Source organism: Mobula hypostoma, chromosome 6, assembly GCF_963921235.1.
Source record: "Mobula hypostoma chromosome 6, sMobHyp1.1, whole genome shotgun sequence".
NCBI classification, from domain to species: Eukaryota; Metazoa; Chordata; class Chondrichthyes; order Myliobatiformes; family Myliobatidae; genus Mobula; species Mobula hypostoma.
The window spans coordinates 54301848-54373936 of NC_086102.1; the positions used below are offsets into that span (position 1 = coordinate 54301848).

At 40.6% G+C, this 72089-nt stretch overlaps 1 protein-coding gene and 1 long non-coding RNA gene across 3 annotated transcripts; one reads left to right on the forward strand and one right to left on the reverse strand.

The window, feature by feature from the left end:
- Positions 1-431: 431 nt before the first annotated feature.
- LOC134347542 (OX-2 membrane glycoprotein-like) lies at positions 432-47229 on the reverse strand. 2 transcript variants are annotated; one of them, XM_063049897.1, is made up of 5 exons: positions 46905-47229; positions 31051-31386; positions 28536-28655; positions 17398-17518; positions 432-1320 (listed from the first exon to the last, which is right to left on the reverse strand). In XM_063049897.1, the coding sequence occupies exons 1-4, from the start codon at positions 46945-46947 to the stop codon at positions 17442-17444; spliced, it is 576 nt and encodes a 191-aa protein (XP_062905967.1). In that variant the 5' UTR covers positions 46948-47229; the 3' UTR covers positions 432-1320; positions 17398-17441. The 2 variants fall into 2 exon arrangements, with proteins under 2 accessions (XP_062905967.1, XP_062905965.1); XM_063049895.1 differs by having other exon boundaries at positions 28326-28655.
- LOC134347543 (uncharacterized) lies at positions 45988-48153 on the forward strand. The gene is made up of 3 exons (XR_010018182.1): positions 45988-46127; positions 46822-46997; positions 47791-48153. It is a non-coding gene; the product is annotated as an uncharacterized LOC134347543 (long non-coding RNA).
- Positions 48154-72089: the final 23936 nt, after the last annotated feature.

The following is a 72089-nucleotide window of genomic DNA, read 5'->3' on the forward strand; positions in this document are numbered from 1 at the left end:
TGTTAATCCATTCAGTCTCTGCCCAGATGTCATATTAGCACTGACATAAAAATTGAATTCAAGATGCCTGCCTGATACAAGCATCTCCCTGTCTGTTTAAACTAGATTCACAGGCTTAAGTGATCAAATGAATCACTAAGATGGAAATTCACAATTGATCACTGTATCAATGCAGTGAGAGACAATATCTATCCAAAAGGTTAGTGGTTTATTTGCTAGGCAGATATTTAGATTAAGACACTAATTGGGCAGAAGGTGACAATGTTGTTACTGCAAAACAGACACACAGCATGACTCAACTGTCCATTCAGCACCATATTATAATCACACAAGCAGGTAGGGAACAATTAGTATGTTCTTCTCCAAAACAATAACAGTGCCATCAAATTATGTTTAAAAACATGTTTATTAATGCATTTGAATGGAGGACTCCTAATGCTTCTACATATTCTGGTTTACATGTAACTTTAGTCACAACAATTATGTGGTTAAACTTAATCGCCTTATTAAGTATGCTCAAACATTGGTCTATCGAGCACACAGTTGTATGATGTTACCTTTTGGTTATAACGTTCCTCATGGGAAGTTTTGATGAAGTTAGTTACATCAATTTTCCAACGTACAGAATTGAACAGTCAGCTGGGAATAAAACGATGTGCTTTATGTTAAATGTTCAAAGCTAAGTAATAATTTTTTTCTTTTCTTCATATTATACCTACTAACAGTAAAACATACACAGAAAAAAACTGAATGTTACATGCAGATGACTGACAACTCAAAAAGACAATTACAACTTCCTAAATAAAACTGATAAGAAAGTTACTTACAGAATGCAACATTTGATATTTTAGTAATAAGATATAGTTACTAGAAATTAAACCAGCAAGATATTTGTGAAAATAAACAAATATAGCTTCTGAATAAAGAAATGATCTTGACAATATATTAATACATCAAATTTACATTTCAGATGTAAACAAATAAAAAATCTTTTTTCCCAAGTCTTGTTAAGACAGATTTTAGCTATTTAAAAACAATTGGTCACAATATTGAGATTATTTTAAAAGGAATTACATTTGAATGATATACAGTAAATGTTTAATTGCAATTACCCACTGTGCAATATTTTATTCAAATTCTCTGGCAATCTTATAAGGGAATAACAAATACATAGAGAAGCAGCATATTTTAATATTTATCTTTGTGTAAATTTTGTTTTGGTGTCAAAGTGCTTGTAATCAGATGACTGATTTTTCCTGCTCTGTCATTTGAGCTGCCATTGTTGAACAAGATTTCTTAATCTTCAAATAAGATGCAACTCTAAAAAAAAATCCATATTTGAAATGAATAAAATTAAGACACTAAAATGCAATAAAATGATACTATAATTTTACTAAGTACCATAGCATTTGGAAGGGCATGTCTATGTTTGTGTGAGAATTAGCCATCACTTATGACATGCAAGGTATTGAAAACATTGTTTATTGATTTCACTAGCTCTTTTAGGAGTGGGCCTTTGAGACCACAAGAACAGCAATGGAAGTGCACTTTTTGATCTACTGAGCCTGCTCTGCCCTTTAGTACAATCATGGCTGATTTGACATTCTACAAGTCCATTTTCCCACACTATACCCAGATTCCTTGATTCATTTACTGAGCTAACTCAGCTTTGAATACATTCCAGGATTCAACCACCACTGTTTTCTGGAGTACCAATTTCAAAGGCTCACAACACTTTGAGGGCAGAAGTTCTTCCTCTTCTTGGTCTTAAATGAGACTACATTCTCTTTCCTAGATTCTCTTACAAAGGAAAACCATTTTATAACTTTTTATCCTGTTCAGCCCTCTAAGGACCTGAGGTGATTCAGTTAGATCATCCATCATTATTTTAAATTCCATTGAGTATAGTCCCAGCCTTTTCAACCTTTCCTCAAAGGATCATTACCCCCATACACATAGGATCATCCCAGTCACTGTTCCCTCTAAGCTGCAGGGGTGCAGGGCCACGCAGCAACTGAAATGCTCCCGCACACATAGTTCTTGTTGCTGTACAGCTATAATTTTCTTAACATTTAACAATTTAAAGTGCCGTGCAGCTTTCAGTCCATGTAAAAATTTCCTGCTCAGAGCAATGGTTGGCCCACACAGAAGTTAAAAAAAATTTAGAGGGAATCTCAGCGAACCTTTTCTAAACTGCCTCCAGTTATAATATATCTTGTCATGAATAAGGGAAGCAAAACACTCAATAATATAACTAGTTCTTCATTAAAATTATATAACACTTCATTTCTGTTATACTCCAATCATCCTAAAATAGTAGTCAGCATCATTAACTATCTTGTGCACCTGGATATACTAGCCTTTTGTGTTTCTTTAATGAGAATCCCTCAGTATTGCAACTTTCTGCAGTCTTTCTCTATTTAAATAAAAATCAATTTTATCACTCTTCCTTCAAAAGTGAACAAGTTATCTTCCCTCATATATTTTATCTGCTATATTTTGTATTCTCTACCTATCAATATTTCCATGCAAATTGTTTACATCTAGAAAGTAAAGGCACCTACATTAGACTATTGCTTATTAACTACAGCTCCACCTTTAATACTATAATTGCAAACAAACCTGTCACCAAACTCTAAGACCTAGGTGTCAATATCTCCCCTTGCCACTAGATGCTCAATTTCCTGACCAGCAGAGCACAATCGGTAGGATAGTCAATAACACCCTTACCACAATTATTGTCAGCGCTGATGTTGTACAAGGTTGCGTCCTCAGCACTCTATTCTACTGCCTGTTCTCTCATGACTGTGTGGCCCGATTCTGCCCCAACTCCACCTACAAGCTTGCACTGTAGTGGTTGTTACTCAAATAATGGTGAGTTTGAGAACAGGAAGGAGATAGCTCAGTAACATGGCGTCATGACAATAACATTTTCCTCAGAGTCAGCAAAACAAATGAGCTCTCATTGACATCAGGTGGGGTTGGGGTAGTTACACATGCTTTTGAAACAACAGATATAGGCTTTTATTGTTCAAAATAGTTTATTTCCATGACCAGTCTTAACATGCTTAATGTGAGATAAAAGTCAGATGTGTTTTATAGATGACATGGGAGGAACAAATTATTTTTCTTAGAATTAGAGCAACACAGTCCCTTGGAAGTGTGTGTCACAACATTAATGCAAAAAGAAAAATGAGAAGTCTTTGATGTCTTCCATAGTTTATGATCAGTCATGATCAGTTTATGTGAGAATTGTTTTGCTGACTTAACATGCCCAGAATACCTTGGTGCCTGTAGCTGAGCACAATATTTTGTGGCTAATAATTTGCTATCAGCCGCAAGTCAATGCTATTTCCTCCTACCTGCTAAAAAGCTCAACCTCACTGATCTACGATTTCTGTGCAAAAACTTCCCTTTTCTCTGCACCTGCTGCTGTGAAAATGTCTGTTCATTTGTTTCTCTGGTACCCAGTAGTTGGGGCATCATCAAGCTGGCTGACATATTAAAAATTCTTTCATGCATCAAACCAAAGTAAAAATGTTTCATATATATGCACAAAATGCCCAATATAGATACAAACATATGTAAATGATTAAAGTGGAAGCTGAAGTATCATTAAAAAATAACTTTTTAGCGTATGTGCTAGCAATACCTGCATGCCAGTAATACTTTGTAATAAAGGTGTTTGAGGCTCCCCCACCAATTTTGTGTGAGGCCCTTCTATAGAGAAATACACAAACCCAAAAGCAAAGGAAGGCCTTTTCAACAATGAACGTATCATTCCAAATCTAAGGCAGTGAGCTGGAACACAGTGTGTCCAGGTGCTGGATGGAGTTGCTAATGGGGATGAGTCAAAAAGAATGGAAACAGGCCCTTCAGACCAACTGGTCCATATCAGCCCAGATGCTCATCCAAGTTCGTCGCATATGCCTGCAGTTGGCCCATATACTTCAAAACTCTTCCTATCAATGTACCTCTCCAAATGTCTTTTTGAAATTGTATTGTATATGCCTCAACCACTTCCTCTGGCAGCTAATTCCATACACTGTACATACCCATTTGGCTATAAAAATGTTGCCTGGCAAGTTCCTATTAAATCCTTTCCTTCTGACCTTTGACTCTATCATTTATCTATGCCCCTCATGACTTTACACACTGTTTTGTCTGTGCAGCTACATATCAAATAATTGAAAGCATGCACACGGAATGGCTTTAACTGCAGTATTCACATGGGGGGGGGGAGAGAGAGAGAGAGAGAATGAATGTGGATAGGTAAGTTATCAGTTCAGATGCAGTTATGAGGGGAGCCATTGCTCTAAAAGAAATAGATCCATTAGAGAGAGAGAAGAGGAGAGAAGGGCGGGGGGAGAGGGGTAGGAGGATGGGGGATGAGGAGTGGGAGGAGGAGAGGGTTGATGGTTGAAATCGGACCGTAATGAAAATCCATAAGCGATCTGTCTATTTTGGAGTTCAATGTAAAGGATAAAATAAAGTTAGTCCCTTCTGACCAACACCGAAGGAGGCCTTAATTTTCCAATGAAAATGTTTTAGTGGGAGTGATCCACACTGATTATAGGCCTCACTTGTAAAAACTAATTTTGCAGTAAAAAACACAAGGTGTGTTGTATGCAATCTGCTATCTGCTTATTCATGTGTTTTAGAAGGTATTTTCCTGTGTAAGGAACAAAAACGTTGCTCCATGTAAGTGAATTTCTGATCTCCATTGCTTGATTTAAAATCCCTTAAATTTTTAATATTCAGAAAGGAAATTACACTACACAAACATAAAATTAATGTTTTATTGCCTTAGAGGTTGCTAAAAAGACATTACAGCTTAGTTCACTATTAAAAACTCACCTAGACCTTGTTTAACCAAGTATAAGTTATTCAGTGTATGTTACAGTGAGATTTGTTTGCTAAAAGCTTACGTTTGCATTTGTTCGATTAATTTCATCCTTACTGCATACAGCACAATGTGCAAAGGCAAAGCAAATCTCCAATAGAAATTTTTCAATTCAACATTATCATGTATGCATGAAAACCACAGTTGGTTTAAATTCATAGAGCAGTAGCAATGAACGTCAATGATATTGCTAACATTTCTGTCCCAAATCAAGGCCATTCTTAAACTTGATATCTTCCTTCCAAATACTTAAACCATTAAGAGATAGTGATGGAAAATTAATGCAGGTTCTTTCTTCAATGTGCTTTAGATTCTTTAAGTTGTTCAGTTGTTCTAGACATTACTAGCAGACCAAGATTTATTTTCAAAGATGATTAAAATTATCTCTCCAAGCTAAATGGCTTGCTATTTCTAATGGCTTTAAAACTCAACCACTTTGGTCAGTCTATGGTCACCTGCATATCATACTGGATAATAATCTCAGGTATTCTTCTTGATGGCATTATTTAGCTTACATGCCCTCCATTATGGATATTATCATTTGAATACAAGCTTCTTTAATTTCTTTTATTATATTCCACATGTGAACTGAACTGAGGACAAAGGAAGAACATAGGTGCATCTGCCTAAGCATTTTTATATAACAATCCAGACACTCCATTTTAAAATTACAATTATCTTTCTTTTTCACTGGAATTTAAGTTTCCCATCTCTTTGGATCAATAGTCTTGTCCTCTGAATACTTATCCAATGAACATTCACTAGAATCAGGCCAGGGTCTTTTGCACCAACAAAGGAATGGAAGGCCAAAGATGATCAATGAAAACTCTTACGGCTTTCATTGGAGAAAGGAGTCTTCTGTGGGACTCATTCCCTATTACTAGTAATGGTGAGGGGTTTTTTTGTATGGAATGTAGTGGTTAGCTTCCTAACTTCTGAGACATAGTCACTGATAACAGGGGAATAATGATGGATGATCCATCCATGACCCTTTCAGTTATAAATTGATTTGGTAGAAGAAACAAGACCATAGAATACAACTCCAAAATCCAGCCTTCAATCAGCTTCAGAGATTAGGAAACCAAGAGCTTATCTTTAGCATGCAAGTCTTTGATAACCAAAACCACATCTGATGTAAGAATAGTTTTTTTTTCATCGGCAACCATATTTTCAAAAAGGAAATAGATTTTGTACCACCTTAACACCTCTTTGCCAGAATTTAGGCTCACCCCAACATTTTAGTACAATACATGTTTAGAATATATAAATAACAGGAAACTAAGCAACTTCCTCATTGAATATAGTGAAAGTCAGTGGGAATTCCAAAGAAATTTTTAAAATATCTAACTAAATTGCATCAATAAAAAAGTTAAGTGTTTTGAGAAGTTAAACCAGGCCAAGACATAAAACAGAGAAACACAGGGCCCTGGCAAGCACTATTAAATAGCAAGACCTTGTTGTACTCATATATAATGCCATGAAATCACAAAGCAAGTAGAGAGAGGGCTGAAGAAGCCACATGGTAAGCTTACTTTCATCAGCTGAGGCACTAAGTTTAGCATTTATGGTGTCATGTTACAGTGGTACAAGTCTTTCGTTTCACTACACTTGGAATATTGTCTGCTGTTCTGGTAGTGATGCTATCAGAAGGAGGCTGCAAGAAAATGATTCACAGGAATGTTGGTGGAACTATAGGGCTTGAGTAATCAGTAAATATTGGATAGGTTGGGGTGTTTTCCCTGGAGTGTAGGAAGCTGAGGAGTGACCTTAAAGAGGTCTATAAAATTATGAAGGGCATAATAAAGTGGAATGTCAGTCATTTTCCCCTTGTAGGAGAGGGAAAACTAGAAGGCATAGGTTTCAGATGAGAGGGGTTGGATGCAAAGGTGATCCCAGATGGTGGTGGATAGGAAATGAGCTGCCAGAGGATTTGGTAGAAACAGTTGCAATGACAACATCTGAAAGACAGGTACATGGATAGAAAAAGTCTAGAGGGATACAGGCCCAATGCAGACAATTAGGATTAACCTACATTGGCATCTTGGTCAGTATGAGTCAGTTGAGCCAAATAGTCTTTATTCCACACCGTTTAACTCTACATAAAGATACTAACACAAATCACACATAAAATTATGGAATAGGTACCGGCAGAAAGCCAAACCATAACTCAAAACATTACATTATGCATGACATTATTATTTGCCTACTTATCTTTGAGAAATTACTGAGGCAAAAGTGCTGATGGTGTTAGTGGGGTGTGGGGGCAGCATGGAAGCGATAGGTAAATGGCCAGACATGGGAATCCTGTACTGTGACATTCTCTTTCTTTGGATTAGTTGTGATCTGTGACTTGGCCTATGTGATAAAAGAGAAGTAATAACTACATTAGTTTTTTTTTGGGGGGGTGGGTCTAAGGTCCAAAGCACCTTTCTAAGGAGAACATCCAGCACTCTTTTCTTCACTGTTCAGTGTGCCTTTAGCTTCACGCTATTGCACTGAAACATGGATATCAGAAAAAAATTGGGGGTTAGATAGCCAATTTCTACCATAATGACATGTGACAACATACTTCAATAGTATGCCTGTCATGTGAGTTGTGAACTGCAAGAGTTAAAAAGAAATAAGTTTTTAAAGAGACATGGCTGTACGACTGAGACAGTTCTGAGTGTGTAGTCTGGTTGTGTGTGCAGTGTGTAGAAGTAATTAAGATATTCTATGAGTTCTACATGTGCAATTGCTGTTTCTGATGGAAGGCTACAGTTGTTACATATAATTAAAAGAATGAGTGAGATGGTGGAATTTATTTTTCACTGTTGCCAAGTCTGGGATGTACACTTACGGGTGTGATTTCATTCATTTCCTGTTACTTGATTTCAGCTCTGGGGACCATCTTGCCACCCATTGCGGAGCATATGTCTTTTCCTCAACACCTCACCTGCAAGCATACAAGGGTCTCCACCTACAAAGAGTGGGTCACATTCTCTGTTTTGCACAACTTCCTTTCCAGCTATCAGAAATCAACAAGCAAATAAGACTTCCTACAGGTGTCTTTCGATCTGACATCAAATAATGAAGAAATGAGAGCTGAAGTGTAGTATAGCATGAAAATAACTGTGCAGCCTATTGCATGGCAACAAGCTAAGTGTTGTGTGCATGTGCTTTAGAACTAAGATCACAGTTAAACACTGTGTCCAGCTGCAGCAGCATGAATTCTAGACCACTGCATATAATATAGAACAAGCCGTACAATCACTGAGATTTTTATCTGAGTCTGTTTTTTTTGTTTGTTTGTTCACAGCATCTGGGCATTGCTAGTAAGGCTAGCATGTATTATCCATCACAAATGCACTCTAATACAAATAGTTTTCGAGGCCATTTCAGTGGGCAACTGAGTATCAACCACATTGGAGGGTCTAAAATCTAAAGTAGAATGGGTGAGGGCAATGTATTTCTTTTCCTGAAATGTATCAGTGAACGGTGACTTTTATTACATGCTATTCATTACTATCATCATTACTGATAGTACCTTACGATACCAGATTTATTCTAAGTACTTTTAAAGAAACATTGAAACAATATAATCATATAGTACTAATTCATCACCTGTACCAGTGTTTCTTCCCCATGTGAAACATTTTCTTACTTTAACCCTTCCTCCCCACCCACTGTGTGTAACATTCATGTATTGCCAAATTCATTCTTCAATTGATGTGGACCCTGCTGGTATAGGACCAATAGACAGCCAATTAGCCAATGGAGCCTGGAATCATCAAGCAGAAGAAAACCAATGCCATACTAATAAACTGTGATTAAAAGTAAGTGCTGTACCTAAATTACTGCACACACAGCTCACTTTATGACACAGCCCAAAATAATTGTTTTTCACTTTTACTGTATTTTCACACTGAAATAAGTGCTTTTGCCTTCCAAAAATACCATTGAATTTACATTCAGTTATTTTCAGTGTTTAGACCTTCTGCAAATATTAAAATATACTTCTCTGAAGCCTCAGAGGTTGCAGTGAGACTGCAGGTGGTGACAGTGCAGCTGTTCAGTTACTGGACCTGTCATTCATTGGGCCTGTACTAATACTTGAGATGCTGCAGTTCAAATCCCACACTGGCAAAAGTGAAACTTAAAACTCAGTTAATATCCTGGACTTTTTAAACAAGTTAATTATTAGAAAGGAGGGTCACAATATGGCCAGAATAGAATGAAGCTCCATTTGTTTGACTCATGCCTTTTACTGTAGGAAACCTAAGATACAATATATGACTCCAAACCCAATGCAGAAGTAGCCAAGCAAGGCACTGATGGCCACTATGCCAAAAAGACAAGAACAAAAGCAGACCCAGACATCAAACTTGGACAAGACAAAGATTCTCCCAATACAGACAGACTTGTAAACTGCTCCTCATAAACATCTGGGGTTCTTTTGTCTAAGTTGATAAAGCCGTCACACAGACTAGCTTTTCAAAATTTCAACTGAAGTTAGTAAACAATACTTTACTGCTGCGGTAGATTTATGTTCTTCTTGTCCTCATCGTAAATTTTTATTTCAATTTCTCATTGTTACTCTCTCATTATAATGCTTTTAAGATTTGAGAGGAGTTTAAACACAATGTAAGGGGCAATTTTTTAAAATGCAGAGAGTGGTATATACCTGAAATGGCTTACCAGAGTAGTGGAAGCAGGCAGTTTGGTAAAGTTTAAGAGGCTTTTAGATAAACATATGGCCATGATGATAAACAGGAGGAGGAGAATATTGAGTATAGATTGCCATCAAGATCAGCACAAAGTTCTGGAGCAAATGGCCTGTCCCATACTATACTGCTCTGTGTTCTGTTATCTAACTCTTCTGCTCCCTTGATAGATCCCTCTGTTCCCATCTCATGGGATAAGTTAACTATAAACAATTACAAACCTACAGGCTTCCACGGCTACCTTCCCTAAACTTCCTCCTACCTTGTTCGAACAAGGACTACATTCAACTCCCTCAGTTCCTCTGCCCCTGATATTCATATAACAAAGCCGTATTCCCCACATTAACATAACAAAGACACCATTTTAATTAGCCTCCGCAGTAACATAAAAGTCGAAACCCCCTTACTCTAAGATAAGACTTTCCATAGAGGCCCCCTGCTGTTTGTGTCAGTTTGTTCTGCACTAACTAGCTGATACATATTTTACATTAGAGCAATGGCTACACTCCTAAAGTACATTGCAATCTGAACTCAAGAGTTATGCTATAGGAATGCAAAACTTTATTATCTGTTGTTTCCTTGGTGGAAAAGGCAGAGAAAGTCTGAGGAGCAGAGTTGATGCAAAGAACAGAAACACTTTGGTGGAGTGGAAGGGAGGGACCAGCAACTGGTAGTTGAGCAGTGACTGGAGAGGCTGCAAGATAAATGAGGAGGAGGGAAATGATTTATTTATTCTGCATGCTTCAGGTCTCTGTACTTCACCACGAGACCAAAATTATTCACTGCATTATCATTATGGCTTCATTTAGTGCATGAAAACCCTGAGCAAACTTTCATGGTTCAGCAGCCTTAACCATTTACTCTATGCAAAGCCATTTTATTTTTGTTGTCTTCCAGCTACCGAAAAAGGAATCAGAGTATTTCATAAAGCCTTTAAAAGTCATCTTCAGAATAGTACTTCTATTATCTGAGCAGACATATCAGTTACCTATTTTGCAGGTTACTTTTCAACAGCTTCTGTAAATAAATGTCCAGTAGTCTCCCTTGGACTCTTTCTTCCCTCACCTCCAATGGGCTAAGGAGTGTTTCTGGTGCCAAACTTCAGTCTGTTTGCAGATTTTACTGAGTGCGTGGCTTTGGTAGCAGGCTGCTGTTTATGTACTGAGTGTTTCTGCCAGCTTCCTGTTGTTGCATGTTGCGCCTGGATAAGTTCAGTTGCATTTTTGCTAGCTGCTTGGACACTGAATGGTACACCAACTGCAGGATGGTTGGTTGGTTACTCTTCCTGATCTACATTAGCTCGGCTATTCTCTAGGTGAAATTAATGAACCATCATGGGAGCCAGCTGTTGCATGTTTCAATTGTACACAATGTTTTGAACATATTATGACAAGTTTAATTAGATCTATTTAAAAATATATCTACAACAAACACTGCAAGAAATACCCACCAAAATATTTAGGTATATTTACTTTTCCAAAGAGCCAAACACTTCCCCAGAAAAAAAATATTGTTAAAAGTTACAGATATATCACAGTAATTTGAGGAAATGCCCAATTTCTGGGAACTGCACATTGCATGTGGTTAGTATTAATAACCATCATTCAAAATAAAAGCAGAAAACATTGGAAATACTGAGCAGGTCCGATCAAGTGAAAGAGAAACAGAGTTAACATTTCTGGTCGATGACCCTACATCAGAATTGGGAAGGAAAACAAAAGGAGCTGGTACAGTTGTAGGGAGTGTGGGGGAGTGGGATACCTAAAATAGGGGAAAACTGGGTTGACCATAGGGATAAGCTGCAAAAGGAGAATAAGTGGTTGATGAGGGAATAGGTGCAATTAGAGAGTGACAGCATAGATCAAAGAATGCAGGAGTTGTAAAATGAAGAGAACAAAGACATTCTAATACATTGAGAATGAATTTGAGGTCCTCTGTTGGTTCGGGTCAACCATGGATGTTGCACCCCAGCTGTCTGCATGATACGCAAGCCAGGGCAGTACAATATGGAGAGCAAGCTGTTGCTCCTGTAGCAAGCTCCCCCGCCTCCCCACACCCCCCGCCATGCAGCTGATGCATCCAAAGGGACAGCAGAGACCAATATAGTCCAGAGTCGCAGGAGTTAACACTTAACAGTCAGTGTTGAACTCAACGTAGGGCTGCCTCAGGGATTCCAGCTCCGGATTTTTCTACAGGGTTTACTTCCAAAGCCTTCTCCATCAGTAGGTATATCTGCAAGGCAATGGAAGTAGAGAACTGATACAGTCAGAGAAACCTACTGTTGCAATGAAGCCCAACACCAAGCTTGAGAGATATCTTCTCATCTTCCACCTAGATATACTGCAGCCTTCTGGACTCAATATTAATTCTACAGCTTCAGGTAACTTGATATTTATATCCATGTCACTCATCCATCTGTGATAGTGGCTCAATCTGGTTATTTTTTTAATCTTTTATTTATTTTTTATCTTCTATTTGTGGAGGACATGCCCAGCCTGATCTGCTCTGCATTTTGAAACTTTCACAATCATTCATCTCTGTTCTCACTTTCAACTGCTTATATTTACTCATTTTCTAGATCACCTAACTTTATAGTTTATCGCCATGGACACTATGGTTTTATTCCTTATCAACTCTTTCCCTCTTTCTCCCTGCTGCTTAATAAGTTTATTTTAACTTTTCCTCAGCTCTGATGAAGGTTCCTAACCTGAAACTCTTACATCAGGCGTGACCTGTTCTCCTGAGTACTTCCAGCATTTGCTGTTTTATTTTATATTTCCAAAATTTACAGTTTTTCAAATTTTCATCCAAATCTCATTACAGTCTGATAACAGCAGATGCAATTCAGAAGAGAATGTGGCTCCAGAAACAAACAAAAAAAAAAAATCTGGTGCTGAAAAATACTTAAAACTATCTCCATAGAATCAATAGGACCACAACATATGTAGTCTCTCTCTGGGTTAGATAATAATCTGCTTTTCGATTCTTCCTACTGAAGTGCATGATCTCATGTTAAACTCCAAATAACTTTAACAATCAAAATAGGCTCCAGCCCCTAGATATTCCCCTTTCAGAGTTTCTCGAGTAATTTTACAGAATTCCCATCAATATATCTATCAACCCAAACTAGCTTCAGACAGGCAGGCAATTGTGCATTCAATTTGTTGGGACATCTGTTCTGGGGCTTTCTAAAGAGGTGTGCACCCACTTTTCTCAAACTGTATACCAGTTAGATTTTCTCTCTAGATGTTCCCTTCTGTTGTTTGTGTGAGTTTTAGACCAGTTAACAAAAAAAAATCGGTATCTGCTGAATAGAGTATTCATTTCCAACTATCCATATATATGACTTGACTTGGTCCATCTAAGCAGAGTTCACTGCCAAGAAGGCCCACCAGCGCCTTTACTTCCTGAGAAAACTAAAGAAATTTGGCCTGTTCCCTAAAACCCCTCACTAATTTTTATAGATGCACCGTAGAATGCATTCTTCTAGGGTGCATCACAACCTGGGATGGAAGTTGTCCTGCCCAAGACCAAAAGAAGCTACAGAAGATCGTGAACACAGCGCAGCACATCACACAAACCAACCTTCTGTCCGTGGACTCAATTTACACCGCACGCTGTTGGAGCAGTGCTGCCAGGATAATCAAGGACACCACCCACCCAGCCAACACACTTTTTGTCCCTGTTCCCTCCGGGATAAGGCTCAGGAGCTTGAAGACTCGTATGGCCAGATTTGGGAACAGCTTCTTTCCAACTGTGATATTCTGCCGAACGGATCCTGACCCGAATCTGGGCCATACCCTCCAAATATCTGGACCTGCCTCTCGTTTTTTTTTTTTGCACTACCTTACTTCTAATTTTTCTATTTTCTATTTATGATATATAATTTAAATTTTTAATATTTACTAATTTTAACTATTTTTAATATTCTTAATATTTAATATTTGTAATCAAGGGAGTGGGAAGCGCAGAATCAAATATCGCTGTGATGATTGTACATTCTAGTACCAATTGTTTGGCAACAATAAAAGTATGAAGTATTTCCTTTTTCATTTCATGGCTCTAATATAATAGAGGTATCATGCTTGGCCACCAGGATTGTCCTTTTAAGTTAGGATAACTAATAGAAGTTAAACAGAATTCTACAAGAAATGCAATTGCAGTTAATTTGTTAGATCCAAATTTGTTTCTACTCCTTCTGCAATTTTTCACAGCACCAAAAAAAGCTGCTTTTTCAATGACTTCCAAGCGTGTTTATTCACAAGTCTGTTGGTTTTGCATGTTAGGTTATCATTATTAATTCCTTTGGAATATGCAAATTAATTCAAAGTAATTTAATTTTCACTTATACTCACTTCCCCTAATCCAAGTTGTTAAAGCATCAAGAAAACCACCCAGAAGAATGTATTGGTTAAAAATTATGAAAACTTTGGGTGACTTCTGAAACATTTTCCCCAATCAATCATGGCAGTCTCTACGAGACGGAAAAGTGACAGAAAAAGACCATAACAATAGACAAAGTTGGAAGAGTCAGATTTCCATGTGAAGACTGATGATATGTTTTATCTTATATCAGATCTCAGTGAAAGTACACATTATTTCAGGGTAATGGCATTACTAGTGCCAGTCCCTCGTGTCTGATCTGCAGCCAGATATTAGCCACCATGCAATAAAACTCCAATAATTAACTCTCTGACTGGTCAGAAATCCAGATGGTTCAGCATCTAGCTCACAGGGTAATGCATATCACACAAAAGAGATGTTTGTGGATTTTCGGAAGGTGCAGGCTGACCACTTCTCTGTGGAGAGAGTTAAGAGCATCAAGTTTCTTGGAGTGCACATAACTGATGATCTTACCTGGTGCCTCAACCACCTCTTCAGAAAAGAAAGCACAGTAGTACCTTCACTTCCTGAGGAGACTGAGGTGAGCGAGACCACCCCCCCTAATCAATTTTTACAGTAGCACCATTGAGAGTGGGCTGACCAGCTGCATCATCATCTGTTATGGTAACTGCAAGGCATCTCACTGCAAGAATCTACAAGGGATTACAAGGACTGTTGAGAGGATCATTGGGATCTCTTTTCCACCCATCCGAGATATTTACCAGGAGTGCTGTGTACACTCCTTCTTACTGATCCCTCCCATCCATCTAACAATCTCTTTGACCCCCTACCATCAGGCGGGAGGTATCATAGCATTAGGACAAGCATTGTTAGGATGAGAAACAACAATTTCCCCCAAGGCGTGGGGCTACTAAACTCCCTGCCACCACCCAGGTCTCAGCGCGTACTGTATGAAGCACCACTAGTGTTATACTGTTTATCTTTTAACTTGTGTTGTAAATGCACCTTATGATTTGTTAATTTATTTGTGGTAATACTACTTTATGTGTTGTGTGTGAGTTATATGTATTGTGTTGTGCACCTTGATCTAGAGGAACATTGTCTTGTTTGGCGGTATACATGTATATAGTTGATATGACAACTTGAACGGTAACCTGAACTTTCAACACACTACAGTCCCAGTTTCCACCTTCATTTAACACTTACAACTAGTCAGTCTACATTTCAACTGAAACACTGTGTCAGACAGTGATACAAGATTTGACCTAAAATGTCAACAATAGCATTCAAAGAAGCAGTACACATCAACATTTGTTGGTTAAAAAAAAATCAAATCATTAGAAAGAAGTGGCATAAGACCAGAGGATGTAGAATCCTTGTGGGAAGAGTTGCGAAACTGCAAGGGTAAAATTACCCTGACTGGAGTTATATACAGGCTTCCGAACAGCAGCCATGATGTACAAATTACAATGGGAGATAGAAATGTGACGTAAAAGCACAATGTTACAATGCTGCTGAACAAGTTAAGAACCCATGGTATTACAGGAAAGACACTAGCATGGATAGAATATTGGCTACCTTGCAGAAGGCAAAGAGTGAGAATTAAGGGAGGGCATTTTCTGGTTGGCTGCCAGTTACTAGTGGTGTCCTGTAGGGTTCAGTGTTTGGTTTGCTACTCCTCACATTATATGTTAATGATCTAGATGATGGAATTGTTGGTTTTGTGGCCAAGTTTGCAGATGATACAGAGATAGGGGTGTAGGCTGTGTTTTGGATGCAGGAGTATGCAATAGGTTTTGAACAGATTAGGAGATTGGGCAAAGAAGTGCCTGATAGAATATATTGTTGGAATATGTATGTCATGTGCTTTGGTAGAAGTAGTAAAGGCAGAGACTATTTTGAACTGAGGAGTGAAATCAGAAATCAGAGGTGTGAAGGGTCTTGCGAGTCCTCATGCAAGATTACCTAAATTTTATCTTGCAGATTTAATTGGTAGTAAGAAAGGCAAATGCAATACAATTTTGAGAGGACTGGTATATAAAATCAAGGATATAATGCTGAGACTCTATAAGGCGTTGGCCAGACCACATCTGAAGTATTGTGAGCAGCTTTGGGCCCCCTATCTAAGAAAGTATGTGCTGGTACTGGAGAGAGTCCAGAGAAAGTTCAGAAGAATGATCTCTGGTGTGAAAAGGGTTAACATAGAAGAAACATTTGAAGCCCTGTACTCAAAATAACTCAAAAGAACTGAGAAAAATGAAAGGGATCTCATTGAAACCCAAATATTGAAAGAAGTACTTAGAGTGGATGTCGAGATGATGTTCCAGTAGTGGGAGACCTTAGATTCAGAGGACACGGCCTTAGAATAGAAAGTTGTCCATTTGTATAGAGATAAGAAGGAATTCCTTTAGCCAAAGGGTTCTGAATCTGTGGTACTTATTGCCACAGATGGCTGTGGAAGCAAAGTCATTGGGTATATTTAAAACAGAGGTTGATAGGTTCTTGATTAGTAAAGGAAGAAGACAGGAGAATGGAATTGAGAGTGAAAATAAATCAGTCATGATGGAGTGGCAAAGCAGACTCTCTTTGAGCCTGTCTTATTTTGCCTCACCTAATTCGACTTGAGGTTCCTTACGTTTGCTACAGCCAGGGAAAGATGTAGTGGCGATGAGCTCCCACTAACTATTAAAATAACCCAATGGTATGCTTCTCAAATAGCCTCTGACAACCAAATCTATCTCCTGGCCTTCACATGTGGTTTAGCTTCAAAGGCCAGCAGAACTATTTCTACTGACAGGAGAAGAGGCAAAGGTGCCTTAAAACCAGTTACTCCGGGCAGATGGCTCTCATCAGCTAGGATTGGCAGCTTATCTAGTAGAAGGAAAACTCTGATCTCAAACCTCCACTGTCTTGTGCCTATAACCACTCATGAGGAAAGCGTCAGGAATAAACCCTGAGGAAAAATTCACAGCTGGAATCCCCAAGACAGCCCTACGTTGAGTTCAATGTTGACTGGCAACTCCTGTCAACACCACTGGAGCCAAACTGTATTGATCTCTGCTGTTCCTTTGGATTCATGGGCAACAGTTTACTCTCCATATCGTACTGCCCGGGCTTGTGTATTCAGCTAGGACACAACATCCATGGTTGACCCCAACCAACAGAAGACTTGAGTTTGACTTGATTTCACTCTTCTTCACTTCCTTGTATTGTTTCACTATCTGAATTTTCACTAGCTAAGAATATCACTGTTGGTCCAAATGTACCCCAAGGTCTCTCTTGGACCTTGCCACATCAATAATTTGACTTCCAATGAGTTGTTACACAAGCACTTTTCAACTGAAATATGATGGGAAAAGAACCTGTCAAAAACGTGCTAAAAATGTCTCCCTTTAGCAGTCGGCATCAAATTTGTGATTCTGTGAAAACAAAAAGGAATTTCCTTACCTTTTATTAGCTTCTTGTGTTCTTATTCCAGTGGAAACACAACATTAAAAAACTATAGAAATTGCCAGTGGTCCTAAAATAATCCAAAAATAACGTTCTGTTCTAAATTGTGATGCATGTGCTGAAAAGCAAAAAAAGAAGTATTAAATAATTGAAAATAGCAGATTAACCTTTTCATTTTCAATTGCAGAACAAATTTAAGTCTGGAAGATTGTGAAATGTCATTCTTTTTCTGAAACATACAGAGCATATTTGTTTCCTCTGACTTATTTTCCTGGCATTTTGAAACGTCTCAAAGGAATTTCAAAGGAATTGCAGCCAGTTTTATGTTGAAATTTGCAGCTCTCTGTTGAAATTGGAATGAATTAGTCTAATGGAGGGAAGGATGTTTAACTAGCACCATTAGGGAAAAAAGAGGACAAGTTCAGAAGGGATAATGTGAACAGCACAGAATAGAACTGGCAGGAGATATGGAATCAGAGGTAAGTGAAGAGGGGAGAAAGATGTAGAGGGATTTGGAAATTCAAGAGTTGAGTTTCAAAACTAGAGGCAGTTGAAATTAATGGGTCAGGTCATCTATCCATCTGTGATATTGAATCAGTTTTTCTCTCTCAGTACAATCTGATCTGTTGAGTATATTCTGCAGCCCTTCAGTTTTTGACATTTACATTCCGTTGTCTGTGATTCGCTCTCTTTACTGCCGTCATTTCATGATTTTTATGAGAAAAGGACCATGTTATTTCTCTCCCTAAAGTTTCCATTAACTCATCAACTTGATTATGTTGTTTCCAGTTGATCAATAGGGCAACTTTGGCATCATCCTTTCAGAGATATAATCTTTGTCAGAATCAGAATCAGATTTATTGTCAGTGACACAAGTTGTAAAATTAGTTGTCCTATCCAATAAGCCCTCCCCTACCCCATCCCATAATTTAATATATATATTTTCTCTCCCTTGCAGTTCTGACTTTAAGGTCTGTGACCTGAAACACTAAATATGTTTCTTTTTCTCCCCCTCAAATACTGTGTGGCCTTCTGATTCCAATGGCTGCTTGGCCATCGAATAAGCTACCTCCTGCTCCAACTGTCAGAGTTGCTGGTTCCCACACTGGCCTCATTTGTCACCCTGGAATCCATAAAGGTGAAGCAGAAGCCAGTTGTCCTTGATTCTGAGGTGTGACCAAAGAAGAACATGAATATTGGAAAAAAAAGAGGGAAAACATGAACCTGCAGACAACTTAGCCTAACATTAGTCATGAAGAAAATGATAGATACTATTAAAAAGAAATGGATATCATTATACTTCGAAAATATCAATGGGATTACACACAGTCAACACAGATTTTTGGAAGGGAAGTTATGTTTGACAAACCCGCTGGAGGTTTTGAGGATGTAGCTGTTAAGATTGATAAGGGGAAAATCAGTGGGTGTGATTCACCTGGTCCTTAGAAAGCCTTTAATAAGTACTGGGAACAATGTATTGGCACAAATTAGTAAACAGAAAATAGAACAGGAATAAATAGATGGACAGCAAATAAAATGGTGAATGCTGTAATCTGAAACAAAAATAGAAATGCTGGAAGTACGCAGCCAGTCAAACAAAATCTGTAGAAAGAAACGCCAGTTAACGTTTCAAATCAAGGACCCTTCCTCATAATAAGTGGGACTTCTGAGTGCCAGGTGCCATGTATATTCACATATTGGGTGAGGAACCAAACATAATATTTCAACGTATGCTGGTGACACTGAACCACATTGATGGGAGGATGCAAAGAGGCTTCAAGGCAGCTGAAGTTGATGGAGTGAGTGGACAGTATCTTACTAGGTGTGGTATAATATGGATAAATGTTTTCCATTCAGCAAGAAAACAGAAAGACATGTTAAATGGTTTTAGATTGGGAAGTGTCGAGGTAGAAAGAAACTTGGGTATCCATGTACACCAATTACAGAAGGTATCAGCTAAATGCAGCAAGTATTTAAGAATGCAAAGTATTTTAGCCTTGAAAGCAAGAGGATAGAGTACAGGAACAAGGATGCCCTGATACAATTCTACAAGACCTTGGTGAAACTGCATTTAGGACCTTGTCTACAGTTTTGGGTCTCCTTAACTAAGAAACAATACACTTGCCATAGAGGGAGTGCAGTGAAGGTTAACGTAGGGACTGCTGTAATGAAGAGATATTAGGTTAACTATGTTTGTATCCATGGTAGTACAGAAGAATAAGAAGAAACCTAATTGAAATGCTGACAAGGCAAGATAGATGGCAAGCAAGAATGTGTTCCTTGGATGTGGGCTGTAAGGAGTTCCAGTCTCAGGATAAGGGCTGAGGCACTTGAAACTGAGATGAGGAAAAATTTCTTCACTCAGAAGATGATGAACCTGTGGAATTCACCAGCATGAAGGGCTATACAGGAAAGGTCATAAATATATTTTAGAAGTAGTGAAAGAAAATTCTTAATGCTAAAGGCATTAAAGGTATTGGGAGAGAGCAGGAATCTGATATTAAGATAATGATTAGCTGTGTTTGTATGGAATGGTGGAGAAGGCACAGAAAGGCTGAATGATCTACTACTCTTAATTTACTGGACCCTGTGCATTTGTCATAATTGAGATGCCTGAAATATAACTTTTCTGCAAGATCTTTCAAAGATTATAGAGGCTGATGCCTAAAGTTTGCAAATGCCCAGGGCAGCTGGGTTATTCTTCAAGATGAATTTCGATTTCCTTTACTGATGTGAGGGCCTCCGCTGGTTGGAAATGACTATGGATGTTGCATCCTAGCTATCAACATAGTTGATATGCAAGCCAGGATAGCACGATATGGAGAACAAGCTGTTGTTCATGCTGCAGGCCCCCTCTCTCCATGCAGCTGATGAACTTACAGGAATGGCAGAGACTAATACGGCTTGATAACAGGAACAGCATTGCAGGAGTTGCCAGTCGACATTGAACACAGCACAGGGTTGCATTAGAGATTCCAGCTCCAGAATTTTTCTTGGAGCTTATTCCCGAAGGCTTCCCCAATAGTGGTTATAGCTGGAAGGCAGCAGAGGTTTGAGATCAGAGTTTCCCTTCTCCCAGATAAGCTGTCATGCACAGCTGAAAAGTCCCATCGGCCCTGGTACTGATGAAAGTGATACAAAGTGTTGCCTTTATTGGATACAGCTTCCAAAGCCTCAGGCAGCAACAGTGACATTTTGATAGTCAAGGAAGCTTCTTGGAGACAAAACATAATAACGACCATGTAGTTAGTTGAGATTAATTTTTGTGTCTACTGTTAAATAACAAAATGACACTTCCACCTACAACCTCTAAGAAAATTGCTGCTTGACACATCTGCTCTTCATGGAATACTTTTAAAACCAATAATTCAGTCGAAGAACATGTTACACTTTTCAGATTGCTCAGGGAAACAAGCTCTATGATTCCCATATGATTTTGGGGTTCCAAGCAGCAGAAACAAGATACTGCAGATGCTCTGAATCTAAAATGAGGTTAAATGTTGATGCAGATCCTCAGCAGGTCAGGTAGCAAAGACAAAATCAGAGTTTCAGTTTTAGTCTAAGGAGCTTACACTAGAATAAGACAAAAAATGACTTTTCCATTTCTTCAGTTGATTCTGTCTTTCATCCCTTCTTCAGATCTTCAGCTTCTCCTTTGAGACCTTGAATAGTCCATCCTCAACAAAGGTCTCAGCTTCAACCACACATTTCTATATTGCAATCATTTCAAGCTCAAAATGATACCAAGAACTTCTTCCACTGCCTACACTTCCAGGTGAAGGTCCCTTTATTCAGGAGACTTCAACCAGAGCATGGAACTATGGGAACATGGGAAGATCAGTAGCCTCCCAAGCTTTTCTGGCAATTAAAGGGATAGCCATGCTTATCCATTGACCGATAACTTCAGATAAACTTGGTTACCAAAAATCTACCAAACTCAGGTTTAAAAATAACAAAATACCAAAGAACACGCGATTTTTATAAAATGATATCGCAAGCTTCTTCAACTCTGCCTATGTACGCATTTCCTAACTTCACTTCTGACAGGACCCCTAATTGTTTAGACCATGCCACATGTCCAAGACTTCCCATTTAGTCAAAAAGCTGCACTCCATTTTCCCCATTATTAACTTGGATTGATCAAATCATAGCTTAACTTTCTAAGTTTCACAAACGATAGATACAACATAATTGTGTAATTTCTGGTGAATTTCTTGTTCATGTATGATTTTGGTAAAGTTATAGTGCATTCTACCAAAGGTCAATACCTTTCAATATTTTCAAGGTGTGGCACCCAGAATTGCTCACACTACCTCTGTACTAATCCAATTAGGGATTTCCATAGCTTAGTCATAGAGTCACAGAGCACTAAAGCACAGAAACAGACCATTTGGCCCATCAACCCTGTGCCAAACTGTCATTCTGCCTAGTTCCAATGACCTGCACCTGAACCATAGACCTCCATACCCCTCCCATTCATATGCTTATCCAAACTACTTTTAAATGTTGAAATCCACTACTTCAGCTGGAAATTTCACACACACACACTCTCTCTCTACACCCTCTGAGTGAAGAATTTTTCCCTCATGGCTCCTTAAATATTTCACCTTTCACCCTTAACATATAACCTACTTCCAGGCTTGCTTATCTTCAGTGGAAAAAAAGCCTGCTTGCAGTTACCATATCTATAAATCTCATAATTTTGTATATTCTTTCAAATCTTCCTTCATTGTCCTACAGTCCCGGGAATAAAGTACAGTACCAAACTATTCAACCTCTACAGGTAACTCAAATCAGTAAGTCGCAGTAGCATCCTCGTAATATGTTTTTTCGTACTCTTTCAATCTTATTGATATCTTTCCTGTAGGTAGGTGACCTAAACTTCACACAGTACTCCAAATTTGGCCTCACCAACATCTCATGCAACTTCAACATAACATACCAACTCCTGTATTCAGTACTTTCATTTATTAAAGCCAACATGCCAGAAGCTCTCTTTACGACCCTATTTACATGTGACACTACTTAATGCATTAATTTCATCTGCCATTTTTAGCCCATTTTTTTCCAGCTTTTATACATCCCACTGCAGGCTTTGATAACCTTCTTTGCTGTCTGCTATGCTCACATTCTTAATGTTATCCACAAATTTGCTGATCCAGTTTGCCACTTTATCATCCAGATCACTTAGTTGACAAAGAACAATGGACCCAGCATTAATCTCTGGCACACGACCAGTAACAGAAAGGCTACCATCTACCCTGGCGTCTTCTGCAAAGTCAATCTTGAATCCAATTTACTACTTCATCCTGAAAGGAGGGATTTTTTCAGCCAGAGTGGTGAGTCTGTAGGTTGAGGTCAACTCATGGGTATATTTAAAGCAGAAGTTAATAGATTCCTGACTGGTCAGGGCATCAAGGGATATGGTGAGAGGGCAGGTTTATGGGGTTGAATGGGATCTGGGATCAGCCATGCTGAAATGCCGGAGTAGACTCGATGGGCTGAATGGCATAATTCTACTCTCATGTCTAATGGTCTTATGGTCTAATGCCAAGCAACTGATACTTCTGGACCAGCCTTCTGTGCCAGACTTTGTCAAAGGCCCTGGCTATCCAAATACTTACACATATATCCATTCCCTTACAATACCTTCCTATAATTCACCCACTATTCAGGTCAGGCTCATTAGCCTATAATTTCCAGGCTTATTCCAAGAGCCTTTCTTGAACAATGAAACAACATTAGCTATCCTCCAGCCCTCCAGCCCCTCACCTGTGGCTAAGGATGCTTTAACTATCTCTGGCTGGGCCTCTGCAATTTCTGCACTGGCCTCCCATATAGACCAAGAGGACACCTTATCAGGCCCTGGGAATTACCTACCATAATTTTCCCTCAAGACAGCAAGTACGTCCTTCTCTGTAATTCAGATACAGTCTATGAATTCAGTAATGTTTTGCCTCAGTTCTATAGTCTCTGCATCCATCTCCCAAGAAAATAAATAATCAAAAACTCTATTTAAAATCTAACACACCCACCATCTCTTTTGTATAAATTACCACACTGATTTCATGTGGACTAATTTGGTCCATTGCTATCCTTTTGATCTTAATATAATCTGTAGAAGCCCTTGGGATTCTCCTTCACATTGTTTGCCAGAGCAAGCTAATGCCTTCTTTTAGCCCTCCTGATTTTCCTTTTAAGTGTTCTCTTGCATTCATTATACTCTTCAAGCATCTCATTTGTTCCTTGCTGCCTATACTTGCTGTGCAAAAACTCTTCTTCTTCTTAACCAGGGCCTCAATATTCTTTGAAACCAAGGTTCCCTAAACCCGTTAGACTTGCCTTTCATTCTTACAAGGAACATACAAACTCTGCGCTCTCAGTATTTCACTTTTGAAGGTCCCCCATTTACCAAAGATCCCTTTGCCAGAAAACAACCTAACCCAATCCACACTTGCCAGGTCCTTTCTGATGGCATCAAAATTGGCTTTTCTCCATTTAAAATCTCAAACCAAGGGCTAGTCCTATCCTTCTATGTGATTATCTTCAAACTAATGTAATTATGATCACCAGATCCAAAGTGTTTGCCGATACATATTTCAGTCACCTGCCCTGACTCATTCTCTAATAAGAGATCCAGTACCACACTCTCTCCAATTGGAATCTCTATAGATTGATTAAGACCATAAAGCCATGAAAGATAGGAACAGAATTAGGCTATTCGGTCCATTGGGTCTGCTCCACCATTCCATCATTGCTGATTTATTATCCTTCCCAATCTTGTCCTCCTGCCTTCTACCTGTAAACTTTGACGACCTTACTACTCAAGAACCTATCAATCTCCACTTTAAATATATCAAACGACTTGGCCTCCACAGCCGTCTGTAGCAATGAATTCCACAGATTCACCACCTTCTGGCAAAAGCATTTCCTCCTCATAGTTGTTGTAAAGGGACATCCCTCTATTTTGAGGCTGTGCCCTCTGGGCCTAGACTCCCGCACAACGGAACATCCACTCGTTCAAAGACTTAAAATATTCAATAGGTTTCAATGAGGAAGCCCCTCATTCTTCTGAACTCCAGTGAATACTGGCCTAGAGTCATCAAACTCTGCTCATATATTAATTCTTTCATTCCTGGGATCATTTTTGTGAATATTTTCTGGACCCTCTCCAATGCCAGCACATCTTTTCTTAGATAAGGGGCCCAAAACTGCACACAATGCTCCAAGTGCAGTCTGACCAATGCCTTATAAAGCCTTAGCATTACATCCTTGCGTTTATATTGCAGTCCTCCGGAAATGAATACTGACAATGCATTTGCCTTCCTTACCACCGACTCAACTTGCAAGTTAATCTTTAGGGAACACTGCATGAGTTCTCCCAAGTCCCTTTGAACCTCTGAATTCTGAATTTGCTCCCCATTTGGAAAATAGTCCACACTTCTATTCCTTCTACCAAAGTGCACGACTATATTCTTTCCTACACTGTATCAATCCTCCACTTCCTTGCCAATTCTCCTAATCCATCCAAGTCCTTCTGCTGACTCACTGCTTCCTCAGCAGTACCTATCCCTCCACCTATTTTTGTATCGTCTGCAAACTTAGCCAGCAAAACATCAATTTCAATCTCCAAATCATTGACATATCAAGTGAAAAGCTATCCCAACACAGACCCCTGTGGAACACTGCTAGTCCCAGGCAGTCAGCACATATAGGCACCCTTTATTCTGACTCTGCCTTCAATCAGTCTTCTACCTTTCCTACAATGCCATGGGCTCCTATCTTGTTTAGCAGCCTTGTCAAAGGCCTCCTGAAAATCCAAGTAAACAACATCCACTGACTCTCCTTCGCCTATCCTGGCTGTTATTTCCTCAAAGAATCCCAGCAGGTTTGTCAGGGAAGATTTTCCCTTAAGGAAACCATGCTGACATTCACTTATTTTACCATATTCCTCCAAGTACTCCAGGTAACTCCTTAATAATGGATTCCAACATATTTACAACCACTAATGTGGTGTTAACTGGTCTATAATTTCCTTTTTTATGCCCTCCTCCCTTCTTAAAGAGTAGAGAGACACTTGTGATTTTCTAGTCCTCTGGAAACATTCTAGAATCTAACCATTCTTGAAAGGTCATTAAAAATGCCACCACAATCTCTTCAGGTACCATTTTCAGAACCCTGGGGTGTAGTCTGTCTGGTCAGGCTGTCTTACCTAATTTCAAACGTTTCAGCTTCTCCTCAGTAAGAGCAACCATACTGACATCTGCCCTCTGATGCTCTCAAATTGTTGGCGTACTGCTGGTGTTTTCCACAGTGAACAAAATACTTTTTAAGTTCATCTGCAATTTTTTCTCCCCCATGACTACATCTCAGGAATCTTTTTCCAGCAGTCTGATATTCATTCTTGCCTCTCTTTTACTCTTTACATATGTGAAAAAAATCTTTTGGTATCCTTTTTTATATTTTTTGGGCAGCTTACCTTAATATATTAACTTTTCTCTCCTTATAGTTGCCTTCAGTTGGTGTTTAAAACCTTCCCAATTCTCTAACTTCCCACTAAGCTTTGCTGTATTATACACCCTCTCTTTTGCTCTTATACTGTCATCCACTTCCCTTGACAGCCACAGTTGCCTCATCCTCCCTTTAGAATACTTCTTCTTCTTTGAGATGTATTGATTCTGTGACTTCTGAATTGCTTCCAGAAACTCCACCCATTGCTGTTCTGCTGTCATCTCTGCTAGTGGCACTTTCCAATCTGCTTTGGCAAGCTCCTCTCTCATGCCTCTGTAATCCTCTTTACTCCACTGTAATACTGATACATCTGATTTTAACTTCTCACTCTCAAACTGGTAGTACAGGATTTTTATCTGAGATATGGAGGATTCAAATGTGAGATGTATTTGCTGCAGTTTTGGTAAATTTTCAAATTGTAAATACCATTTTTGTAATTTTATGGTTCCATATACACATATCTGCATTTTTAAATTGTATATGTGGCATTTTAATCCCATAATCTTCATTATTAATAAACCACAGTGAATACTTTGTGGGTCATTATTAACCATCATCTGCCTTTAGACAACCTGTCTACCAGAGTCATTGTCAGAGTTGTACAGAATAGAAACAGGCCCTTCAGTCTACCACATGTATTCTCACCATCATGTCTATTTATAGTCATTCCATTTGCCTGCATGAATTCCATATCTCTCTCTCCCTGGCTCATTTAAGTACCTGTCAAGATGCCTCATATATATATATTTCATCACCTCCTCTGACAGCTTATTCCATTTACCAACTATTCTGGGTGTGAAAAATGTGCTCCTCAGATCCCTTTTAAACCTTCTCTTGGTCACCTTAAATCTACGCTTCTGATTTTAGTCATTTCCACCACAGGAAACAGACATTGCTATCTATGCTATTTATGCCTCTCATAATTCTACATACCTCTAATCATGTCTCCTCCCAGCTTGCTACAGTCTAGGGGAAACAGACCCAGTGTATCCAATTCCTTCTGCTAACTCAAGTTCTCCACTCCAGGCAACATAATTGTGAATCTTTTCTGCAGCCTCTGTTTTAATCGTATCTTTCCTGTAGCACGCTGACCAGAACCGCACATAATATTCCAAGTGCAGACTAAGCAAACTTTTGTACAACTGACACCTGAAGTGCCAACATCCCTACTCAGTGCCTCAGCCAATGAATCTAAGCATGCCATATGCCTTCTTCACTACCCTGTCTACTTGTATTCTCATCTTCAGGGAACTATTTCCACCATCTGCACAATCTCTGTGTCCAAGTTAAATTCCATCTGCCATTCCCTTTCTCAGTTGATCTCTATCCTGTTGTCGTTTCACCTTCTTCAGTATCAATGACTCCACCATTTTTTTACGCCATCTACAAACTTACTCAATCACGCTACCTACATTCGCATCCAAATCATTATGTTACAAACAACAGAGGATCCAGCAATGATCCCTGCAGCACACTACAGATCACAGGCCTCCCATCTGGAAAAGCAACCCTACACTATCACTCTCTGCTTCCTCATCTATTGAACCTTCTCACTCTGAATCCATGTGTTCTAACCTTCTGTCACAGTCTACCATGTGGAAGACTTTACTATAATGTCCATGCAGAAAACATCTACTGCTGTGCTCACGTGTCTCTTGGTTACATCTTCAATAAAAAACTATTTAATTTGTGAGATGTGATTCTGCTAATCAGTCATCATCTTTCCAAATGCTAATAAACTCTTCCTCTGAAAATCCCTTCCAATAACTTTCCCACCACTTATGCAAGACTCACTTGCCTGCAGTTTTCTGAAGTAACCCTGCTGCTCTTCTTAAATAAAGGCACAATATTAACTATCCTCCCGTGCCACACCTATGGCTGACAAAGATACCAAGATCAGGGTCCTGGTGAGTGGGAAGGAAGCGGGAAACTCAAAGTCTTTGCAGGTGGGGTTGGAAGATGGAATTGTAGGGAGCTTGGCAAGTATTAACTGATGAGCTAGAGACTAAACCTGTGTGATTTCAGAATTGTCAAATTGTTGACTTTTGGAGCACTTCTCTAGGCACGTAATTCTCCCTTGGGTAAATTTCCTTCCATTAACTTCAGTGAAATGAATTTTAGAAACTTTAAAGTATTTTAGAAGTTTTAAAGTATAACTCCAATAATCCTCAGTTTTGTTTGTTTAAATGATACAGACTGGGATGAATTACTACCTCTGACCTTTTTGCAAATTTACTACAGGTAATTAATTTGCCCAGGCCTTTGACTGAAATGAAAACTCATTTTCTCCCTCCATATTTATTACCCCATCTGCTAAGTGTTTTCAGTATTGTTCAAAAATCTAATAATTCATTGATAGAAATGTTGTCCATGTCTTTGTTTCATTTTTCTGCTCATTAATGTATTATACTTACCAGTTACAGTGAGGCAGGTCTTGCCAGAGCTTGAATCAATATCAGATGTATTAAAGAGACATTGATAACATCCTTCATCTTCAAGCTTTATTCCAGATAGTTCTATTGTGTACACTGACTCATTTGTTGATATAAAAGAAACTCTTTTATCACGTTTCTCAAATGTATTGAGTTTTACATTAAATTTGATGATATTTTCCTCAGATTCACCTCTTAGCTTTTTCCAGATAACCTGTTGAATATTTTCTAATTGTGTTGTACAGCTGAAGTTAACGTTTGCACTTATTACTGCTGTCTTATTCTCTTGAGTCTCTTCATGTGGACTTTTTGCTGTGAAATGGAAACAGAATATAGTTAAAATTTCCCGTCAAGACCTTGAAGTTTTCAAATTGGTATGAATGATTTTACCACAGTTTGGTAAAATGATTCTCATCAGCTTTGTTCCACTCCAAAGCCCAAAGCACAAACCCTGGACTTGTACTTCCGTGCTGATTTGAAGGAGCAGCACTGTATTGGAAGTGTACTTTTCAACTGAATGGGTAAATTGAGACCCTGACTGCTCCTCTGATACAAAGCTCTTTACAATGGACAGGGCAAGTTTTCTCCTGACCCTGGCCAATAGTGATTGCAAATCATTTATTATTAATAACATTATTAAACATCAATCCTTAAATAGTTGACACCTCAATCTGTAATAAGTTTTCATAGGCAACAACACTTGAACTGGAAAACTAGAAGAATCTGTTGCAGGACAGCAGCAAAAATACTTTTTTATTTACCTGAATATCATGTCAGAAGATGCAAGACAGCTGATCTTTATCTCAGTTATCATATTGGTTTCTATAGCACTGCAAATACCACACCCATTATTTCCTGATTACATGCAAGGGTCAAATATGTACAGTAAAGTCCTTTTGGTACTGCACTTTACTTTTCCTGCAGGGCTCACACCTGACATTTCTTCTGGATGAAAAAGCACATAACTATGTATTTGGTTCCCAGTCACTGCCCCATTATCTATCTCTGGTGCTTTTAATAGCAATGCCTTATTTCTGGAGCATCATGAATACAACCTTTTCATGTTTCATAACAAAAGTGCCAGAAATTACTCATCTGAACTCTTGAACTCCCATTGTTACTCATTATTTTAAGTCTAAAAGGTAAAGAGCAAAATCTGTGATATTCTTTGTGGGGATAAAACAGCTACAGTTTGGGAAGACATTGTTAGTGAGCTACCAGGAAACTACATGCATAAAAGTTTATCCCCAGTTGCTACAGGTCATTCATGTTTTTACAGATGTCCGTAAGTTGATTTTGTCCATGATGGAAAATGAACAACAAAATAAAACTCACTTGGTATCATAACCAATGGTAACCATACCTCCACAGTACTACAAGGAGTGGCATCAAAAGCACACATGACTGATAAAGAAAGAACAATTTTAAAAAGTGGAGTGAGAAGAAACTAATTCTGCTGTTTGTAAGTATGTATATTGAATTTTTGAATTTGAATTTTGTGAGCATGCCTGTATGTAGGGGTGTTCATAAGTTGAAAGTTCTTAACCCAGGAATATCCTACACTACTAAATACATTATTACATTAACTATGTGATAGTCTGCCTTGAAATCCATTCCAATGATATCAATGGATTACAGCACAGAAACAAGCTTTCCACCCCACCAAGTTTCACTAAGCAGCAAGCATCCATTCACAGTAGTCCCATTTTGTTCTCCCCTCAACATTCCTGTCATTCATGCAATTTACTGCGGCCAATCTATCAACCTGCACATCTTTGATGTGTGAGTGGAAACCACTGCAGCCAAAGGAAATCCGTGTGGTCATGGAGAGAATGTCCAAATAACTGAGGTCAGGATTGAAGCCGGGCACTGGAGCTCTGGGGCAACAGCTTTATTAGCGCATATTGTGGACAGCACTATTCTGAATCTAGATTATTTAACCCACTGTTTACCTCAGGTCCTCAAATGAAATTTGAATTAACTTCTATTTCATCTTACTAATCCTGCAATTTAACAACTGACCACATGATTTCCTTAGCAATACACAAAGTACTCTCATAACTACTGATCCAGGCAGAATACCTGTCAGTGCAACAAGGAAAATAAAATGGTTTAAGAACATACGATGCTAAGCACATAACTGAGCAACATCCCATTCATGATCCAGTTAAACCCGTGGACTGTAGACTGCTAAATTGCCTGATTGCTTCTCAGCTGCAAGGTCAGCCTCATGGGAAATAAAACATCTTAATTAATCAACACACCATGAGATATGTGTTTCAAAATGATCCAAATTGAATTTTCAGTAGTAATAGACAATACCTATTATCGATTAGACATAACTTATTGCTTATTCTTACTAATTAACATCAACTTCAGGTAAGTAAATATCAGTTGTATTTTTAAGTAAAAAGTAAATATTTTAGTCACTTTTACATGAGATAATGAAATTACAGAACAGACTATCATAGATGATTTTAATTCAATCAATTCTATTTCAAGATAACAATTAACAAAAAAAGATTGAGAGTTTTGTTTGAATAGGTTAGTTTGAATGATGCAAGAATTTAAAAAATTCTGGAATCTTGCACGAGTTTGCATTCATGATTAAATAGTCACATAGGGAATGTGGAAGGAGATAATTTAATGAGCGAAGTGGACTTCGGTGGTTGAAGACATACTTTATTTTTATTTGTACAAGTCTTACCAAGTACATTCAGGCAGGTCTTCCCAATATTTGATCCAGCTGGGAATGTCGTGAAGAGACACTGATAACATCCTTTATCTTCATATCTCACTCCAGAAAGTACAAGGGTGGATTCTTGCAGCTTTGATGTCAAAATAGACACCCTATCCATAAATGGTCCAAATACTTTGGGTCCAATTTTTTCATTGTAGATGGCGATGTTTTCCTCTGTTTGACCATTTAACTTTTGCCAGGTCACCTGTAGAATATCATTTAAATTTGTTGTACAAGTGAAGGAAAGTCTTTCTCCGAAAACTGCTGTTATTTTTTCCTTTGTCTTCACAATCGGACTTTGAGCTGTGAAACAGAAATAAAATAGAATATTGTAAAGAAAACTAATCAACCATTTCACAAATATTTATTCCCAAAACACTCAAAGGTATGCTAATTATACTGGATATACATATGTCTTGGATGAGAATGCATGTGTCTGATAGCATATTTACAGAAGAGGTAAAAATTTGTGCCTGCTGAAGGGTCTCGGCCCGAAATGTAAACTGCACTTTTTTCCATTGATGCTGCCTGACCTGTTGAGCTCCTCCAGCATTTTGTGTGTGTTGCAAAAAATTGTGGAGGTTGTAGATAGCAAAAAAGGTAGCCTATGTGTACAGCGGGACACAGATCAGTCAGAAAGTTAAGCAGAGAAATGGTAAATGGAATGAGCTAATGCACCTTGGAAAGCAAATCCTTGCAGGATATGTACAGTAAATGGTAAGAACTTTAGGAGTATTGATGCATAGAGGGACCTTTGGGTGCAAGTCTATAGCTCACTGAAAATGGTAATCTAGCTGCATAGGAAAACAAGGAAGACATTTTGTCTGCTTGGTTTCATAGGCAGAGATATTGAGTATAAGAGTTATGGTGTCATGTTATAGCTGTATGAAACATTGGTTAGACCACACTGGAGTGTTGGGTACAGCTCCATTTGCCACACTGGAGGGAGGGTGCTGTAACAATAGAAAGAGTGCAGAAGAGATTCACCAGATAGTTGCCTGGAATGGTGGGCTACACAGAAATTGAATAGCTGGGTTTATTCTTACTGGAACATACAGTGTGCTAGAAAGTTTGTGAACCCTGTAGAATTTTCTGTATTTTGGCATAAATATGACCTAAAATGTGATCAGATCTTCACATTAAGTCCTAAAATGAGATAAAGAGAACCCAATTAAATAAATGACACAAAATATTATACTTGTTCATTTACTTATTGAGAAAAATGATCTCTACAATTCTTCTTCTAAGGTCCTCTGAAAGTTGTTTTGATCACGGCATGGTGCACACAAACAGATCTTTCTTGAGAAGAGCAGACTCTGTCAGTAACCTGACTTGGTGAGCCTTTTTTATAAGGCAGGGCACGTCCACAACCCACACCTCCAATCTCACCACATTGATTGGAACACCTGACTCCAAATAGCTTTTGTAGAAGGCATTACCCAAGAGGTTCACATACTTTCACCAACAGATATATGTAATACTGTAATTTTGTAATAATGTAATATATGCAAATTTGCCTCCAACTTCCACCCTGCTCTCAAATTTACCCGGTTCATTTCTGACACCTCCCTCCCCCTCCTCAATCTCTCTGTCTCTATCTCTGGAGACAGCTTATCTACCGATGTCCACTATAAACCCATGGACTCTCACAGCTACCTGGACAATACCTCTTCCCACTATGGTACGTATAAAAACGCAATCCCCTTCTCATAATGCCTCTTCCCCTCTCTTTTACCTTGCCCCTGTACGTTTCGAAACATTTAAACCTTGGAACAGCCAACAGCCATTCTGTTAGCCAAGTCTCTATAATATCACAACATCGTAGTTCCATGTGCTGATCTATATTATAAGTGCATCACCCATGTTTCTGATACTCTTTGCATTAAAATAGACTCACTTCAACACATCCTACTGACTGCAATTATACCCCATCCAGTACCTATTCTTCCTCACAGTCTGTCCGCATACTGAATCTACCATTACACCTGCTGCCTATTTTCTGACCTTCCCACCCCCTGCCAAACTAGTTGAAATCCTTCCCAATAGCTCAAGCAAATCTGCCCACAAGGATATTGGTCTCCCTTGAATTAAGGTATAACCTGTCCCTTTTGTACAGGATATACCTTCTCTGGAAGAGTTTTCAATGATTCACAAATCTGAAACCAGCTCTTCAGCCACACGTACACTTGCTAAATTATCCTATTATTATCCATACCAGTGCATGGCACAGGCTGCAATCCAGAGATTATTGCCCATGAGGTGCTGCTTTAGGATTCCTACCTAACTCCTTCTATTTGCTCTTCAGGACTTCACGTCCCTTTTCCTACCTATGTCAATTGTATCAATATATACGACTTGCGGTTGTCCACCCTCTCCCTTAAGAATGCTATGGACGCGATCTGAGATGTCTTTGATCCTGGAACCTTGGAGGTAACAAAACATCTGGGAGTCTCTTTCATATCCAGGAAATCTCCTCTCTGTTGCCTTAAGTACCGAATCCTCTATCATCACCCCTCTTTCCTTCTTCCTCTTCCCTTCTGATCCACGGTGACTGTGATCCTCAGTGACTCGTAAGGGTACAAAGATTATGGGATGAAGGCAGGTGAATGGGGCTGAGGGGGAATAATAAATCAGCCATGACCGAATGGCAGAGCAGACTCAAAAGGCGTAATGGCCTAATTTTGCTCCTATATCTTATGGTCTTCCATGCAGAGGGTGGTCGTTACCTGGAGGAGGTAGTGTGGCAGATACAATTACAACATTTTAAAGGCTAAATGACAGATAATTAGATCAGAAAGGCATAGGAGGATATGGGCCAAATGCAAACAAATGGGATTAGTGTAATTAGACATCATGGGCCAAAAAGGACCTGTTTCTATGCTGACAATTCAATGATTGTATGAGATGGGAAATAAACTTCATTATTTCATCCAACAAAATAGTAAATAGCTGTTTTTTAATATAGCTAATCCAATTGTGTTTGGAATGCTGTTTATTATTAATAAAGAACTTACTCATTCTTGTAATAAACTTTGCACAGAGTTTTGCCAATAATATTTTTTTCCTACTGTGAGAACAGGAGCATAAATGTCAACCGAACAGCTACACTTCATTAGGAGTTTGAAGGGATTTGGCACGTCACTGAATACACTCAGAAACTTCTATAGTTGTACTGTGGAGAGCATTCTGACAGGCTGCATCACTGTCTGGTATGGAGGGGCTACTGCACAGGACCGAAAGAAGCTGCAGAATCTAGTCAGCTCCACCTTGGGTACTAGCCTACAAAGTACCCAGGACATCTTCAGGGAGCCGTGTCTCAGAAAGGTCCATTACTAAGGTCCTCCAGCACCCAGGACATGCCCTTTTCTCACTGTTACCATCAGGTAGGAGATACAAAAGCCTGAAGGCACACACTCAGCGATTCAGGAACAGCTTCTTCTCCTTTGCCATCCGATTCCTAAATGAACATTGAATCTTTGGACACTATCTCACCTTTTTTAATATACAGTATTTATGTTTTTGTATGTTTTTAAAAATCTATTCAATGTACACAATTGATTCACTGGTATAGTTATTATTAGTTTTTTCTCTCTGCTACATTATGTATTGCATTGAACTGCTGCTGCTAAGTTAACAAATTTCATGTCACATGCTGGTGATAATAAACCTGATTCTGATTCTGAAGTAGCTTCCACAGGCCTAGACAGTGACTCAAGACCACAAGTTTGAGCTCCAACACAGCAGCTGGGAAGTTAAATGTAATTTAATAAATCTATAATTACTAATGGTTAGCATGAAGTTACTAATGTACTTAAGGGAAAGAACCCTTGCCTACTTATTACTGATCAGCACGTGTGATTTCAGTCTGACTAACTTTCTCCTATGTTGACATCAATAGGGATGGAGACTGAATGCTAGCTTTACAAGTTTCTTTACATCTCATGAACAAATAAGTAGAACAAAAGACCTGTTCCTGCAGTAGAGGCACCAGGTCATGAGGTCAGTCAGTATAGCAAGCAACTTCTTTTCTGTATGGGATTCCACACAATTTTGATGATCACTTCGAAGAGCATGGGGATATTACGAATATCTCTGCTGGGACATAAGATGGAGATCTATAGAACTGGCAGCTGACCCAAATTTATCCCTTACCCATTCAGTTAATGGTGCTTTGGTATTTTGAATTTTGTGGGAAATTTTGAATTTGTATTTAGATTCTTACAATAAGATCCATTTACATGGACCATAATATACTCCACTTCCACCAAAATAGAGTAGATTTAGATGAAGCATCCGAAGAAAGACTGCTTTTCACACAAATATTTAGAAAATGGAAGCTTTATGGATATTTCAATGTAATTCTAAACTAGGAAGTTGGAGCACATACAAAATTGCTGAAGGAACCACGGTGCCACGGTGGCGTAGCAGTTAGTGTGATGCTATTACAGCTCTGGGGATCGGAATTAGAGTTCAATCCTGGCATCCTCTGTAAGGAGTCTGTACGTCTTCCCTATGGAATGCATGGGTTTTCTCCGGTGCTCCCATTTCCTCCCACAGTCCAAACATGCACTGGTTAGTTGGTTAAGTGGTCATTGTAAATTGTCCCGTGATTAGGTTAGGATTAATTCTGGTTGTCAGGGGTTGCTAGGCAGCGCAGCTAGAAACATAGAAACATAGAAAATAGGTGCAGGAGTAGATCATTCGGGGGCCAGAAAGGCCTATTTCACTCTGTATCTGTAAATAAATAAATAAACAAATGAATTCCGCAGGTCAGGCAGCATCTATGGAGGGCAGTAACAATCAACATTTTGGGCTGATAACCTTCTTCATGATTGGAAAGGAAGGGGTCAGAAGCCAGAATAAGAAAGTGGAGGTGCGGTGGTGGGGGGGGGGGGGTAGGAGAATACAAGCTGGCAGGTGGTAGGTAAGACCAGGTGAGGGGGAAGGTGGATGAAGTAAGAAGCAGGGAGGGGATAGGTGGAACGGGCAAAGGGCTGAAGAAGAAGGAATGTGATAGGAGAGAACAGCAGATAATGGAGGAAAAGAAAGGAGGAGGGGAACTAGAGGGAGGTGATGGGCAGGTGAGAGGGTAGCCAAAGTGGGGAATAGAGAAAGAGAGGAGGGAGGGGGGAGAGATTACCAGAAATTGAAGAAATCAATGTTTATGCCATCAAGTTGGAGGTTACTTGCTCCTCCAATCTGAGTGCGGCCCTTTTGTGGCAGCAGAGGAGGCCATGAACAGAGAAGTCCGAATGGGAATGGAAGTTGAATTGAAATGGATGGCCACCTGGAAATCCTGCCTTTTGTGGCTAACAGAGTAAAGATGCTTGACAAAGCAGTCCCCAAATCTGTGTCAGGTCAGGTCCCACTGATGTAAAGGAGGCCACGCTGGGAGCAATGGATACAATAGATGACCCCGACAGACTTGCAGATGATGTATTGCCACACCTGGACGGACCATTTGGATCCTGAATGGTGGTGAGGGAGGAGGTGTAGGAGCAGGTGTAGCCCTGAGTGATGAGGCCAAACTCAGTTTTTAGTAATCTCTGCCCCATCCAACCTTCTATTCCCCACTCTGGCTACACTCTCACCCCTTCCCTTCTTCTCAGTTGCCCATCACCTCCCTTTGGTTCCCTTCCTCCTTCCCTTTCTTCCATGATCTACTGTCCTTTCATATCAGATTCCTTCTATCGCCTTTTACCTCTTCCACCTATCCTCTCCCAGCTTCTTACATCATCCCCCTCTCCCACCAATCTACTTTCCCTCTCCCTCCTATCACCTGTTAGCTTGCACTCCTACCTCCCCCCCACCATCTTCTTATTCTGGCTTCTGACCCCCTCCCTTTCCAATTATGCTGAAGGGTTTCAGACAAAAACCATCAACAGTTTACTCCCCTTTATAGATGCTGCCTGTCTTGCTGAGTTCATCCAGCATTTTGTGTGTGTTGCTTACTATTATTAACATCTGCAGAAACTTGCGTTCAGGAAACTAGAAATTGTTTTGTTTCTGTAAACCTGAAAAGGTCATAAGTAAATACAATAATAGGTTTCTGATTTATTGGAAGTCTTGATTGTACAACCAATGCACATAAATAACATGACAAGAGGCTCACTGTGCTATCGGCTCCTAGCATACCCCCATCATCATTCTTGAATATAGAACATTAGCTACCATTCTCAACTTTTCATTCTCTCCTCCATGCTTAACACTAGTACAAAGTATCCATTCAGGACACCACACATATCCGCTGGCCCTTCACAAGGACTTCCCTTTAGTTCCCAAGGTAACTTCCTCTTTTCCTAGCTATCCCCTTGCTTCTAAAATACTATGGAAGTTTATGGAACTCTCTTTGATTCTGTTTATCTCAGAAGTGAATTCACTGGCTTCCCATCCGAGAGGCAGGAATTATCCCCCCCAAAAGCGGCTTTCTACTTTTCTAATTTAGATTGTTGTTCTGTTCTCAATCCTTTCTGTCTGAAAGTACCACAATTTCTTGGTACTTTCAAATCTTCTCATTTAGAGAATACTGGAGGATAGCCAGCAGTTTAAACTAACAAACACTTGTATTTTATTTATAGAAAGAAAATGACAATGTTTCTTGACATAAACACTCAGTCTTTCTGGCAGCTTCCTGAATGAAACATGCAGCATTCAGTTAGTCACACTTAAATTCCTTAACGTCTCATAATATTCCACATGTTACACCCCTGCTTGAGAGTGAAAAACAAAAAGTAAAGAGCCAAGTCTAAAACATTTGTCTACCTCAGGCTTTATCATAGCACAAGGTCCTCTAGATAAATTGGGTTGTTGGCTCCATACTTGTTCCACTGATAAAGGAATACCATCTTCATTGCGAATTAGTTTGATGCGTGATGAGGTGTGTGGAATCACTGCTGATCTCTGCCATATCCAGCATCATTCTGATGGTTGGCCTCACCTCATTGGGTCTCCACATTTAGTGGCATCATATTTGTTGCAACTCTGTGCCTGTCCTGCCCCCCAGTTGCCTATTTACACTTCCTTGGGGTTCTGACTTTACTGCTCTAATCACCCGTTAATTGCATCAACACTATCTTCCCACTTTTGGCTTGCTATATCTTGGTCAGTCACATCTCTGTATTGTAAAACTTTCAAATAAGCTTTCTGATATGCCGCAATAAAATTCACAGCAATGCTCAGCAACACAAGACATTCTTGCAGATGCTGGAAATCTTGAGAAACACGCACAAAATGCTGGAGGAACTCAGCAAGTTAGGCAGCATCTGTGGAGGAGAGTAAACAGTCAATGTTTCAGGCCACTGTGCCTTGGTTTCACCTTCTCCTAACCAGCTTTCACATAGCTTTGATGTACATTGAAGTCATAGTGGTACAGCACGCAAACGGAACCCTCAGCCTAAATGGTCATGCTAACCCCAGCGTCCTCCTGTCTAGTCCCATTACCTGCATTTGGTAAGAATCAATGACAAAGGTTGGTTTCAACTGCATTGTCTCAAGGTTGATAGCTTGCTTCAGGGCAACATTAACTGAGCAGAATTTTCAAGTTGATGTATCACTGGGTTGCCCTTGGACCAATATTTTGACGCGGTATATCTAATGTGTGTTCATTCAGCATATACACTAATTTTCTTCAGTGAGCAACTGCTGCCCTACCCATCCTATTTTCTTATGGTCTTTCCTAGGATGGCTCAATTGTGAATCTAATCTTGTGCTGAACTGGGAGCCTGAATGTGACCTACAGCAAACTATAGTGTTTATTGTTCATTTAATTCATTGCAGCTGCTTTATATTTTACTACACTGTAAGTTTTAAAACTGATTTCAAATGGATTGACCCTATTGCCGTTGCTGTAATTTTTGATGAACTTTGTATAACATCAGAGTATTACAACAGAGTAAGTTTCAACAATCCATTGCTTGCCATATGTACTGGTTTAAACTAATATGGCAGGGGGATGTGAATCAGGAGTATAGAGCTGACGAGGAGCCTGCAGGTTTACAAGTAGATGACGGATGTAACATGAATGTAAGGAAGGACAAGCCAATGAATGGGGTAAATGCAGACAGAGCAGAGAGTTAAATTGGACCACAGAGGCAAAATTCAAAAGGCCAAAGAATGCAGGACTGAAGGTGCTATATTTAAATGCGCTTAGCATTTGGAGTAAGGTGGAAGAACTTGTGGAGCAATTAGAGATTGGTCAGTATGACGTTGTAGGCATCAATCGTGGCTGACAGAAGGCCATAGTTGGGAGCCTAACATCAATGGATATACTTTGTAACAAAAGGACAGGCAGGAAGGCAAAGGTGATGGTGTGGTTCTGTTCATAAGAGATGGAATTATATCTTTAGAAAGAGGTGACATCGGGTCAGAGAATGTCAAATCTTTGTGGGTGGAATTAAGGAACTGCAAGGGTGAAAAAACCATTATGGGAATCATATATAGGCCTCCAAATAGTAACCAAGATGTGGGGTTGAGACTGCAGTGGGAGCTGGAAAAGGCATGTAATAAGGGTAATGACACAATTGTAATGGGGGACTTCAATAAGCAAGGGGATTGGGAAAATCAGATTGGTATCGGATCACAAGAGAGGGAATTTGTTGAATGCCTACAAGATAGCATTCTAGAGCAGCTTGTGCTTGAGCCTACTCAGGGAAAGGCTTAGATTGGGTGTAGTATAATAACACCAATCTTATTAGGAAGCTCAATGTAAAGGAACACTTAAGAGCAGTGATAATAATATGATTGAATTCATACTGCAATTTGAGAGGGAGTAGCATAAGTCACATGTATCAGTATCGCAATGGAATAAGGGGAATTACAGAGGCATGAGTGAGGAGCTTTCCCAGGTGGATGGGAGAAGGATAGGGGTGGGGATGATGGTAGAGCAGAGATGGCTGAAGTTTCTGGGAATAGTTCATAAGGCACAGGAGAGATATGTGTCACAGAAGAAGAAAATCTCGAATGGCGGGGGTAGGCAACCATGGCTGACAAGGGGAATTAAGGACTACATAAAAGCCAAAGAAAGGGCATATAAGGTAGCAAAAGTGAATGGAAAGTTGGATGATTGGGAAGCTTTTACAATCCACCAAAAGGCAAATAAAGGCTATAAGAAGGGAAAAGATGAAATATGAGGGTAAACTAGACAATAACATACAGCAGGATACCAAAAGTTTTTTCAGTTATATAAAGAGAAAAAGGAAGATGAATCTTGATATTGGACCACTGGAAAGTGATGCTGATGAGGTAGTAATGGGAGGACAAAGAAATGGCAGACGAATTTAATGGGTGCTTTGCACCTGGCTTCACTGTGGAAGACACTAACAGTGTGCCAGAGGTGTGAGAGTGTCAGGGAGCGGGAGTGAGTGCCATTGCTATTACAAATGGAAAAGGGCTAGACAAACCCAAAGGTCTTAAGGTGGATAAGTCACCCGGACCAGATGAACTACATCTCAGACTCCTGAGAGAGTCCTGAGGAGATCATGGGTGTAATGGTTATGATCTTTCAAGAATCAGTTGACTCTAGCATGGTCCCAGAGGACTGGAAGATTGCAAATGTCACTCCACTCTTTGAGAAGGAAGGAAAGCAAAGGAAAGGAAATTATAGGCCGGTTTGCCTAACCTCATTTCTTGTGAAAGTGTTGGAGTCTATTATTAAGGATGAGGCTTCGGGATACTTGGAGACTAATGATAAAATAAGCCAAAGTCAGCAAAGTTTCTGTACAGGGAAATCTTGCCTGACAAATTTGTTAGATTTCTTCGAGGAAGCAGGGTGAACAGAGGAGAGGCAGTGGATGTCACTTACTTGGATTTTCAGAAGGCATTTGGTAAAGTGCTACACATGAGGCTACTTAACAAGATAAAATCCTACGATGTTACAGGAAAGATACTGGCATGGATAGAGGAATGGCTGATAGGCAGGAGGCAGTGAATGGGAATATAGGGGGCTTTTTCTGGTTGGCTGCCAGTGACTAGTGGTGTTCCTCAGGAGTCAGTATTGCGACCGATACTTTTCACTTTGTTTATCAAGGATTTGGATAACGGAATTGATAGCTTTGTGGCAAAGTTTGAGGATGATACAAAGATAGGTGGAGGGGGAGGTAGTTCTGAGGAAACAATGCAATTGCAGAAAGACTTACGACAAATTGGAAGAATGGGCAAAAAAGTGGCAGATGGATGACAGTGTTGGGAAATGTACGATAATGCATTTTGGTGAAAGGAACAATAGTGCAGACTAATATCCAAATGGGGAGAAAGTTCAAACTCAAAGGTGCAGAGGAGTCCTCGTGCAAGACTTCCAGAAGATTAATTTACAGCTTGGGCCTGTGGTAAAGAAGGCAAATGCAATGTTGACATTTATTTCAAGGGGAATAGAATATAAAATCAAGGAGATAATGCTGAGGCTTTATAAGACACTAGTCAGGGCTGCACTTCGAATATTGTCAACAGTTTTGGGCCCCATATCTCAGAAAAAATATGTTGACATAGGAGAGAATCTAGAGGAGATTCATGAGGATGATTCCAGGAATAAAGGGGTTAATATATAAGGAGCGCTTGGCAGCTTTGGGCCTGTACTCACTGGAATTTAGATGAATGCAGGGGAATCTCATTGAAACTGACTGAATGTTGAAAAGACTAGATAGGGTGGATGTGGAGAGGATGTTTCCTATGGTGGGAGTATCCAGGACTAGAGGGCACAGCCTCAGAATTGAAGGGTGACCTTTGAGGACAGAGGTAAAGAGGAAATTTGTTAGCCAGAGAGCAGTGAATCTGTAAAATGCTCTGCCACCGACTACAATGGAGGCCAAGTCCATGGGTATATTTAAGGCAGAAGTTGATAGTTTCTTGACTGGTCAAGGCATCAAAGGATATGATGAGAAGGCAGGTGTATGAGATTGAGTGGGATCTGGGATCAGCCATGGTGGAATGGCAGAGTAGACTCAACGGGCTGAATGGCCTAATTCTGCTATGTCTGCTATTGCTTTACTAATGTTTTACATCTAAATACATTGATTTTTCCTATATTCTTTGTTGCAAGGTGAAGTTATCAGTATCTCTCCTCTTTACCTACTGTAATATAAAAGAGAAAGAAAAATAGTCTTTCACTATTAAATTTATTCTTGCACTCCACATCTCATCTACCCCATGAATTTACAATGTCTACCTAGTTGTGTACTTTTTGTGGAAATGAATTTACAGTTCACATCAACCCACTTTTTCCTTTACAGAAGACATTACTTTTTTAGCCATTAATATTCTTGTCCATTATGCTTATAGGTGATCTTGGGCAAATTTCCCCTTAGCTTTTATCATGCGCTAGTTCTCTCTAGTGATTAGAAAATAAAATAAGTGCTACATAAATTGATAATTCATTCATAGTTAGTTTTACAGTTGGCTGAAGATGACTTTCCACCCCCTCTTTTCACCCGTGAAGAAGCTTGATCTGCTAAAAGCCATGTAACACTGCTAATTTCATCCCAGATAATGATGTTTCCTGACAGAACTGGTACAAAAATGCAGTCTGAAATCCCTCAGATAATTAAAATTGACTTATTTCTCAGATTTTAGAAGTGATTGATTTTTAAAATCGTACACTTAATTGTGTAACTTTCAGCTTTCTAGATCAATATGGAATTAACCCAAACTATTTGCAACAACTACTTCCCATTTACATTTCATATTTTAGTTTCTTCAAAATCTGTTAATTTACTAGTATTTTGATCCCATATAAGAAAGATAATGCTTTTGGAGCAAAGTACCTGGCTGAATTCAGTTTAGAAATAAAAAAATTACAAGAAGCTAATGTTAAATGTTAAGAAAAATAATCGCTTTGTTGCGCAGTTGGTCTCAAGCATCTCTCTTCCTATAGAATCTCTGCTTTAATTGGTACAAAGTCTTAAAATCAGTTGTTAAAATAAAATAATTTTTAGGTGTTCTACCCTTGTGTCTACCATAATTTTTATGTGTATGTGAGATATCATTGACTTTGCTTATTGTTCCATCCTCATTTCCAAGAAAATAAAAGCCCGTTGTGGTTCCTTAATGTTCTGTTCCAGAAATTAGTGTCTCATTATTTCAGTAAATTCTCCCTCAGATGCAACAATTGCGCACTCACATTTTGCATTTTGATCCCCTTGAGGAAGACTGAAATCCCCTAGTACAATAGTTTCCAATTTGGGAGTCTGCTAAATATCGCTAAGGTTCCAAAAAACTTTATTATTATTGAAGTAATTTAGTTAGTTAGAAAGTTCACTAAGTATGAAATAATTAAAAATGAACTTGTTACAACATCTGCCCTACCCACTGCCAACAGTTGCTGTAATTCTCTGGGACAGTCCAAATTCTTATCAGGAGTGACCCATGACTACATCAGGTGTCTATGTGGGTGGGGGGCAGACACAAATTTTACAGAGAGTGTGGAAGTAGTACTTTCCTTCAAGAAAAGTGAAAACTAATGACTGAGAATGGGTCCTGATGACTTGCCACACTTTTACCTTAATGTTTCCATGAAGTAAGTTCAGTTCTTCACTTTAAATGCCATCAGCTGAAGTAGTACCATTTTCATCATTCAATTCCATTCTAATTCGACTGTCTCAGATGAATATTGATTCCCATCTCCTGCTTTATTTCCCTGATGCTTCTTAACAAGCACTGAATATTGAAAATGTATTTCTTAATCATCAACCATTATTTTCTTCCAAACAGGTTGTTATTTCTACAACATTTTTTACTTTTCTAAGCATCAGTGATTCTAGCTTTAATTCTTTACACTCTTTACATTAATGAAAGTTCACTTCAGGTCCCAGCACTAACCCTGTGGTATACCATTGATTCGTGACTTTCAGTCAGTAAATCAACGCACCTTGTGGTACACCACTGTTTACAGACTTGCAGTCAGTAAAATATCATCTGTCCAACATCACCAGACTAATTCTGGATCCCATGTGGCCTAACTTTCTGGACCAGCCATTCATGCAGGGCCTTGTCAAAAGTCTGTGTATACAACATTTACTGCCTTAAATTCACCAGTCTCAAAAAATCTGATTTGTGAGGCAGGATTTCTCATACACAAAACCATTCAGATCCCGCCTAAATATTCTCTGTCTTTCCAAGTGATTGAAAGTCCTATTCGCAAAATATGGATACTCGTTTGTTTTGGCTACAAATAAATTATGAATGTATTTGAGTATATCATCTTTAAATCTATTAAGAAGCTAATCACAGATTCCTAATACACTGTTCTGTTTCTTATTGTTATCTCATTTTCACATACTTAAAATTAGAGGTAGTTTGACACTGCACTGTCCATGACCGCAAGAAACTGCAGAGAGCTGTGCATTTATCTCAGCACATCACAGAAACCAGCTTCCCCTCGATGGACTCTGCCTACACTTCTCACTGCCTCAGTATAGAAGCCAGTATAAAGAACAACCCACCAACCTCAGACATTCTCTCTTTTCATTACTCCTATCAGGTAGAAGATACAAAAGCCTTAAAGCATACACCACTAAGCTCAAGGAAAGCTTCCATCCCACTGTTGGAAAACTATTGAACAGTTCCCTACTATTATAAGAAAGGCCTTTGACCTCACAATCTACCTTACAACCTTGCATTTTATTATCCAATTGCACATGACTTTCTCTGTAATTGTTACACTTTATTCTGCAATCTGCTGTGGCGGTATCTCAATGCACTGTTGTCATAAATTGATCCATATGAATGGTGTACAAGACAAGCTTTTCTTTGTACCTTGGTACATTCACCTATTTCATTTTTGTGATAAGCCTGGTTTCATCTATAAGCTGCAGTTTAAAACTTAAAGATAACAAATGAACATGTAGAACGAGCTGCCAGTGCAAGTGGTGCACGTGAGCTCGATTTTATTGTTTAAGAGAAGCTTGGATAGGTACATGGATAGTAGGGCTAGCGAGGGCTATGGTCCCAGTGCAGGTTGATGGGAGTAGGAAGCTTAAATGGTTTCAGCTTGGACAAGATGGGCCAAAGGTCCTCTTTCCGTGTTGTATTTTTCTATGACTCTGTGACTCTACCAAGGATAGCTTTGAAAAATAACACAAAACCTAGTCAGGTAGTGTAGGCTTGCGGTTATATTGTTGTTGAATGAGTCATTTGAATGTGAGATTGCAAAGATAACAAAATTTTAGGCAACATTTGCAGTCAGACCATTGTTTACTCCCAATAGCAGACAAAAAAAAAGTATTTTCAAACATTTCCCATCTGTGAAAATTCTAGTGCTTCCCCATTAAGCCAGTAAGCTTCTAACTCCTGGACAGGCATTGCAGTTTTGAGGATGGACGACACTTAGTTTTCATTCAGGGTGGGAACACAAAATCTTACTAAGCTTGGCATTTCTCTTCTAGGCAGTCCTTCAGGGTGCGGGTGGCTTGTTTCTACTCAAATTCTGAGGGTTATGTGGTCTGAGGTGTAATATGGCTTAAGAGGCCATTGTGGGACCTACTGATTCTGCTGGAAGGGCTTACTGGGATGGGCGGGTGGGTAGTTTGATATCGATGCTCTCCTTCTGTTATTTTTTACCAGGTTATTGGCTGCTCCTGTCAAATAACCCTGCTTTCTGAATGGTCCTTCTCAACTAGAAGTGGCCATTGGCCAGAGGTTCCTATAAGTCGTGAATTGTTGCATTTCTTCAAGGAGATGTCCTTGAGAACACGATTGAATTCCCTCCACTGTGCACCCAGCACTTTCTCCCCATGATAGGTTGGGGTGTCTGTTTCAGGAAGAATGTAGTCATCATGCCAATCAGGTAGCCTGTCCAACAGAACTGATGGAATGCATTAGAAATATTTTGCAAAAGTAGTTACTGGTGTTATTCCACCCCTCCCCTTGCTTTGAAGTGGCTGTTGTAAGCTGTCTTTAGCTTAGAGCGACGCTGGATGGCAGGGCTCGCTGCTGCTTAGTGGAACCTAGCACCAGGTTCGATTTCCTGATCCTCATGGGCTCTTTCCCTCAGCAAGGCGGCACTGGTTCACTGAAAGCAATGCCCGTCTTCAGAACGTTATAACTCTCGATTTACTGTAAGTATTACACATTTCCCAGGACTTCACTATCGGAGCGCAGTGTTGGCAGTGGAGCGTTGCAGTTGTTAGTATACGGCTCGTTCACTCACTTTCTTCAGTGAACAACTTAGCAATAATTTGGAAATCACAAGTATTACCTGCACATTACAACTTGACTGAAACGGTGGCAACCTTGATTCTGGGACAGAACTTTCCCTATTTGCTCTGTACATTATTCGATTCCAACAGTAAGCTTGTCTGAGTAGCAGGCAACAAGAAGCTACATATCCAATCTCCCATCTGAACACCGACAATCGGCAAACTAAGAGAAATGCTTATCATAATACGTTGCAGAAATGCATATCATTCAGGGTCTTGACCCTAGCCTCTGCAAATGCTTTTCCCTTTCAAATACGCACCTCCCCACAACGAAATTGAGCACCAGGTATAGAGGGCAGAACAGACTATATTGGCGTACTCCTCTTTAAAGAAACAAATCGGCAAGCCGATGTCGAATACATCAGTTTCAGACATTATTTTCAATGCACTTACTATGGTATTTCAGCTCTTTACACTGTTGCATTCTTTTTTAATTAAACTGGTTGCAAAATACAACTCAAACGTGTTGTTTTTTGCATGCCTTTGTGAGGCTGTATATTACTCTACTACTCTCTTTCCTTTAACATTCCTCCTCCTTTCTACTCACCCTCAGCTGACCCCGATTTCCCAGTTCACTATCCTGTTAAGCCATTCGGCAGAACATACTGAGCTAAAGAAAACGTTAACGATTCTCACCGTCGGCCAGAGAGACCAGCAGAGCGAGCCCAAAGAGTTTCATCTGGAGATTGTCAAGCGGTTCGAAGATCCGGTTCCAATTCGCCGCAGAAGGTAAACTATTTTTCCGGGTAAGATCCACTGAGCGCAGCCGGCTGGATGCCTGCACTTTATTGGGAAGCTATTTCGATAGTGAATTTGGCCCAGAACCAATTTACGCACACTCTGTTAAAATTACCGACATCCACATGCCTTTTATTTCAGTTCCCGAAATGAATACTAAATTGCTTGAAGGAAGTAACGTGCACGCCCATTTCTCAATTTACATCAATAGAGGAATGTGAGTACGTGTGCGTGTGTCCGCAAACCCGATTACTTTAAAAACTTCCTTACTTCTGAGCGAGTATTCAATAGTAGTTTCATTATCATTATTAGTTCACAACTCTAAACTATAGAATAATTATTTTACGTCTATACCGCGGGAAGCAAAAGGCTTGGGGTTACAAGGGTCGCTAATCTTTGTACCATTGATTACGCTGGACAACAAAGATTTTTATTCCTGAATACTTTTGAATGGCTCTTATGGATTTTGGGCAGCAATGGATTTCACCATGAAACATCCCTCTCAAGCACCATTTTAAAAATTCGCCTATATGTTATTTCAATTCATAATTCAACTGATGCCAAGATTAAGGAGGTACTTTTGTTGGTACGCAAATCAAAAGGTCATCAAGGACAGGTTATTCGAAGAATTTCTAGTGGGACCTGAGAAACTTGCATGGAAGGCATCCAAATATGTTGCTGAAAAATTTCTTTGCCAGTACAGAGCACCGAACATGCTTCAAGCCATACAGAATCACGAAGTGTAACATGTCACTAAAGATTCATTTTCTGCATTCCCATTTAGACTTCTTCCCTACAAATCTGGGCGCTGTCAGTGATGAGCATGGTGAATGGTTTCACTGGGACATTGTGGTCATGGAGAAATGCTATCAGGGTAACCGGAATCCATCAACAACAGCAGATTATGGATGAACACGGACGCAAGAAGCCTCAGACACTGAGTAAAAACAGAAATCATCAATAAAACATTTTAGCTTAGTCGAACTATTGCAAAGTGTCAGGACCATTGTGCAATTAAATGCATTTTTTCAATAAAAGTTAATTTCTTGTTTCTCCAAATTCCTACCCGATAGACTCCAAATTTCCACCTGATAGTTTGAAATATTTGTGTTCAGCCTCATGAGGTCTATAATAAACAAAAAAAAATTCTGAGGAAGCAATACTTACAAAAAAAATGTTGTCCAGTGTTTTTGCTAAGCCAAAACATGAGATGGGAGAAAGTTTTCCACACACGCTATTACTACTACTTGAAGGTTATAGCAAATGCCCTGGCTTCAAGGACCCTAGGACCAACTGAGACACTTTGGATTATTGTTCAGTTTGTTCTGGAGCCCTGGTTTGTTAGGTTGCTTCTGTGCTTCTGAGTAACTTGTATACTCCTGCCACCAGCAGGTTTCCACTGAGACAGCCTGCAGAGTGGCCATTCATTCTGAATGGGGTAACAGAATCCAAAAAAAAATTAATCCCCAGCTCTAACATAAATCGCTCCAGATCAGTACAGAGCCGTAGAGTTATACAACACAAAAAAGGCTCTTTGACCCAACTTATCCCTGACCAAGGGCTGAACTAGAACCATTTGGCTGCTGCATTTGGCCCCTACCCCTCAGAAGTTTTACATAAACCTGTCTACTGCTTCTTTTGGCAGCTCCTTCTATACACTCATCACCCAATGTAATGAAAAATGTGCTTCTCACATCCCCTTTAAACCTCCCTTCTTCTTGTTAATCTACGTCCTCTAATTTTAGAATCTTCGAACCGGGGAAAGGACTGTGACCATTCGCTTTACCTATGCCCTCAATATAAAATGTTGTGCTTATTACAATGGATCTTATTGGTTTGCCTATGGAGTTGATAACTGATAACAGAAAGGGGTTGAGAGAGATGCGGTGGAATGGCAGAGCAGACCTGATGGGCTGAATAATCTAATTCTGCTCCTTTGTCTTGTAGTCTGTTTACAAAGTTGTCAAAAGTTGAGAGTTTAGACTATATATAAATTAGCATATACTCTTTGAGTTTATTTTCTTGCAAGCATTTACAGGGAAAAATGAGATACAATAGAATTTTACAAAAAAACTACATAAACAGACAAACAACACACACAAAAAATGCTGGTGAATGCAGCAGGCCAGGCAGCATCTATAGGAAGAGATACAGTGGACGTTTCGGGCCAGGACCCTTCGTCAGGACTAACTGAAAGAAGAGATAGTAAGAGATTTGAAAGTGGGAAGCGAAGGGGGAGATCTGAAATGATAGGAGAGGAGATAAAGACTGATTAACACCAATATGCAAATCAAAATATACTGAGAACACGAGTTGTAAAGAGTCCTTGAGAGTGAATCTATAGGTCGTTAAATCTGCTCAGAATAGTAGTGAATGAAGTTATCCACACCAGTTCAGGAGCCTGATGGTTGTAAGCTAATAACTGTTCCTGGATCTGCTGATGTGGGACCTAAGGCTTCTGTATCTCCTGCTCGACGGTAGTAACAAGAAGAAGGCATGCCCTGGATGGTGGAGGACTTTGACGATGGTTTAAAGATAGAGTTGAAAATAACATCTACACATCAACTTGACAAATATAGATCATTTTGGATATTCACCAGATGGAGCAGCAAAGTTAGCCAGGATAGGAACACTGTCAATCACCCACTCTAATGTTTTCCATATGCATTCTCTTTATCACCAACTGAAAGTATCAGCTTAGGCCTTGGGGAAATCATATAACTCTACAAAAATTCAGTTGAAGTTATTGTGGAGAGGGTGATGAATTCCTGTGGAATATCAAACCTCCTCCAAAATTGAACTGCTAGAAGCAGCAAAAACTGCTGATTCAGACAAATATTTGTGTTGTGTACAAGGACACATTCACACAGGAGGTTCTGCAACTTCAGACAATATAAGACCTTAAGTCTATAAGACCATAAGATACAGGAGCAGAATTAGGCCATTTGGCCCATTGAGTCCACCCTTCTATCCCATCATGGCTGACGCATTCCTCCTCTCAGCCCCATTCTTCTTTCTTCTGGATGCATCCTTCATGCTCTAAGCTATCAAGAATCTATCAACCTCTGTCTTAAATATAGACATTTAAGACTTGACCTCTACAGCTGCCCACGGCAATAAATTCCACAGATTCACCACTATTTTGCTAAATAATTTCCTATTCATCTCTGTTCTAAAAGGACACTCCTCTATTCTGAGGCTGTGTCCTTTGGTCCTAGACTCTCCTACCATAGTAAACATCCTCTCCACATCCACTCTATCAAGGCCTTTCACCATTCAAAAGGTTTCAATTAGGTCACCCCTAATTCTTCTGAATTCTAGTGAATACAGGCCCAAAACTACCAAACACTCTTCATAAGACACAGCATACCATTTCTAAGATAAGGGGACTAAAACTGCTCACAATACTCCAAGTGAGGCCTCACCAGTACTTTATAAACCCTGAACATTACATTCCTGCTTTTATATTCTAGTCCTCTTCAAATGAAATCTAACTCCTTCCTCACCACAGACTCACCCAGCAAATTAACCTTTAGGGAATCCTGCACAAAGACTCCAAAGTCCCCTTGCACCTCAGAGTTTTGAATTTTCTCTCCAATTAGAAAATAGTCTACCCTTTTATTTCTTCTACCAAAGTGCATGACTGTGCACTTCCTGACACTGTATTTCATTGCCCCTTCTCCTAATCTGTCTAAATCCTTCTGTAGCCTCTTTACTTCTTCAAAACTACCTACTCCACCACGTATCTTCATATTGTCTGCAAACTTTGCAACAAAGTCATCAATTCCATCATCCAAGTCATTGATATATAACATAAAAAGAAACAGTCCCAACACAGACCCCTCTGGAACACCACTAGTCACAAGCAGCCAACCAGAAGAGGCTCCCTTTATTCCCACTCTTTGTTTCCAGCCAATCAACCACTGCTTTAGCCATGCTGATATCTTTCCTGTAATGCCATTGGCTCTTAACTTGTGAAGCAGCCTCATGTATGACAGCTTGTCAAAAGCCTTCAGAAAATCGAAGTACACAACATGAACTGATTCTCCTTTGTCTATTCTGCTTGTTATTTCTTTAAATAATTCTAACATATTTGTCAGGCAAGGTTTTCCCTTTTGGAAATCATCCCGACTATGGCCTATTTTATCATGTGCTACCAAGTACCCCAAAACCACATTCTTAACAATTGACTCCAACATCTTCCCAATCACTGAGGTCAGACCAATTGGCCTATAATGTCTTTTCTTCTGCCCCTCTCTCTTGTTGAAGAGTGGAATGACATTACAATTTTTCAGTCTTCTGGAACCATTCCAGAATCTAGTGATTCCTGAAAGATTATTACTAACGCCTCCACAATTTCTTCAGCCACCTCTTCCTGAACATTGGGGTGTACACCATCTGGTCCAAGTGACTTATCTCCTTCAGACTTTTCAGTTTCCCAAGAACTTTCTCCCTAGTAATGGCAACTTCACACACTTCCGACTCCTGACACTCTTGAACTTCCACCATACTGCTAGTGTCTTCCAAAGTGAAGACTGATACCCCGCTGAGGGTAGCAGACACTAACAGAATCAAGAAACTCATTCGTAAGGCCAGTGATGTTGTGGGGATGGAACTGGACTCTCTCACGGTGGTGTCTGAAAAGAGGATGCTGTCTAAGTTGCATGCCATCTTGGACAATGTCTCCCATCCACTACATAATGTACTGGGTGGGCACAGGAGTACATTCAGCCAGAGACTCATTCCACCGAGATGCAACACAGAGTGTCATAGGAAGTCATTCCTGCCTGTGGCTATCAAACTTTACAACTGCTCCCTTGGAGGGTCAGACACCCTGAGCCAATAGGCTGGTCCTGGATTTATTTCATAATTTACTGGCATAATTTACATATTACTATTTAACTATTTATGGTTTTATTACTATTTATTATTTATGGTGCAACTGTAACGAAAACCAATTTCCCCCGGGATCAATAAAGTATGACTATGACTAAATACTTATTCAGTTCATCAGCCATTTCCTTGTCCCCCATTATTACCTCTCCAGCATTGTTTTTCAGTGCCTGATGTCCACTCTTGCCCCTCTTTTACACTTAATGTATCTGAAGATATTTTTGGTATCCTCTTTAATATTACTGGCTAGATTTCTTTCATATTCCATCTTTTCCTTCTTAATGACTTTCAATAGTTACTTTCTGTTGGTTGTTAAAAACTTCCTAATCCTCTTCCCACTAATTTTTGCTCTTTTACATGCCTTCTCTTTGGCTCTTATGTTGGCTTTGACATCTTTTGTTAGCCATAGTCATGTCATCTTGCCTTTAGATTACTTCTTCCTCTTTGGAATGTATATATCCTGTACCTTACAAATTGCTTTCAGAAATTCCAGCCATTGTTGCTCTGCTGTCATCCCTGCCACTGTTCTTTTCCAATCAATTTTGGACAACTCCTCTCTCATGCCTCTGTAATTCCCTTTACTCCTTTGCAATATGTTCAGCTTCAGTGGAGGGCATGTAACACTATCCCGTTAATGGGGATGGCATGGAACAATTGTCAAATGTTATCCATGCCAAAGCTGTTTTTCAAATAGAACAAACGTACATCAATGCACATTATAATCCAACTATGAAGCAAAAATTAAACAAACTGACCTTTTAAAACAAAGCTAATGTAAAGACTACTCATACAATAAGGTCTAGAATACACAGTTGCACAGTTGTTTTGAAAGTGTGGACACAATGTTGAAAAGGCATATGACGAGATGGGCCAAAGTCAGCATGGTTCCTGAAAGGAAAATCCTGACTGACTAACCTACTGCAATTTTTTTGAGGAAATTACAAGCAGGGTAGACAAAGGTGTAGGTGTGACGTACTTAGATTTTCAGAAGGCCTTTGACAAGTGCCGCACATGAGGCTGCTTAGCAAGATAAGATTCCATGGAATTACAGGGAGTTACTAGCATGGGTGGAACATTTCCTGATCAGCAGAAAACAGAATGGGAATAAAGGGATCCTATTCTGGCTGGCTGCCAGTTACCAGTGGATTTCCACAGAGGTCGGTGTTGGGACCGCTGCTTTTTACGATGTATGTCAATGATTTGGACTATGGGATGAATGGATTTGTGGCTAAGTTTGCTGATGATATAAAGATAGGTGGAAGAGTGAGTAGTGTTGAGGAAACAGAGAGCCTGCAGAGGACTTAGATAGTTTAGGGGAATGAGAAAAGAAGTGGCAAAGGAAATACAATGTTGGAAAGTGTATGGTCATGCACTTTGGTAGAAGAAATAAATGGGCAGACTACTATTTAGATGGAGAGAGAATTCAAAATGCAGAGATGCAAAGGGACTTGGGAGTCTTTGTGCAAGATACCCTAAAGTTGAGTCGGTGGTGAAGAAGGCAAATGCAATGATGGCATTCATTTCTAGAGGTATAGAATATAGGAGCGGGGGTGTGATGTTGAGGCTCTACAAGGCACTCGAGAGACCACATTTGGAGTATTGTGTGTGGTTTTGGTCTCCTTATTTTAGAAAGGATGTACTGACGTTGGATAGGGTTCAGAGAAGATTCACGAGAATGATTCCAGGAATGAGAGGGTTACCGTATGAGGAACGTCTGGCAGCTCTTGGGCCGTATTCCCTGGAGTTCAGGAGAATGAGGAGGGATCTCATAGGAACATCCCAAATGTTAAAAGGCCTGAACAGATAAGATATTTCCTATGTAGGGAAGTCCAGGACAGGAGGGCACGACTTTAGGATTGAAGGATGTCCATTTAGAACCGAGATGCAAAGAAATTACTTTAGTCAGAAGGTGGTAAATCTAGAGCAGGGGTCCCCTATCTTTTTTGCACCGCGGACTGGTTTAATATTGACAATATTCTTGCAGAATGGCTGACGGGGGAGGGGGGTGTTCCAGTTCAACAGTGCGTGACAGGGAATGAGGAAAGTTGCAGCTGACTCATATCGTTTCATATTCCCAAATCATATTGTTTCCTTGCGGCCCAGTAGCACATCTTTGTGGCCCAGTACCGGTCTGCGGCCTGGTGGTTGGGGATCACTGATTCTAGAGCACAGTACCATTAAAGAGGACTACAAAGAACTGGCTGGGAGAGGTGAGGGAGCAAATTTGGGATTGCTTTGAGTCAGTGGACTAGACCACTTTCAAGGGTTTATCAATGGACCTAAATTAACATGTAACAATCAACACTAATTTCATAAGAATGTGTATGGGTAAGTGTATAACCACAAAAATATTCTGAGTCTTTCTCAATGAGTAGTCCTGGATGAACCAGGAGATTCAGGACCTGCTGAGGACTAGAACTGAAGTGTTTAGGGCTGGTGATCCAGAGTCATATAAAGAAGAAGAAGAAGAAAGCCCTTAACTCTGAGTGGAGTCATTGGGACGCCATCATGACGGCGTTTTTTTAGCAGGCTTTCTTATTTTTACGAGACCGAGTTGCTAGCTCGACGCTCAACCCAGCACGGATGGAAAGCGGGCAAGGGAGCCGGCTGGATTCGAACTTGGGAGCATTCACTCCGAAGTCCGGCGCTGATGCCACTACGGCATCAGCTGGCAGAGTCATGTAAGAAGTCCATATATGATTGGAAGGCCATTACAAGCTCAAAGAGACAACTTCAGACTAAATTGGAATCACAGACACTGTAGATGCTTGACAGCATTGGTAGAGATTGGACAATATTACTTTCTACAAGGTGAGATTAGTTAGCAAAAGTGGCAAAAACCCATCACTCCCATCTGTTCAATGCCTTTTATGCACACCTTGACAAGGAGAAGTATGGCACACATACAAATCCATACATCTCCAGATTACTCCATAATCTTAGTCTCTGAGGTTGATATTTGTGCTTCCTTCAAGACGGTGAACCCAAAAGATAGTGTACATACTGAGTACTCAAGATCTGTACATAACAAGTGGCAGGAATGTGTATTGGTATATTCAGCCCCTTACTTCAGCGGTCTAAGGTTCCCATCTGCTTCAGAAAGGCATCTATTGTACCGGTTCCCAAGAAGATCTTGGTGATGTGCCTCAAATACTATTGTCCTGTTGCACATACGTCAACCATAACGTGACAGAAATTCAGTAAAGGCTATAGTGTAGAGGGAGGGAAACAGAAGTGTAATGAACAGTTGACTAAGTTTTTAAGAACTGTACAGAACAAAGAAAAATAATAAATACTAGGACAAAAGGGCTGCTAGCTAAGACTCACCGAAATAAAAACTAATGCGGTCACTGTGGCTTAGAGCAGTAACTCAACATTAAATTAATAACCATGAGAAATTCTACAAAAGTGGAAATGGAAAGCAATGCACACAAAATGCAGGAAGAACTAAGCAGATCAGGCAGCATCTAAGGAAGTGAATAAGCAGTCAACATTTTGGGCTGAGACCTGCATGACCTGCTGAGTTCTTCAGCATTTTATGTGTGGTGTGCTAAATCAATACTGCTTCTTTACAGAGTCCATCTAAATTATTAATCTCCTTTCCCTCAATGTGGACGTAGTAAGCAGGTTGCATTGCTATTGCCGTGCTTCAGTCAAGACCTGACAAGACTGAAACGAAAAGAAGGGAGTTAATACAATTACGAAGAAACCCATAATTAACTGGAATATTCATTCTCATGTGAGTGATTACTGATCTCTTCTAGTTGCCCACCTACGAGAGCACCTAGACTTTTCTCCATAGTCTCTTACTGACCCTTGTCCTTGGCACAGGTCCAGGACCTCCTGACCTTGTACTAGAAGGTCAAAAGCTCTTTTGAATACAACTACAAATTGCTGGAAAGACTGGGCTGCAGGACAACCTTGCTCTCATAGAGTGTTGAACAGGCTGTGTTGAGGTCCTTCTCAAAGGTTCACCATGGATCATCACTGAACCCACCTGGATGGGCTTGGAAAGTCGGCTCACACTGGGTAATAAAGTTTCTACAGCCTTCGGAGTCACTGGAGTTTCTGCCTGGTGGAGGAATGCTTGGTTCGGTCAGGATGCAGCAAGGGAATCAGGGCGTTAGTGGCTGAGGCTGATGCGAGTGCAATAGAGGAGATGGGGGAGGTGCTGGTACCAGAAGTGGGACTGTCCCGGCAGAGAGCTGCTGAATAGAGACAGTGAGAGCAGTTATAGCTGCCAACTGACTCTGTCTGTTTGCTGAACCATCGTTGCAAGTGCTGATGTATATTCTCGCAAACACGAGGAAATCTGCAGATGCTGGAATTTCAAGCAACACACATAAAAGTTGCTGGTTAACACAGCAGGCCAGGCAGCATCTCTAGGAAGAAGTACAATCGATGTCTCGGCCCGAAACATCGACTGTACCTCTTCCTAGAGATGCTGACTGGCATGTGCTATGATTGCTGTACTTGACTTCGGCAAAGGGAGGCCCAAGGTGAATTATCCATCAAATATGTTAAGGGTCATGCACTTGATTTTTTGCTTTAAATCAGCGATCCCCAACCACCGGGCCGCGTACCGGTACCGGGCTGCGAGGAAACGATATGATTTGGCGATATGAGTCAGCTGCACCTTTCCTCATTCCCTGTCACGCACTGTTGAGCTTGAACACATGCGAGGTCATTAACAGCGCGTCTTCCATGTCAGGCGGGAAGGAGATCAACTCTTTGAGCTTGCAAATGACGGCGGGCTGAAAAGTATGTTTGACATAACATCTCTGCCGGCATTCCGGATCAAAGTCACGACTAAATATCCTGAGATAGCCACGAAAGCACTGAAAACGTTACTTCCATTTCCAACATATCTCTGCAACGAATGCAATGAAAACTAAATTGCGGAATAGACTGGACATAAGAGACCCCCTTCGAGTATCGCTGTCTCCCATCACCCCTCGATAGGACCGTCTTGTTGCAGGAAAACAAGCCCAGGGCTCCCACTGATTCAGCGATATTGGTGCGTTGCAATGATTTTATATGTTCATACGAGGAAAATATGTGCTGTGTGTTTAATATCCAAACGTTACTTAAAATGTTATGATGCTATTGACTTATAAGTGACTTATATAACCATATACCAATTACAGCATGGAAACAGGCGATCTCGGCCCTTCTAGTCCGTGCCGAACGCTACTCTCCCTAATCCCACCGACCTGCACTCAGCCCATAACCCTCCATTCCTTTCCAGTCCATATACCCATCCAATTTTTCTTTAAATGATAATATCGAACCTGCCTCTACCACTTCTACTGGAAGTTCGTTCAACACTTCAAGCTCCCCTGTCCTCCCCTGATAATTGACCTATCACTATTTTCATGCGAGGAAAATATGCGCTGTGTGTTTAATATTAAATTCGTTAGATAAATCCTTTTAGAAACGAAATTGAGTGTATTAGCCACTTATCACCCATATTCCGGTCGTGATTCACACCCCGGAACAGAATCGCCAAAAACAATTTGTAGGAAAAAAAACGGCACGTACACACATGCGCAAGTCACGCATGTGCGCTGGTGCCCGCGCAAGGCCTCATGGTCATTGTAGTCTTTCAAGGGGTAAACAAGGTATTTGGCTGCTACTCTTGTCCACTGGCAACCCTACCCACATCACCGCGCCCCCCCCCCCAGGTCGGCCGGTCTGCAAGAATATTGTCAATATTAAACCGGTCCGCAATGCGAAAAAGGTTGGGGACCCCTGCTTTAAATGCATATAATTTTTGCAACTGATTTACAAGCAAATCACTATTAATATATTAATTCACATGAACACTCATAGAGTCCTCATCCAATTACATTAAGGGATTTTCCCTCCACAAATATCCATCCATATTTTCACTCCACTGAAACTCTCACTTGGTGTGCTTGGTTCATATAACAATGATCATCCACAATCTGCCACCAGCATTTCAATAATCTTTTGGAAATTAGACCGAGTTTTCACAATTCTAAAGACACAAATCACTGTAAGTGCTGGAATCTGAAGCAAAGAACATGGGGCTGAAGAACTGATTGGGTCAGGCAGCACCTGTGGAGTAAAATGAACAATTGACATTTATCTGGACCAGTAGAAGGGTATCAACCCTGAGACATCCACTATTTATTTCCATCCACAGAGGCTGCCTGACCCATTCAGTTCCTGCAGCAGGGTGGAGACAAAAGAGACTTCAGATGCTGGAATATAGAGCAGCAATCTGCTGGTTTTGACCAGAAATTTTCCTTTCCTCACACAAATGTTGTTTGGCCCAGAGTTCCTCTAACAGTTTCTTCATTGTTTCACAATTCTATATTATTTTTGTGTGGTCAGCCCATAGCAGCAGACAGACTAATAACAAATAAGCTGCAAGTACAGTTATAATTTTTGACTTGTTCTAAGGTAGTATTTCTGAGCATGGAAGTCATGAGGGAGACTTTTGTGAACAACCTTCTCATGTTCTTTTAACCCAATAACTGTCTGGTTTCTTCCTCTTTTGAGTGGGAAATATAAAGTTCAGTCATCAGATAGAAAATTCTTATAAGTTATTCATTTACAGAACGTAGGTGTGACTGACAAGATCAGTATTTATTGCTTATTCTTGACTGCCTGTCAGAAGTTAATGCTGAGCCGCCTTCTGAATCATGTGCTTCTTCTGGTGGAAATACCTGTATTGCTTTGAGGGTGGGGAGTTCCATGATTTAGGTTCCCCCAAATGGCCACAAATATCACCATCAACCCATTGCAGATAGGAAAACATATTTGTGCTAATTATGATTTCAGTGCCAATGCAGGACTAACAGCACCCCAGCGCCAAATTCTGATTTCACAAGTGGTTAACAGTAGGAGTCTGAAGTTATTATGACTGACATTTTGCAAATGACTCAAGGCATAACACAGTTTTTAGATGTTCTTCTGAAGCGTTGATGTAAAAAGTGAGGAGGAGGAGATATATCTTTTTAATAGAGTAGGAGGTGATGGAATTTGGCCTCCAAGTGAGCATATACAGTAACCATTTCTGCATACTGCGTCTTGTTAACGCTACCTATAGTAAACTTGGTTTTGGAGTGGAGATGGTGTGGTTTGGACTATGTACCCATTTGCTCTGCTCATTAGCCCTACTTCAGCAGGAAACTTGTCAAATGTGAGAACAATTGAGTTAAGTGTTGGGATAATTGTGTGGCTTTGCTTGTCACCACTCTGCACTGGGAATGAGCTGGAAGCTTTCTTCATGTCTTATAATGAGAAAAGCTTGTGAAACTCATGATCAATGTTAAGCAAGGTAATGCACTTGCGCAACATTCCGTAACTAGGCCATGTAGATCAGAGTGAGCCTGTGGTGCAACGATAGTTTAATAGCAATAAACGATAAATGTAATACTTCCTTCAAAATATATCTCAAAAATGTTTACTAATGTCAAGAAAGCATAAGACTTACTGATATTGCTGATCAAGGGCAAGTGAAGAGCGGCTGGAGATGGATATCTTTCTACACCACGTGCTTCAAGTCAATGTCAGAATTAACCCACGCAAAATATAATGTTAAAAAACAGATTACCTACAGTAAGTGATGATCATACAAAATGAACAGTGCTTCTAGAGGCCAAATAAACACTCCACCCAGACATCCATGGGATGTCAGGCTAACTACTGAAACTAAAAGGCAGATGGTTACTTCATTATGTCTTTGGCAAAAGAAGGACAGTCTCCAAGACTGGACTTGAAAATAGTCTTACCACACAGTCTTTAACCATTCTTGCTTCGAAAATATCACCTTTGTTGACATACTTGCTCGTGGTAGTATCTGATGAGCAGACCGGTGACACAGTGCTCACCCAGAATGACGCTTGGGTGAGGTAACTCTGAAGTAAATTGTGCTCTTTTAATACATCCTCCAACTCATAGTAATTCTTCGGAGTCAACAGGGTTCACTAAGGTATCTTTGGATTGGAAGAAGTTCCCATTTTGTGATGCACTGTACTTCCTCTGCATAAATTTGTCTTTGAACATCAAGCAGGATTCTAACCTTTTCCCAATTCCATTGCTCAACACTGAGATGTTGATTACAAATTTGCCAACCACTTCAAAGGCTGTCTTTGGCTACTTCTACAATATTCACTGTCATACAGAAACTACTCCCATAGGGTATGAAGTGACATTGGCACCCATTGTCTGGGACGTTAGTCTTAAATACGCTGACAGTAGGCTGATGAGCATCACAAGGCAGAATTCGTCCACTATGACCCAACCTGGTCCAATATTTGTGCATAAGGTGCATACTGAACTGATGCACTGTCCACATACCTTATATGTATGGATGGTGTCTTGGTCAAGCAACAGAGTCCATTTGTCACTGGAATATCTGTGCTGTACTTTTCAGCTCAAACAACATGCACAGAAACTCAGATAGGCCAAACAGGGTGCTAGCAGCAGTTTTGAGAATATCCCCTGTGCACAAAGGCACTTGATGGTAGCTCCTGACTAAGACCACTTTAGAAAAAATTATCTTTCTGGCTAAAGGTGCTGGTGGGACTGGGTAATGACTGGGGGTGGTGGTTTCATTAAGGTGGTGGTGATTTCTACATGGACTGAAACCAAGAATGGGCTTAGAGACCATGTGGTTAGGTGATGACTAAGGGCTTTCCAACCTGCGTAAAATGCCAAACATTTTCATGTTAGCAAACTCAGCCTTCGTGCTGGCCAGCTTTTCTGAGTCCAGCCTACGCACAAAGGGATGGACCAGTAGGCCAGTTGTGGAAATGTGATGCTCACTGTCAGGCTTTGTTACTGTAGTGGAAAATGGGGACCTGGTGAGGTTTGGGAATTTTCCCAGCAGGTGTGACAACTTGAGATGTAATGTCTCATGTCTCTAAAATGGTCACAAATACAAAACCTCTGTGGTGTTCTGGGAGGACTTTCTCTTTGGACAGTTGATAGGGGAGTTCAGGTCTGCTGAAGTCTAGATCTTCAGTAGGAATTCCAGAGTACTCAGGTCAAGGCTTCAGTCAGTGTTGAGTATTTTGAAGAGTTCCTTCTAGTTGATGATGTACATTGATTATTCAGTCTGTGGTTTCCCATCTACAAAGTTTGCATTTTCTGTTAGGATCAGCGAAAAAGTTTTATGGGAACAAAATGTAGGAGTTGTTGGAAGTAATAGATTTTGCAAAAGAGGTTTAATGTGAGAACACACCAATAAAGAGACAGCAAAGAAGTGAAAAGTGTGAGCATTGGAGATTGAAGAGTACAGCACAATACTGCCATTCAGCCCACAATATTGTGCCATTCTTTTAAATTACTCCTTGATCAATCAAGCCCTTCCATTTTCTACATCCAAAAACCCTTCATTTTTTCTTTTATCCATCTGCCTATCTAGCAGTCGTATAAATGTCCCTAATGTATCTGTCTTTTCCATCACCCCCTGCATTGCATTGCAAGCACTTACTGCTCCCTGTGTAAAAAAACCTACCTCTGATAGTGTGGTAAGTGTATTGTTTAAAAAAAAGATTCTAAAATGTATGTGTCATGTGCTTGTGTGTGTGTGTGTGCGCCCTCAATGTGCATGTGTGTGAATGTGATTTGTGTGTGTGAATGTGATCTGTGTGTGTGTGTGAATGTTAGCATCAGTTGCCTGTACCAGACCTCTGAAGGACTCCAGTCTTGGGCATGATTGTAAATTATGGATGAGAGATCAATAAGCATATTAATAATTATATTATATGGTGGAATAGACTGTGTGAGTGTCTGAAAATGTGTATTAGAGAACAGAAACTGTGAGAAGACTGGAGGGTGTGTTACGTACCCTGTAATGGGTTTAAGAACCAGCAGAAATGGAACACACCTGGAGTCTGGTTTTGCTTTTAACTAATGCTATTTTTATTAGTAACTACACGATACAGTAATATAAAACCAGATAAATCAAACAGGTTGGCAAAAATTATGCATATATAGGTGTGTAAATATAAAACCCAAACTTCTTCAAGCTTAGGTGGTAAGGGATACAGTCTTATGATAGAATGAAAACAAGGTCAGTTCTGTTCGTGTTATTGAGTTGAGTAGAATTGAGGAGAGAGAGAGAGATGTTTTGTTGTTCACGTAAGCTGATGCCGTCGATTCTTCCCATTGTCTTCCGGAACTGGCAAGTTAGCCAAATTTTACCAACTTAAGAGCGCAGTCTTCAAGTGATAATCTACCAACCCAGGCAAGGGTTAGACACACTGGTAGACTCTATGTGGTCACTCTTTCATGCAGTAATAATCAAAGATCGATTCCTCATAATCGATCCTCAGTCCCACACTCATGGGCAAAGTGTAGTGGTAACTTCACAACACCTTAGTGCATCTGCGTGTCCTTTTCTTCGGTGTCCTCCAAAATCCTTTAAAGTCACCGAATGTGACAACAAGAAGGACTGTCTTCTGTGGTAACGCTATCGACCTAGGCAAGGGTTGGACACACTGATAACTTCCCACCGGTCACCCCTTTTCCACACTGCGAGAGCCACTGATTGATTCCCCCAATCGATCCTCCAAAACCCACCCTTCTGTGTGCACACAAAGCTCATGCAGTGTCCGAATTCATGGGTGTCTCACTCCACACACGAAGCATCACAACGGTGATCTTCAACAAATATCCTTTCAACACAAGTGGTACCACACCTGAATTCAGCTACGGGTCATCCCAAAGTGGTGGCCATAGGATACTCAAACAGAATCCACGTATGGATTATCACCAACAGTAGCCTATCACAAAGGGGACCCTCTTCAAGGGAATCACCAAACACACAACTGTGATAGTCACTTATCCAGTTCCACGACATACGAAATAACTCCAACAGTGATTTGCCACAGGGGTGCCTTTCTTCAGTGAACTACCACACCCAAACAAGGGTAACACACACGTGGTATTCACAAAGGTCTTTCCCTCACCGGAGAACCCACTCCTGCGGATTAACGAAGTGACAATCACACATTTGTGTTCGAATGGAACTCAAACTCACCCTTTTCAGCTACTTAGGAGAGAGTCCAAACAGTCACCTCTTTGTCACTAGATTTCTTCTATTTCAAACCTTCCTCTCCCCTCTCCTCTTCCTGCAAACTTGTTCTAGTTGCAGAAAACTTGTGAGTGTCATTTATCAATACTCAGGATCGATCTAAACTCACCCCTTCTGGGCTACTGGAAGTTTACACCAGGACCTCATTCACTGGTGTCTTTCATTGATTGAATCCATCTTGACTCTGAGCATGTGTTTTTCTGTGTCTGTAACTGTCCTTGTAAAAAGTAAACTCGCTGCAGAGAAGCCATAACATCGATTGTCCATCAAATACCTTCACCTCTCTCTCTCTGTAGGAACTCACAAGCAGTGTCCAAAAGTCAGTCTCATTCTCCCGATGTTTAAAGTGACAGTCCACAGAAAATATGAACCCTAGGGGTACATAACATCTACCCCCAAGAAATCAAAATTTTGATCAAAGAACCAAACTTTTTTAACTGTACATTACAGAATATAAAGCAATACAAACGTGATTATCATGTAGCACATTACAAAAGCACATACAAATACTAGTTTCTATTTCACTTTTAAACTTAACATTCAGACAGTCAATCTACCATGATATTGTCTTTATTTTTCACATGCTTTAGTACAAAAAAGTCAAATTCCTGCAAAATCATATCGTGTTATATTCAAAATGGCATTTGATCACCCATCGTCCCTTTTCCACTTAGAAACAGAACAATTAGTCATCAGGTGACCAGATTGCTTATCAGCTCAGATAACTGCCTGAACTTTACTCTGCACCGGTGCCAACTCATCAACGTTTTCCAAACCAAGCACATTTGCTGAACTTACTGAAAACCGCACTTATAAAAAGTTCCAAATAAATCATTAATTCTATCTCTGAGACCTTCAGTTCCACAGGTTTCCATAATAACACCCACAGATGGTCCCTCCTGATCAAAACAACACTTCAGGTTTTGTCTCTCCACACCATAAACTTGGTTGTTTATTCCTAAATTCTAAAACAAACATACTAGCACACAACTTGTTACCAAACCACTGTCCCTTCAGCAAGGTCAATGGTCCTGAAACCAATCCAGCCTTTAAATTTACCTTATTCAAAGGTTCAGAAACAACACTTTTCTCAATATCTTCAATAACATTTACCTCACCAATTTTCATCTCATCACCAACTAACACAAGTGACTTAGAATCCTCAATTTCCACTGGTACCAAGGTTAACCCCTTATTCACTGAACCAAGTCCATCTGACACAAAAGGACTGCATTCCTTTTCAACTGAGTCAGACATCTCAGATCTAAACCGAGTTTCAACACAAGGTTCAGTACCCTGTGGACCCACAGGTACTTCAACAACCTGAACACAGGCGATCGGAACAGGTCTCTTCTAGGCCTTCACCACTAGTCGCAGTTTCAAATTCCAGGTTACCCTGATCCTCCCAGCTGCTCTCTGGGAAACTCTCATCTGGAGTAAACTCAACGTTGTGGGTTAAAACAACCTCGTCCGCTAGTCTAGCAAGGTAGCAGCATCCTTTTCATCTGAGTATGCCTTTACATCATCTGGAACACACTTCTTAAATTCTTCAATCAAAACCAGCTCTATCAAGCTGTAAAAATCATCAGGGTCCAACACTGGACCTCCCAGCTGCTGACATCTCCCTCTCGAACTCTCTGTTTTTCTGCCTCTTCAGCCTCGAGCTGTTTTACTCATAACTCAAACTCGAGCTGTTGCTGTCTCCGCTTCTCCTCAGCCTCAATTTCTACCTTAAGTCTATCTGACTTAATTTGTTCCAGTTGTATCTGGATCTCCTCTTCACCTCCAGGAAACCCCTTTAACACCTCCTCATCAAATTGCTCCACAGAGGTATAGTGTTCAGCTATCTTCCTTTGAATTTCCGTCTTTCTCATACCCTTCTTGACTTCCGTAAGTTTCAGTTCCTCAGCAATTTCCTGCAACTCATCCTTTCTAGCTTTCTTCAAAGCCACAGGGTCTGGTGAGGCCAGAATTTTCCTAACATCCATTTCTGCTGTTTTTCCATACAAGCAAACCAAAAGGAATTTTCCCCACTCAGATCGATTAAGCCCCCAACAATTTTAAAATGGCTCCAAACACAAACACGAGGAATTCTGCAGATGCTGGAAATTCAAGCAACACACATCAAAGTTGCTGGTGAACGCAGCAGTTCAGGCAGCATCTCTAGGAGGAGGTACAGTTGATGTTTCAGGCCGAGACCCTTCGTCAGGACTGAGGGACAGTCGACGTTTCAGGCCGAGACCCTTTGTCAGGACAGGTGAAGGGTCTCGGCCTGAAACGTCGACTGTACCTCTTCCCAGAGATGCTGCCTGGCCTGCTGGGTTCACCAGCAACTCCGATGTGTATGGCTCCAAACAATTTGTTCATATCCCGGATGCAGGCCTCAATTTTGTTAGGGACCTGGTTAAAGGAACCTGTTTGGTAAATAGGAGATCCTGAGTTTGAATCTCAGCGGTGCCTCCAATTTTGTTATGTACCCCATAATGGGTTGAAGAACCAGCAGAAATGGAACACACCTGGTGTCTGGTTTTGCTTTTAACTAATGCTATTTTTATTAGTAACTACACAATACAGTAATATAAAAACCAGATAAATCAAACAGGTTAGCAAAGTTAATGCATATATGGGTGTGTAAATATAAAACCCAAACTTCTTCAAGCTTAGGTGGTAAGGGATGCAGTGTTACGATGGAATGTAAATTAAGTCAGTTTATTTTGTGTTATTGAGTTGAGTAGAATTGAGGAGAGAGAGAGAGAGAGAGAGAGAGGGGTGTTTTGCTGTCCACATAAGCCATGCAATCAATTCTCCCATTGTCCTCCGAAACTTCCAAGTTAGCCAAACTTGACCAACTTAAGATCGCCGTCTTCAAGTGATAGTCTACCAACCCAGGCACACTGGTAGACTCCACAGGGTTGCTCTTTCACGCACCAATAATCACAGATCGATCCCTCGTAATCGATCCTCAGTCCCACAGTCATGGGCACCTGAAAGCGTAGTGGTAACTTCACAACACCTTAGTGCGTCTGCATGTCCTTTTCTTCGGTGTCCTCCGAAATCCTTTAAAGTCACTGAATGTGACAACAAATAGGAGACCGTCTTCTGTGGTAAAGCTATCGACACAGGCAAGGGTTGGACACACTGAGAACTTGCGAGAGCCACTGATTGATTAGCCCGATCGATCTTCCAAAACCCATCTTTTGTGGGCACACAAAGCTCATGCAGTGTCCGAATTCATGTGTGTCTCACTCCACACATGAAGTATCACTGACAGTGATCTTCGACGAATATCCTTTCAACACAAGTGGTGCCACACCCGAATTCAGCTACGGGACATCCCAAAGTGGTGGCCACAGGATACTCAAACAGAATCCACGTATGGATTATCACCAACAGTAGCCTATCACAAAGGGACCCTCTTCAAGGGAATCACCAAACACACAACTGTGATAGCCTCTTATCCAGTTCCACGACATACGAAATAACTCCAACAGTGATTTGCCACAGGGGTGCCTTTCTTCAGTGAACTACCACACCCAAACAAGGGTAACACACACGTGGTATTCACAAAGGTCTTTCCCTCACCGGAGAACCCACTCCTGCAGATTAACGAAGTGCAATCACACATTTGTGTTCGAATGGAACTCAAACGCACCCTTTTCAGCTACTTAGGAGAGAGTCCAAACAGTCACCTTTTTGTCACTAGGTTTCTTCTGTTTCAAACCTTCCTCTCCCCTCTACTCTTCCTGCAAACTTGTTCTAGTTGCAGAAAACTTGTGAGAATCATTTATCAATACTCAGGATCGATCTAAACTCACTCCTTCTGGGCTACTAAAAGTTTACACCAGGACCTCATTCACTGGTGTCTTTCATTGATTGAATCCATCTTGACTCTGAGCATGTGTTTCTCTGTGTCTGTAACTGTCCTTGTAAAAAGTAAACTCGCTGCAGAGAAGCCATAACATCGATTGTCCATCAAATACCTTCACCTCTCTCTCTCTGTAGGAACTCACAAGCAGTGTCCAAAAGTCAGTCTCATTCTCCCGATGTTTAAAGTGACAGTCCACAGAAAATATGAACCCTAGGGGTACATAACAGGTGGTCTGTGTTTACGTTAAATGCAAAAACAGTCAGGTAGATCCTGTAAAAAGCAGAGAAAATGAGCAAAAGTAAAAGAAGAGAAAAACACGGAAAGAACAGGCAAAGCATCAAACATCTCAGTGATTGAAAAGGAACAATAAGCACCATAGTCTGAGGATGAACTAGATGCTGTATCCCTGACTTTCCCAGGCCCTGTTTGAACAAGGCTCATGCCAAGCGAGCTTCTTGAGTATTCGGTGAGGTTGGCTTCAGCTGAAGCCCTGCCACAGGTGGTAGTTCCCAATACCACTACTGAAGCTGGAGGGGGGCAGAGGGAATGAATGAAATATTGATCTAAGTGTACCTCGAACTGATCCAGTGGGAGCTCGAAGAAATTGTTTCCCTTGGACTGTAGACTGGCATACAGAATCAGTGTTGGACAGGAGACAATGATGTTAGTGAATATTGTGAACGCATGCATAAATGTTTTCAAAAGCATCCAGATTAACTCTACAAGTGGATGCCCATCCTAATAAATGTTAGGATAAATAAGTTGCAGCCTAGATTATAGGAAAACATGTACTGTTACTTGTGTGTTACGAGAAAGTTAAGTAAAATTCCCAGTGCTTTACAATATTGCCAAAAACAAATACAACATCAAGGGATTAAAGCTGTTAAGGGGAATGGGGCCAATACTTGTGTGAAACATCCCGAGCTGCTCCACTAAAAACTCTGGGCAATATTGTACTCAACTGCCCTTGCAGTTCATTTGTACCAAGCTCAGCAGGCAGTTAAACACGTTCTCAAAAACCACCCGAGCTAGAAGCTTTCTACAGTTCTTTTAATCTGAAAAACATCTGACGCTGCATAAAGTTAAGTAAAATACATATTAGATTCAACATAGTATCATCTAATACCTGAATATACCAATACTATCAATTATTTTCACGATCAATTTTAAACAAGTGAATACACTCATGCTACATTCCATACTATGCTGGGTAGATCAGAGTGAGCCTGTGGCACAACAATAGCTTCATAGCAATAAATGATAAATGTAATACTTCTTTCAAAATATGTCTTCTAAATGTTTACCAATGTTAAGAAAGCTTATGACTCACAGATATTGATGTTTCAAGGGCAAATGATGAGCGGGTGGAGATGGCTATCTTTCTGCACCACGTTCTTCAAGCCAATAACTGAATTAACCTTTGCAAAAAATAATAAAGTAAAAAAAAAATTGGATTAGATTAGAATATGAGGATACAGTCTTCTTTTATTGTCATTTAGTAATGCATGCATTAAGAAATGATACAATGTTTCTCCAGAATGATATCACAGAAACACAAGACAAACCAGAAATGATGTTCATACAAAATGAACAATGCTTCTAGAAACCAAAACACACCGTCCTGGCATCCATGGGATGTCAGGTTAACTACTGAAACTAAAAGGCAGATAGTCATTTCATTAAGTCTTTGGCAAAAGAAGGATTTGAAAACAGTCTTACCACACAGTCCTTAACCATTCTTGCTTCGAAAATGTCGCCCTTGATGACACACTTGCTTGTGGCAGTGTCTGATGAGCAGACCGGTGACACAGTGCTCACCCAGAAGGACACTTGGTGAGGTAACTCTGAAGTGAATTGAGCTCTCCTAATACATCCTCCAACTCATAGTAATTCTTCAGAGTCAACAGGGTTCATTAAGGTAATCATGAGGAATTCTGCAGATGCTGGAAATTCAAGCAACACACATCAAAGTTGCTGGTGAACGCAGCAGGCCAGGCAGCATCTCTAGGAAGAGGTACAGTTGACGTTTCAGGCCGCGACCCTTCGTCAGGACTAACTGAAAGAAGAGCTACTAAGAGATTTGAAAGTGGGAGGGGGAGGGGGAGATCCAAAATGATAGGAGAAGACAGGAGGGGGATGGATGGAGCCAAGAGCTGGACAGTTGATTGGCAAAGGGGATATGAGAGGATCATGGGACAGGAGGCCCAGGGAGAAGGAAAAGGGGGAGGGGGGAAAAACCCAGAGGATGGGTAAGGGGTATAGTCAGAGGGACAGAGGGAGAAAAAAGAGAGTGAGGGAAAGAATGTGTGTATAAAAATAAATAACGGATGGGGTACGAGGGGGAGGTGGGGTATTAGTGGAAGTTAGAGAAGTCAATGTTCATGCCATCAGGTTGGAGACAACCCAGACGGAATATAAGGTGTTGTTCCTCCAACCTGAGTGTGGCTTCATCTTTACAGTAGAGGAGGCCGTGGATAGACATGTCAGAATGGGAATGGGATGTGGAATTAAAATGTGTGGCCACTGGGAGATCCTGCTTTCTCTGGCAGACAGAGCGTAGGTGTTCAGCAAAACAATCTCCCAGTCTGCGTCGGGTCTCGCCAATATATAAAAGGCCACATCAGGAGCACCGGACGCAGTATATCACCCCAGTCGACTCACAGGTGAAGTGTCGCTTCACCTGGAAGGACTGTCTGGGGCCCTGAATGGTGGTAAGGGAGGAAGTGTAGCACTTGTTCCGCTTACAAGGATAAGTGCCAGGAGGGAGATCAGTGGGGAGGGATTGGGGGGACGAATGGACAAGGGAATCGCGTAGGGAGCGATCCCTGTGGAAAGCTGGGGAGGGGGGGAGGGAAAGATGTGCTTAGTGGTGGGATCCCGTTGGAGGTGGCGGAAGTTACGGGATTTAATATGTTGGACCTGGAGGCTGGTGGGGTGGTAGGTGAGGACCTGGGAACCCTATTCCTAGTGGGGTGGCTGGAATGAATAGCCTCATCCTGACAGCAGATGTGGCGGAGATGGAGGAATTGCGAGAAGGGGATGGCATTTTTGCAAGAGACAGGGTGAGAAGAGGAATAGTCCAGATAGCTGTGAAAGTCAGTAGGCTTATAGTAGACATCAGTAGATAAGCTGTCTCAAGAGATAGAGACAGAAAGATCTAGAAAGGGGAGGGAGGTGTCAGAAATGGACCAGGTAAACTTGAGGGCAGGGTGAAAGTTGGAGGCAAAGTTAATAAAGTCAACGAGTTCTGCATGCGTGCAGGAAGCAGCGCCAATGCAGTCGTCGATGTAGCGAAGGAAAAGTGGGGGACAGATACCAGAATAGGCACGGAACATAGATTGTTCCACAAAACCAACAAAAAGACAGGCATAGCTAGGACCCATATGGGTGCCCATAGCTACACCTTTAGTTTGGAGGAAGTGGGAAGAACCAAAGGAGAAATTATTAAGAGTAAGGACTAATTCCGCTAGACGGAGCAGAGTGGTGGTAGAGGGGAACTGATTAGGTCTGGAATCCAAAAAGCAGCGGAGAGCTTTGAAACCTTCCTGATGGGGGATGGAAGTATATAGGGACTGGACATCCATGGTGAAAATAAAGCGGTGGGGGCCAGGGAACTTAAAATCATCGAAAAGTTTAAGAGTGTGAGAAGTGTCACGAACATAGGCAGGAAGGGATTGAACAAGGGGTGATAAAACCGTGTTGAGGTATGCAGAAACGAGCTGCATCTGCTCTCAGGATGAGGCTTTTCATTCCAGGACGAGGGAGATGTCCTCCTTTTTTAAAGAAAGGGGCTTCCCTTCCTCCACCATCAACTCTGCTCTCAAATACATCTCCCCCATTTCATACACATCTGCTCTCACTGCATCCTCCCGCCACCCCACTAGGAATAGGGTTCCCCTGGTCCTCACCTACCACCCCACCAGCCTCTGGGTCCAACATATTGTTCTCCGTAACTGCCGCCACCTCCAATGGAATCCCACCACTAAGCACATCTTTCCCTCCCCCCCTCTCTTTCTGCAGGGATCACTCCCTACGCGACTCCCTTGTCCATTCGTCCCCCCCATCCCTCCCCACTGATCTCCCTCCTGGCACTTATCCTTGTAAGCGGAACAAGTGCTACACTTCCTCCCTTACCACCATTCAGGGCCCCAAACAGTCCTTCCAGGTGAGGCGACACTTCACCTGTGAGTCGGCTGGGGTGATATACTGTGTCCGGTGCTCCCGATGTGGCCTTCTATATATTGGCGAGACCCGACGCAGACTGGGAGATCGTTTTGCTGAACACCTACGCTCTGTCCGCCAGAGAAAGCAGGATCTCCCAGTGGCCACACATTTTAATTCCACATCCCATTCCCATTCTGACATGTCTATCCACGGCCTCCTCTACTGTAAAGATGAAGCCACACTCAGGTTGGAGGAACTACACCTTATATTCCGTCTGGGTAGCCTCCAACCTGATGGCATGAACATTGACTTCTCTAACTTCCGCTAATGCCCCACCTCCCCCTCTATTTGTCTATTTATATACACACATTCTTTCTCTCACTCACCTTTTTCTCCCTCTGTCCCTCTGGCTGTACCCCTTACCCATCCTCTGAGTTTCCCCCCCCCCACTTTTCCTTCTCTCTGGGCCTCCTGTCCCATGATCCTCTCAATTCCCTTTTGCCAATCACCTGTCCAGCTCTTGGCGCCACCCGTCCCCCTCCTGTCTTCTCCTATCATTTTGGATCTCCCCCTCCCCCTCCCACTTTCAAATCTCTTACATAGCTCTTCCTTCAGTTAGTCCTGACGAAGGGTCTCGGTCTGGAACGTTGACTGTACCTCTTCCTAGAGATGCTGCCTGGCCTGCTGCGTTCACCAGCCACTTTGATGTGTGTTGTTCATTAAGGTAATGTTAGATTGGGAGAAGTTCCCGTTTTGTGATGCACTGTACTTCCTCTGCATAAACTTGTCTATTGAACAGCAAACAGGATTGTAACCTTTTCCCGATTCAGTTTCTCTGTGCTGAGAGGTTGCTTACAAATGTGCCAACCATCCAAAGGCTGACTTTGGCTAATCCTACAATATTCACTGTCGTATAGAAACTACTCCCATAGGGTCCGAAGTGACTTTTGCACCCATTCTCCAGGACACTAGTCTTAAATACGCTGACAGTACGCTGATGAGCACAATCAAGGGAGACCGCATTCTCTATGACCCAACCAGGTCCAATATTTGTGCGTAAGGTGCATAGTGAACTAATGCACTG

Coding starts and splice junctions, on each gene's coding strand:
- LOC134347542 (XM_063049895.1), bottom strand. CDS start 46,947: ATGAAACTCTTTGGGCTCGCTCTGCTGGTCTCTCTGGCCGACG. Junction 31,387..46,904: donor GCTGGTCTCTCTGGCCGACG/GTGAGAATCGTT, acceptor TCTGTTTCACAG/CTCAAAGTCCGATTGTGAAG. Junction 17,519..28,325: donor GACCTGCCTCACTGTAACTG/GTAAGTATAATA, acceptor TTTGCTTTTCAG/CACATGCATCACAATTTAGA.